This window comes from Dromiciops gliroides, chromosome 4 (assembly GCF_019393635.1).
Source record: "Dromiciops gliroides isolate mDroGli1 chromosome 4, mDroGli1.pri, whole genome shotgun sequence".
Lineage (NCBI taxonomy): Eukaryota > Metazoa > Chordata > Mammalia > Microbiotheria > Microbiotheriidae > Dromiciops > Dromiciops gliroides.
In genome coordinates this window covers 58551666-58623754 of record NC_057864.1, presented here as the reverse complement: position 1 = coordinate 58623754, position 72089 = coordinate 58551666, and the positions used below count along the sequence as shown (strand labels likewise).

General features: G+C 41.0%; 1 protein-coding gene across 2 annotated transcripts; it reads right to left on the bottom strand.

The window, feature by feature from the left end:
• Nucleotides 1-16290: 16290 nt before the first annotated feature.
• STYXL2 (serine/threonine/tyrosine interacting like 2) lies at nucleotides 16291-48894 on the bottom strand. Of its 2 annotated transcripts, none has more exons than XM_043999533.1 (6): nucleotides 48748-48894; nucleotides 47790-47929; nucleotides 31171-31265; nucleotides 26845-27076; nucleotides 24686-24903; nucleotides 16291-19498 (listed from the first exon to the last, which is right to left on the bottom strand). In XM_043999533.1, exons 2-6 carry the CDS (start codon nucleotides 47900-47902, stop codon nucleotides 16662-16664), a joined length of 3495 nt encoding a protein of 1164 aa, XP_043855468.1. In that variant the 5' UTR covers nucleotides 47903-47929; nucleotides 48748-48894; the 3' UTR covers nucleotides 16291-16661. The 2 variants fall into 2 exon arrangements, with proteins under 2 accessions (XP_043855468.1, XP_043855469.1); XM_043999534.1 differs by having other exon boundaries at nucleotides 47790-47918.
• Nucleotides 48895-72089: the final 23195 nt, after the last annotated feature.

Genomic DNA, 72089 nt, shown 5'->3' with positions numbered 1-72089 from the left:
CCTCTTCCAAGTGCTAGTGCCTTCTCCTCTCAGGTTACCTTTTATCTACTCTGTCTATATCTTCTATCTCATTTACATGTTGTCTTCTCGGGGCAGCTAGGTGGCGCAGTGGATAGAGCACCGGCCCTGGAGTCAGGAGGACCTGAGTTCAAATTTGACCTCAGACAGTTAACACTAGCTGTGTGACCCTGGGAAAGTCACTTAACCCCAATTGCCTCACAAAAAAATAAAATAAAATACGTCTTCACCATTAGAATATTCTGTCTACACCTCATAGTTATCTACATATTGTATTTGTTAATAGGTTGTCAGTTTCTTGAAGGCAAAGAGTTTTTGCCTTTCATTGTATCCACAGTAATTATCACAGTACTTAGCATATACTAAGGACTTAATAAATGCTTATTGACTGAATGATTACCATAGCTGATGTGTGTTGGAGTCAGTCAGGACTTGGACCCAGGTTTTTCCATCTCCAGGGCAGCCTTCTGCTTTCTATGTGTTGCTGCCTGTCATATAATTAGTTGCCTTAGACCCTCTGTTCAGATTGTGAAGGTCCTTGGGTTGAAAGATACCATGCTTCCTTTCATCTGTGTCTCCTAAAGAATTTCTTGGAATGATTGGTGCTCAAAAAATTCTTATTAAATTCCAATCTTGTCCCCAGTAATCTTGCAGAGTCACACTTCTATACTTTACATTACCCAAAGTGTAAAAAATGAAGGTGCCCAAATGTCTAAAATGGTTTTGAAGGGTGGTTTCCAATGGACCTTCCATTTGTTTTAGCACAAGTTGTCATGTTCAACTCTCATCAATGTAAAATGATGATTCTACTTAAGAAAAATCAAAGGAGCTTTGGAATGAGGGTTGCCAAATGTCACCATGAGATTCTTTTATGACAGTCCAGGGAGGTAGGCTAGGATAGTAGAAAATTACCTTACTTTGGTGGGAGAGTATGTGAATTCCATGGACCATTATTGTGCTCAAAGAAATATTGAAAGGGATGGTTTCAGAGAAAGCTGATATAAACTGATGCAGAGTGAAGGGAGGAGAACAGTGTATATATATATATATATGATGACAACAAAATTGTAAAGACAAAGCAACTTTGAAAGGTTTAGGAACTCTGATCAGTGCAACAGCCAACCATGATTCCAGAGGACTCATGATGAAACAGCTAGCCTCTTCCTGATAGAGAAGTGATCAGCCTAGAGTACAAATTGAGTTATCTTTTTTAAAGAACATAACAAATGAGGGAATTTATTTTGCCTGACCATACTTGTTTATAACTGTGATTTTATTTCTTTTTCTTTATCGTTTGGGGGAGTTAAGGGTGGGAGTGGAAAAAGACAGATTTTTGCTTATTGAAAAAAATTTTAATTTAAAAAAGAAAAAGGGAAGGCCAAGAAGTGGGTAATAGGATGCTCCCATTTGAAAATGAAGCAACAAATAAGCCAATTTGACTGTAACTCAGACTTCATGAGAGGCAGTACTGTTTAATGAATCTGGGTGGCAGCTAGGTGGTGAAGTAGATAAAGTACCAGCCCTGGATTCAGGAAGACCCGAGTTCAAATCTGGCCTCAGACACTTGACACTTACTAGCTGTGTGACCCTGGGCAAGTCACTTAACCCTCATTGCCTCCCCCCCCCCAAAAAAAGAGAAGATTCTAATGAATCTGGTATGACAGATTGGAGGGTACTGTGAAGGATGTTAAATGCCAATAAGGAGTTTTTTGAAGCTTCTTGTGTGGGTGATTGACAATGCCAGACTTTAGTTAGTTTGGTTTTTTTATGTGAAAGATGAATTGATTAGATAGAGAAAAACACAGAAGATAGGCAGACCAATTAGAAAGCTATTGCAATAGCCCAGATTAAAGGTGATGAGGACTTGAACTAAGGTGGTTGTTGTGTGAAAAAAATGCAGAAACAGAATTAGAGCTGGAAGGGATCTCAGATGCCAATGAATCCAACCCCCTCATTTTGCAGATGAGGGAAATGAAGACTAGGAAAGTTAGATGACTTGGCCAGGGTCACACAGCCAGAAAGTGGCTGAAGTAGAATTTGAACCAGGTCTTCCTGACTCTGTGTCTGGTACTGCCTTCGATACACCATGCTTCCTGGAGACAAAGGGGATGGATTTCAGAGATAGGCTTTTATTATCACTTCTGAGTGTTCCTGCCACTCCACATCCCAAATTCCATTCCCTTAGGAAGAAAGAAGGGAACAAAACAGTAGACAGGTCCCATACTCTGAACTGACAGTGCTCAGGAGGAGAGGAGGGAACAGCTAGACCACACCCTCCTTTTTTTTTTTGTCCTCATAGCTTCAAAAGGAGGACTATGAGGTTGACCCCTACCCATAGCATAAACCCCAAAAGGAATCATATAGGAACCATACTTTTTAAAAAAAGTTTTATTGATTTGTTTTTATATCACAATTACTTCAGTTATATCCAGCCCTAACCTCCTTCCCTCACCTTGTGATGAACAACAAACAATTCAGTGAAACCAACTTACCCAGAAAAAAAAAATTTCTGAGTGAATAAGCAACATTCTACATACACCCAGAGTGTCAGTCCAAGAAAAGGAGAGAATACATTCTCTCTTCTCCAGAGAATTACATAGCATTTGGCTTCATTTTGTTGTTCTTTTTTTCACACGCCTGTCATCATCATGTCTATTGTTTTCCTGGTACTGTTTCACTCTGCTAAATTTCTCTGAATTCCTTCTATTTGTTGTTTCCTGCTCAGTAATATTCATTACATTCACATACCCCAATTTGTTCCAACATTGCCCAATGGATGAACAGTGGAAATACATTTTTCAGTCTTAAATGGAGCATTTGTGTGTGTGTGTGTGTGTGTGTGTGTGTGTGTGTGTGTGTGTATAGGAATATTTGTGTGTCTGAGGCTGGAGAAAAGCAGCAGAGTTCTCATTAATCATTAGAGACCTACAACCACAGCTGAGAGAAAGATGCCAGACCCTGCCTGGCTGTGTCTGAATGTAACAGTCACAGAGGACAAGGCTGGCCTTAGGCAAAACTGTACTCTGAATCCAGCTGGTTTTTGATGTCTCCAGAGGTTCATTTTCAGCCCTGATTCTGATTCTGAATGGACGTTGCGTGTATGTGTGTGGAGTGGGGAAAGGGTGCTTTTAACCTATTTTGTCACCTCTTGCTTGTGACACCCTTGGTCTGGGCTCAGGTCTCTTATTGCAATGGCCAGCCCTGGGTGGGGGTGGGGGTAGGTTGAAAGTTGGGTCTGAAAGTGGGAACTCACTCTTTAGATCAGTCCCCAGGGTCCCCCTGTCCCTACTCCTCACTCTGCAGGGGGAATGGCAGCTGTCCTTCATGGAATGACTGCCCAGGGGATATTGCATTCTCTGTTAAAATGAATTAAAAAACATTTTAAAAACAAACCAAAAAATAGATTTTAAAGAAGGAAGGTGGAGAGAGAGGTGAAGACTTACTAACTTAGCCATCTAAAGTCAACAGGCAAGGCCTCTATGAACCTTGGGCCTTTCCAAGATATCAAGGGGTCATCTGTTGATAGATAAGATTCATTTTTCTAAGTAATGATAAGAATAATGGTGTAGATGGCAATAATTAAATGAATTCTTTTGTTTCCACCTCTTCATGAGGGAGAGGAGAAAGATAACTGGAAAGGAGAAAGAGTCCCCAAGGGAGGAAGGGAAAATCTGGAAGGAAATCGGGGGGGTGTGTGGAATGAGAAATTAAAACCTCTGAACAACACCAAGGAATGCATCCTTCTCAGAATAAACCTGGGCAGTAACATGGGAAAGGAAGAGACTTGGGATTGGTATCAACCCCCTGCAGCAGAAAAAAAAAGTCAGTGAAAACACCTACTTAACCCTCATTGCCTTGCTCCCCCCTCACCCCGAAATAAAACAAAAAATGCACCTAGCTATTACAGGAGTCTCGGAACTGTTACAAATTGGGGTAGACAAAGCATTAGGGTAAGATTCCAATATCTCTAACCATCTGGGGGCTGGCTATGGGGAAGGGAAGATTTTCCAAGTAAGAGCCTTGGGGATCAACACTTACAATGCTGAATGTCATGTACAGTAATCTGTTCTGGGTCATAAAAATGAGGAGGTAGAAATTATTTCACGTTGAAGAGAAGTTTATTGATTGTCACATGCAGTAGCCAGAATGCAGACATGTATGCTGAATATGTGTATGGAGGTAGTCCAAGAGACTACAAAATTCCCCCAAATTGCTCCAGCTTTTTTTTTTTGATGAGGCAATTTGGGTTAAGTGACTTGCCCAAGGTCACACAGCTAGTAAGTATTAAAGTGTCTAAGGCCAGATTTGAACTCAGGTACTCCTGACTCCAGGGCCGGTGCTCTATCCACCACACCAACTAGCTGCCCCTTGCTCCAGATTTTATACCCTTGATCAAACAACTTTGGCTTCTTCTTTTCCCCAATCATTGCTTCCCATTGACATAATACTGATGCAATTCCTTTTTCTTATCATGAAGGCATTTTGTTTTCAAGACCATCCAGAAGTTTCCTGTACAAACAATCTTGCAGTTTATCAAGAATTCTATTGCCTTCTTTTTCTGTTTTGCAAACTTGTGGATCAACACAAATTATTTTCCCTTATTACAGCATTCTGTATAAACAAAATGTGAAAATTTTATCCTTCGGGGCAGCTTGGGTGAAGCAGTGGATAAAGAACTGGCCCTGGATTCAGGAGGACCTGAGCCACTTGAGCCAGCCTGAGACACTTGACACTTACTAGCTGTGTGACCCTGGGCAAGTCACCTCAAGTAACCCTCATTGCCCCACAAAAAAAATTTTAAATGTAACCTTCATTTGTGATCTTTCACTTTGTGGCTAATTACTTCATAAGAATACAGATATCACACATATCATTTGTGAAGATGCAAAACAAGGAGAGAGAGCTAGACACCAAACAAGAGTTCACACCCAAAAGGGATCCTGTAAGCCTTGAGCATTGGATTAAATCTGAGCTAAATTTGAATAGGGATAAAGTAAAGTCTTGCACTTGGGTTCAAAAATTAACTACACAAATCAAAGTATGGAGGAAGGTTTGGCTAGACATAGGTATAGTTAGGAAAAGATGTCAGGGTTAGTGGACTATGAGCTTATTTGAAGCTACAGTTCAGGACAGTAGCCAGAAAAGCTATTGTGATCACTGGGATGCAGAGCGTCTTGGAGATGATGGGTCTGTTGCCACAGGGTCTCTGCCCTGGTCATACCCTGGCCTGGAGTACCATATTCAGATCTGGGTTTAGGAAGCACATGGATGATAAGTTATAGAGAATTCAGAGAAGGGTGAGAGGTATCTCAGTATGATAGACAACTTGGGTATAAAGAACTTGGGTTTGAATCCTGCCACAGAGACTCAATCTCTTCATGTCAATTTTATCATCCTCATTGGGATGATAAAGTCAATGGTATTCATCCCACAAAGTTGTTGTGAAGATCACATGAAATAAATGTACTTAAACAGATGTCAGCTATACTTGGTGTGATAAGGATGGCCAAAGTCCTCAATAATAATAATAATTTATATAATGTGTTAAGGTTCACAAAGCACTTTACAAATATCTCACTTGAGACTCACAACAACCCTGGGAAGTAGATGCTATTATTAGCCTATTTTACAGATGAGAAAATAGAGGCAAACAGAAATTATGCTATTTGCCCAAGGTCACACAGCTAGCAAGCATTTGAGGAAGGATTTGACCTGGGAACCTTCTTCACAACTCCAAGTCCAGTGCTCTTATCCAAAGCACTATGAGGAGGACAAATCAATATAGAGATTGTTTATTAAGCACTTACTGAATGACAAGTACTGTGCTAAGCTGAGGATATTAAACAAAAAAAAAAGAAAAGAAAGAAACAGCCCCAGTTCAGGCCTCAAGGACTTTATATCCCAAGTGGGAAGACAATGTATAAACATATAGGTATAGGCAACACACAAACAAAGCAGACACAAGAATCAGTGGAGGAAGCTACTGGAGAAAAGAAGCCTGCAGAGAGGGTAGTCCAGGATAACTGTCTTCAAGTATTTAAAGGGCTCTCAAGTCGAAGAGGCATTAATTAAACTTGTTTTGCTTGGGTCTGAAAGGCAAAACAGGATTAATGGATGGAAGTCGATTCTGACCTCACCATTTGATTGAAACTGCTCTTTCCAAGGTCACCAACAATTTCTGTACTGCCTTTTCTGCATCCTCATCTTTTTTAACCTCTCTTAAACTTTTGATTTTATTGACTGTCTTTCCTCCCCATTATGTCCCAATGAAGTCTGTTCTACTTTTGAATAGCTCTAATTGTTGGAATGGTTTTCCTTTAGATCAAACCTAAATTTGTCTCTTTGTAACTTCTACCCATTACTCTGACTTCTTCCCCCTAGAGCCAATCACTCCTTCATTCTCTCATTGATTCACTCATTTTGGCATTTACTCTTATAACAAAGATTTAAGAGCCTATTACATTCCAGGCACTGTGCTAAGCTCTGGGCATAAGATGCTAAAAAACACAGGACCCTTAAAGAGTTTGTAGTCTATCAGGGAGACAACATGAATGCATATAAGATTAGACAAAATAAATATGAGGTGGTTTTGGGAGGGAGGCATGAGCATTTAGGTGGGAGCAGGAAAGGTCTCATAGAAGAGGTGACTTTTTGAACTGATCTTAGAAAGAAACAAAGAATCTGAAGATACAGAGGGAAGGAGGGAGTGTATTTCAAGTAATGGGAACAATGGGCAGAAAGGTAGATGCAGAACAGGGAATGTCATGTGTGACAATCATCAAGTGAGTCAATTTGGCCAGATCAAAGCATGTGTGAAAGACCATAGATATAGGGCTGGATGGGTCCCCAGTGGTCATCAAGTTCCATCCTTTCATTTTACAGACCCAGGAAGATTAAGTGATTTGCCCAAGGTCACACTGGTAGTATGTATCCAAAGCGGGATTTGAACCTGAGTCCTCGGATTCCATCCAGAGGGTTTTAAATGTCAAATGAAGGAGTTTGTATTTGATCATACAAGTAGGGAACTGTGGAATTTTGAGCAATTGAGCAGGAGAGTGACAGGGTCAGATCTGTGCTTTAAGAACATCATTTTGGTAGCTGTGTAGAATATGGATTCAAGAGGGGAGAGACTTAAATCTGTTACGATGGTCCAGGTGAAATATAATGAGAAAGAGTGATGAGTGGAAGTTTAGGGAGTGGAAAGGAGGGGAAGAGATGTGAACTATCCAAAATAAGTCTGAGAATGTTGGAGTTGATAGGGATTTCAGTAGCTATCTAGTACAACCCACAACCAAAAAGAGAATACTCACTACAATATAGATGACAAATTTCTCTTTGAGTCCCTGGATTGTTCTTAATGGAAACCTTTTTGGACATATTATGCCTATGAGCTCTCCCCATTTTTTTTAACATGGTTGGCAACCTTCTGAGCCACACTGTTTATGGTGACTTGGCTCTAGCCTCACCCCATTGATACATGAGAAGTTCAGATTTACTAGTCCCATTTTCAGGCTTTGAGTTTGAGATTTCTAAATTCCTCTGCTGTAACTTTGAGTTTTGCATAGGGAAATAAATGGTTTAACACAGTAGGCACTTAATAAATGTTTATTGATTGATTGATTATTGACCATTGGCATGAATGTTGCAAGGATCATACATGCTCCTTATTGTTCAAGAAACAACATGATAATGAGCAAGGGCAGGTAAAGAGACAGGCTGGAGGAAATAATGGGTTTTTTAAATAAAAATGTTTATTAAAAATAAACAGAAATGGGGGCAGCTAGGTGGCGCAGTGGATAGAGCACCAGCCCTGGAGTCAGGAGGACCTGAGTTCAAATCTGGCCTCAGACACTTAACACTTACTAGCGGTGTGACCCTGGGCAAGTCACTTAACCCCAATTGCCTTGCCAAAAAAAAAAAGATCCATAAAAAAATAAACAGAAATGAAAGAACACATATTAAGATTCCTATAAGCCAGAGTGAAATGTTGATATACCATTTGTCCTGAATTATAAGGTTTGCCTGCAATACTCTGTCCACCTCACAACTATACAACCCTCTCCCTCCATCTTTTCCATACAACATTGAAAATTATGTTTTAAAGCATCAACCAGTTCCTTATTTGGGACAACATTAGACATATCAGATAAAAGAAAATGTTTTCCCATTGAACATTTGATTTAGACACCAGTTCTGATTCTGAACTGGTTGGTAATCATACTTCAGCATTAGTTGATTTTGAAAATCTCGAGGATGGTATCTTATATTGTGGGTCAGCTTCTCAAAAATCATACCACCTCTAAAGACTGCACACAAGTGGTGAAGATAAATTACCCACCTAGAGAAAAGGGTTGGGAAACAATCAAAGCATTACAGACTTGAGGAATTTTAGAGATGTTCTTGAGGGAAAACACACTTTCATTTCATGGACAAATCAAAAAACTCAACTCCAAGGAAATTGATGCTCTGTTAGAAAGTTTTCTATGACTTGAGAAACAAAATAAATGGAGGAAGTGTTACCAACATATGACATAAAGTGGAAAATTCAAATAAATGTCCACATTGTTGGAATGGTGTTTGACACCTCCTAAGGCAGGTTTAAAATGCCTTCAAATCTTGCTGTGGATCTGGGGCCAAGAAAATGGTGACATAAATTCTGGAATGTCTGATTTAGCTGAGAGAGGGGAAAAGGATCTGGAGAGCAAGGGAACAAGATGCACAGAACTATGTGGAAATTCAAGATCTCCAATGTATGAGCTTATAGGATTTAGAACCGGAAGGAACCTAGTTTAACCCTCTTGTTTTATAGAAAAGCAAACTGAAGACAGAACTTAAGGTCACCTGAGAAATAAGTGGGAGAGGGATGATTTTCACTTATGCCCTGTAATCCTAAATGTATTGCAGCCTGCTTTTGGAGTTGAGCAAATTGCCCCAAGACAAGAATTTCAGGGAATGGCTTCTGGTAGGAAAGGTGAGTCCCCATTGATCCCCATTATTTCGGCTACCCTCCTCTTACTTGTTTGTAGAATCTGTTAATTCTCACACCTCACATTAGTTCCCAATGGGATCTGATGATTATATGTTCAGGGAGGAACCCTAGAGACTACAAAGTCCAGCCACTTCATTTTACAGGTAAGGAAACTGAGGCACAGAGAGGTTAAGTGAATTGCCCAAGGTCATATAGTAAGAGTTTGAGGAAGGATTTGAGCCCTGGGTCTCCTGACACTAGTCCAGTGCCCAACCCTATATATAGTGCTGCTTCTTTTATACATAGTCCCTACTTGAGCAAATGAGGCCCGGAGCAGGAGAGGTGACTCACTTTTTAAGGTTGTCACACACAGACCCAGCTAGGCCTGTCTAGGGAGGGCTACAGCCCAGACCTCCTGTTCTAGCCCAGAGTATTAGCCATGGGGCAATTTTTCCATGGGTAAAGAAGGTAGCTCTCCTCTCTTCTGACCTCCTTCTGCTGTCATTTCCTTTGGCTTCCTTTGAAATAAATTTAAAGTCACATAGTTACCTGCCACCCGCAGTTCAAAAAGCAGAAATCCTTCTGAAAGAGATGCATGAATATTGTGACACCTTGAAATGAAAGCCACTCTCCCAGGAGCCTGGAAGAGAGATAGAGGAAATCTTGATGGCTTTGAAGATCTCCTTCAAGTAAAGTTCCTGTTTAAGAGGGGTCCCCAGGGTCTTTGTGCTTGTCATCTCTAGGACTTCTCACTGGGCAGTTAGTGGAACTACCAAAGACAGCGGAGGGGGAAAGGCTGGGGAGGTGGGGGAAGGGAAGGAAGAGGAAATAAATCTCTGTTCTGAGATCACATCTATCCAGCAGTCAGTGGAAATCTAAGGGAGTCTGGTTAATCCTGCTAGTGCCCTCCCTCCCCAACTACCTTGTATTGAATGACTTTGGATGTGTGTGTGTGTGTGTGTGTGTTGTCTTTATAGTTATGCTTATTATGGGTGTTATTTTTCCCTATTAGAATGAAAACACCTTGAGAGCAGAGACTGTTTTATTTTTTGCCTCTGTAATCTTCCCACTAGCACGGTGCTAGCATATAGGAAGGAAATACTTAATAAATACTTGTATAACAACAATCTACCTTGGCCCCGCTGCCTAGAGGCCAGGTGTTTTACATTTCACTCTCTCCCACCCCCCAGGGTTCTCTGGTACCTTTAAGAGGCTTGGGGGTGTCTAGGTTCTTTGCCATTATTAACTCCAGCCCACATGGATGGTGTTCCCTCAATTTTAGGGGGCCCTCACCTTGGGCACCCCAAGTCCATTTAGCCAATTAACAATCAGGTTTGTTTTTACAAAGGAATATTTATTTCAAAGGTGCAGCAAGAACAAATGTATAAACCTTGCCCTCAACACCTGGGCTAGGGCACTCCCCCACCGGTTTCACCACCTCAGTCTCTGGGGAGGGGAAAGGGATTAAGTTCATAGTTAAGTTCAATTCCTACATAGCACAATCCCACAAAGTTCCAAGTCCAAATCTCTCCTTGGGATCAAGTCCCAAGTTCCCCTGGCTTTTCAGGGATTCCTTGCTGTCCCGGCTGCAACATCCAGTCTGCAACCCTGTTCTCTAGGTCATCAAGACATGATTTTGGGTCTGGGATTCCATTCTGAGCCTAGAACTGAAATGGACAAATGGCGTGGACTAGTACAAAACCTCAAGCCCATTTCTTATGGCTGGGTTGGGGGTGGGGGGCCAAAAGAGAGAAGGCTTCCATCCTCTCTACCCAGACAGTTCACAGTGCCAGTGCGGGGTGAACCTGATCTTCACCCTCTCTGGACACAGCAGGAAAAAAGAGCTGATCCAGCATAGTAGCTTTTTTTTTTTTTTTTTTTTTTTTTTTTTTTTTTTTGCGGAGCAATTGGGATTAAGTGACTTGCCCAGAGTCACACAGCTAGTTAGTGTTAAGTGTCTGAGGTCAGATTTGAACTCAGGTACTCCTGAATCCAGGCCCGGTGCTCTATCCACTGTGCCATCTAGCTGCCCCCAGCATAGTAGCTTTAAAGATGCAGCCTTCTATGTGGTGGACAAATGCGTCTCCTAGAAGCAGGTGCTTCCATTTCAGGTAATCCCAAAGGGATAAAGCTTCCCTTACAAACACTTGTGTTTATATTACTGGAAGTAGGCAGAAATGGACCTCAACAAAACAGGGGTCCATCAACCCACAAAGAGCGAGCTCTGAGATTTCTCCATTACTGTGTCTAGTACCTAGAGGTGCTCAATAAATGTTTATTGATTGTCTGGCTGTTCTTCTCTGAGGTGCAACAGGTGAAGGATGGTGTTCAGTAATAATCTGAGCCAATACTGGACATGACCTTTGGGTTAGCTTTTCAGAACTGAATTTATTGTACCTTTTTGATTAAAAAGAGAAAAAGAATCAGAGAACTCTGAGGCTGGGATGCTTAATAAGGCAAAAGTCTTTCTGAAGGATATAGCTGCGAGTTCTCCCTGACCTCAAAAGGAGAATCTTGTCTCTTCTCTGCATTTTGCCTGTTGTGAGTTGTCTCTTGGGTGACTGAGTCATTCTGTGTTCCCTGGAAGAATTCTGGATTCCTCTGGAACACTGCTCAGTAGTTTGGTCTGGATGAGGTTCCAATAGGCAGGTATTATGGGTTGAGGAGATCAGGTTAGGGTTGAAGCTGTCCCCCGTTGTTAGGAGCCCCTAGCAATTTAAAGCACCACTGCATAATTGAGGCTACCTCCATATTTGGGATGGCATTTTCCAACCCTACCCTTTCTCCTTTAACCTCATCCTCTTAGTTGGTATAGTAGAGTGTTGGACTGTAAGGAAAACCTGAGTTCAACTCCAATGTCAAACATTTACTAGCTGTTTGACCCTAGGCAAGTCACTTAACCCTTTTTTCTGACTCAGTTTCCTCAGCTATTAAAGGGGAATAACAATAGTACCAACTTCATAGTGTTGTTGAAATAACACGTTTAAAGTATTTGGTAAACCTTAAAGCAATATACAAATGCTAGCTATGTGGAAATATGTGGCCATTTTTGTGGGAGTGACTATAGATGTTGTTGGTAGTTGTAACAATTCTCTCCACCAACCAGGGTCCTTCCATATTCCTTCTTTCACCTTATCCCATCTTCATCTCCTGTACAAGCAAAAGATTTCATTGAGGTGGTTTTAAAAAGAAGAAATTAAAGCCATCTGTAATCATATTTTAAAATGCTCTAAATTACTATTGATTAGAGAAATGCAAATTAAAACATCTCTGAGATACCACCTCACAACTATCAGAATGACTAGTATAACAGAAAAAAGAAAAAGGACAGATGTTGGAGGGTATTGGAAAAATGGGGATACTAATGCACTGTTGGTGGAGTTGTGAATTGATCCAGCCATTCTAGAGAGCAATTTGGAACTATGTCCAAAGGGCTATTAAACTGCATGCCCTTTGACTCAGCAATACGACTACTAGGTCTGTATCAAAGGGAAAGGACCTATTTGTACAGAAATGTTTATAGCAGCTCTTTTTTTGTGGTGTCAAAGAATTGGAAATCAAGGGGATGCTCATCAGTTGGGGAATGGCTGAATAAGTTGTGGCTTATGATGTAATACGATTGTGCTATAAGAAATGATAAATAGGCTGATTTCAGAAAAACGTGGGGATACTTACATGAACTGATGCAATATAAAGTGAACATTGTGCACAGTGTTAGCGATATTGTATGATAATCAACTGTGAATGACTTAGTTATTCTCATCAATACAAAGATGTGAAGTACTTATGATAAAACGTGCTGTCCACCTCCAAAGAAAGAACTAATGGAGTCTGAATGCAGAATGAAGCATACTTAAAAATTTTTTTCTTTATTAGTCTTTTTTTGTTTTGTTTTTGGTCTGTGTTTTCTTTTGCAACATGGCTAATGTGAAAATGTATTATATGTGTGCACATGTATAATTTACATCAAATTGCTTACCTTCTTAAGAAAGAGGAAAAAGGGAGGGAAATAATTAGGACCTCAAAGTTTAAAAAAATTAATGGTAAAAATTGTCAGCTAGGTGGCACAGAAGATAGAATGCTGGGCCTGGAGTCAGGAAGACTCCTCTTTCTGAGTTCGAATCTGGCCACGAACATTTACTAGTGGTGTGACCCTGGGCAAGTCACTTAACCTTGTTTGTCTCAATTTCCTCATCTGCAAAATGAGCTAGAGAAGGAAATGGCAAACTACTCCAGTATCTTTGTCAAGGAAGCTCCAAATGGAGTCACAAAGAGTTGTTATACAAGTGAAAAATTACTGAAGAACAACAAATGTTTAAAAAAATTATATATATATGTAATGGAGAAAAAAATTTAAAACAAACAACATGTGTAAAAAACAAACAAACAAACCCAACAACCATTATTTCCTTGAAGTCAGGAAAGAAAAGATGAGGGGGAGTGGAAACCTCCTGTCCTACCATCTGAGCCTTCACTTGTAGCCTCCAACTTTGTGTCCAGTGGCTGAAAGTGTTAAAGAAGGCAGCAGGATCTGTGTTGTGGGTCATGTTTTCAGTCTTTATTCAGGGCAATGTGTTGTAGTTGGGGGAAAAACCCAGATGAAAAAACCCTGGGCATGTCATTGACAGATCCGTGTTCAAATCCTGGCTTTGACAGTTACTGTGTGATCTTGGATGAGTCACTCTAGAGGCAGGTTGGCCTGGTGAATAGAGCACTCTACTTCTGCAAGAAGCTCTGCCCAGGCCCTCCTTAATTGTAGGGCTTTCCCTCCTTTGATGATCTCCAATTTATCCATCCAGTAAACAGTTTGTTTGCACATAGTTGTTTGCATGCCCTGTCCCCCATTGACAGTAAGCTCCTTGAGAGCAGGCACTATCTTTTACTTTTCTTTGTATCCCTAGAACAGTGCTAGGCATGCAGGAAGTGCTTAATAAATGCTTGTTAACTGAGTGGCTTGTTTGCATTTTTATATATGTGTGTGTATACATATATATTGTGTGTACAGGTACATGTACATATAATATATAACACTTATACATATGTATAAGATAGAATGTAAATTCTTTGAAGTATAAGGGTTATTTCATTTTTGTCTTCATATCCAAATCATTGGTATGTAGTTAATACTTAATAAATACTTGTTGACTGACTTGTAACTACCTTATGTATACATAAAAACATACATGCATGTATATGCACACATATGTTATATGATATTATATATACACAAGATATATATTTATATTTGTATATATATAAATATATATAACATACACAAGGATGTATACATATTATTTCCTTCAATAAAGTATAAATTCTTTGAGGCACAGTGGTTATCTTTGTATTGTCATTGTTAGCACAACGCCTGGCAGGTGGTAGTTGTCATTCAGTTCAGTTGTGTCCTACTCCATGTGACCCGGCAGACTTTGTCCATGGAGTTTTCTTGGCAAAGATACTCTAGTAATTTGCCATTTCCTTCTCCAGTGTGCTCATTTTACAGATGAGGAACTGAGCCACATGATTGAGTGACTTGGTTAGAGTCACACAGCAAGTAAGGGTCTGAGGCTAGATCAGAACTCAGTTCTCCCTGATTCTAATCTGCCGTACTCTATCCACTGCACCACTTAGCTGCTGGCATATGCTACATCCTCTAAATAAATGCTTATTAATTGATTTCTTGGATGCTGCCTTGTGTGCCAAACTTTGTGTGTGTACCACTTAGCAAGTCACCTAATCCCTCTCAGCCTCAGTTTCCTTATCTGCAAAATGGGGTGAGTAATAGAACCTACCTCAGAGTTTTTGTGAGATCAAATGAGATGCTTTGAAAACCTTACCAGTCATTGAAATCTACTTATTGTGATTCTCTGATCATCAGTTTATCTTTAAATGGTGATACTACCGATACTCGTACTGCCAACAAGCACTTAGAATTTTGCCTGGCACAAACATTAGTTTACTGATTGTGGTGGGAAAAGCACCTTGTAAACCATAAAGTGGGTTCCCAGGTGAGCTATTATTGTTGTTATTACTGATGACAACAACAACAACAACAACAACAGGTATTTGTCCACACATATGTTCTTCTTGGTTCTGAGACCTGAAGGTCAGAGCTGGGCTTCAGGTATGCAAGGTACCAACTGCTTTGTCTCAGCTCTGCTGTAGGCCTACATTAATAGAAACAGCTGTGTTATTCCAACATGCAGAGTTTCTCCTGGAGGAAGTAAGGATTATTTCATGCCCTGAAGGATTTAAAATCTTCAGTCCCAGACATTTTGTCTAAAAGGGATTTGGGTATTCTTGATAAACGTCCTGCTACAGAATCACAGGGACAAAAATTCCCTTAGCTCTTTTTATGGATTTAAAAGGTTTTTCTTTGCTGCTGTGTCCTAAATTAACACCCTTTTCCTTTTGGCTCCTGCCTTCCAGTTGAACTCAGAATTCTGAGTCCCATGTGTATCCTTTTCTTCTGAATACTAGGGGGTATCAGACAGAGCACTGGATCTGGACTCAGGAACAGCTGCGTTTAACTTCTGTATTGGATACTTATTAGCTGGGTGAGCCTAGGCAAGTCAATGAACCTCCATCTCTCTTTTTCCTCATCTGTAAAATGGTGATAAAGGCAACTAGGTGGTGCAGTGGATAGAGTACTGGGCTTAGAGTCAAATCTGGCCTCAGACACTTACTAGCTGCATGACCCTGGGCAAGTCACTTCCCTATTTGCCTCAGTTTCCTCATCTGTAAAATGAGCTGCAGAAGGAAATAGCAAACCACTCCAATATCTTTGCCAAGAAAACCCTAAACGGGGTCATGAAGGAGTCGGACATGACTGAAATGACCAAACAGCAACAAAAAATGGGAATCATGATAGTACCTACCTGCCAGGATTGCTGTAAGAATTAAACGAGATATTTGTATAGCACTTTGCGAACCTTAAAGTGCTAAATAAATGCTATCATCATCACCATGATCACCCTATATGGACTAGACTCCTTTGGGTCTCTCCTTTACGCTCTACCTTAGGTTGTTCTTCTAAAGATGCATAATGGTCTCCTGTACTACCTACTCTTATCTCCTTGCCAATACTTTATAACATTGGCTCTCTCTTTCTCTCTCTCTGAAAAGGTCTTCCTATATTGTATGGCCCAATCTTGGTACTCGATGGTGACATGATGGTGGTGTTTGGGCTACAGGGTGCAACAGGGTGAGACTATTGCGAAACTCAATTTATGCCAATTAAGAAGTTTTACCCTAATATTCAACAAAAGGTTAAAAATAAATGCAAGGTGAGAGAAGGTTTTGGCAGAGCCCATGTTTAATGAAAAGTCACTACATTAAATAAAACGCAACCAGAATTCACTGCTACCCTGACTAAGTGGCCTGCCACAGAAGACTTGGCACTCTCTCTAAAACTCTATAGAGCTACATATGCTGGGTACTGGTTCACAGCCACACTGATTGTAAGCATGTCTTCCCACAAAACAGCAGGTACTGCAGGAAGTTTAGCACGCTGGCCTTCAGATGTTCATTCCCAAATACCTGAGCTCAGAGACTTAGAGGATTAGGCTGTGGGAAACGGGCCTCTGTCCAATAGTCAGATGTGTGCCTTGGGACTCTCCTAGAAGTCATCTGTCTTCTTCCTGCTTAAGTCACGTCAGCAAACTTTGTCCTGCCCTCCTTACTCTTCCCGTCTTCTCTGTAGCTTAGTTTTGGTTTCTTCTTGCCGGCGTCTCCAGGCAGCGATGATGGCTTCATCGTCCGTCTCTTCCTCATCCTCTCTGTCGGTGCTTCTCCGATATTGAGACCTTCGCCCTGATGCAAATCTTCCTTCTTCAGAGTTTGCCGTTCTTTCTCTCTCCCCTTCCTCATCAGACCTCATGAAACTCTGGGTGAATTTCCTCTTGGCTCCAAATTCAGAAAAGTCCGATTTGGATGACTCTTCGACATCTTCCCAGTCGTGGCTTCTGGACCAGCTCCGTCTTAGGGGTTCGGGGGACTCTTCTCCCTGGGAAGGTTCTGGGCTCCTTTGGAAGAAGTATGGCTCAGGGCTTTCTTCCCTAGACCTGGAAGTCTCCCTGAATTTTGACCTGGAGAACTTGTATGTCTCCCTATCCTCTCTAGTGGAGGAAGAAGAGAATCTAGAGGTACTCCTCACAGAGTTGCCATCTGACTGTTGATGTGATGAGCTGTCTCGCTCCTCTGACCGGGACTTGGAAATCCTGTAACTGGAAGCTTCTGACTCCACCTCCCGGAGAGTGCTTGACCTGGAGTACTTCTCCCCAGAGCTCCTAGACCAGTTCCTTTGGGGAGGAACCTCTCCTTCTGTCTTGAGACCACTGAGCCACCTATTAATACTTCTGTCCATTTCTAAGTTGGCCACATTGGCACTTCCACGATGATCAGAGACAGCCAAGGAGGAGGAAGAGGAGATGGTTGTCTCGGGCTTCTGTGACTCACTGCGGGAAGAATATCTAAAGCTCCCTATGGCACTGTCAGTGTCTTCTTCCCCAGCACCCTCCTCCTCCTCCTCTTCTTCCTTTGCCTTCTTCTTCTTGAACAGCTGGCTTCGTTTGTTGTCTGAGGCAAGTTTCTCCATTTTGTACTCGGACATCTTCTCTCTTATCCCACTTTGCATCTCCTTTTCCTTCTGTCTGAGCTCCTTCAGGTTAACGTCATCTGCAAAGAGGCTGTAGAAAAGCTTACTTGTTCCTTTCTCCTTTCCCCTGACTCCTTCAGTTCTTGAGCTAATCGCACTGCAGGACAACACAGACTGGGAATCAGCATTGGGCCTGTCGTGGGCACGAGTCAGCAAGGAGGTACCTAAGGATTGGGCACTCTGCCCACTGAGGCAGGAGATCTGATCATCTCCCAGGCCATTGCCTAAGGGAGTGGGCTTCATGCTTGCAGTAGAAGGAGGTCGAGACAGCAACAGCATCTCATTTTGTTTTTGAGCAAGTGTCTCAGTGACCACGTTGGCGATCCAGTTCTGAATGCTGGCCACAGAGATGGTATTTCCAGGTCCCACCGGCAGGTTGGGCAAAGGTATGGTAGGCATGGAGCCTGAGATATTGGTTGGAGCCTGAGACAAGTGGGACCTGTTGCTTTGTGCGCTCAGCATAGAGCCTGAATCTCCATCAGCACTGGCTGATGCCACAGAAGGCCAGAAAGCGGACAGGGGAATGCTTTTGCTGGTGGCTGTACTCTCAGCATCCCAACTATCCATGGACTGGCTTTCCTCCAGGGTCTGCCTGGTCCGTTCTAGCAGCTCCAGCCTCCTTTGTTTCTTCTTGGCCAAAACTGAGTCTTCCCCTTTACTGAGTTCCACCACCTCATCCTTGTTTTCATTGCCTACCACCTTCTTCTGGTGTTTTAGCTTCCAGGCCTGGTAGGCTGTCAGGTTGACATCTGAGAGGTTCTTCTTCTCCCCCTCTGTGGTCTCTTCACCTTGTTCACTACTGCCCTCTCTTGCTTCTGAATCCCTCTTGTGAAATCCAAACTGGATTCTCTTTATCTTCCACCGTTCTAGGGCAGTCAGCTTGTCTTTGTTCCTTTTGCAGAAGTTATAGAAAGAACTGGCATCCGAGGCCATGCTTTCTTCATCATCCTCCCTCTGTCTCCTCCCTGTCTCTGAATCGGACTCAGCTTCCTCCTTAGTGCTCCTAGAGTGATATCTTTGAGATGCTTCCTTCTCAATCTCCAGCAACCTTTGGTTCCACATGTCCCAAGTGCTCTCTGAGGACACTGAATCAGAATGCTTTCTCTGTGTCTGCCTACGACTGCTGAGCTCCAACTGCTTCTTCAGGACCCGGATATCACGGCTTATGGTACTCTCCGAGGTGCTACTTTCACTGAATGTGCGCCTCCTGCGTCTCCCCAAGAGGGAGTCTCTGTCCACCTCTTCTTCTTCGTCTTCCTCTTTCTCCCTAGACCACCTATGGGACCTTTCTGTTTGGTACTTCTCATTTCGGCTTTGCCACTCCTGAATGACCCTTTCTAGGTCCTCCTCACACTCTTCCCCTCCTTCTTGATCCAAGGGTGTTTGTGATTGGCCATTCCTATCCTGAGTGAAGCCTTGCTTCTTCCTCCAGTCCTTGTACAGCTTCTTCTCCTCTTCATCATCAATGAGGGTGACAGGCTTGGACATCCTCCGAGAGCTCCTCACAGAAGAACCACTCAGGGTGCTGGTGGTGTCCTCCTCTTCTTCCACTACAATTGAGTGAACTCTGGCCCCAAACACACTTCCTGTTTCTCCTTCGCCTGCCAGTGCAGAGCCTCTGCCTACTTCATCCTCATAATCCTCTCCCTCCCTTCCATAGTCCTGATCTCGTTCCTCCATTAACTTCTCATTCAGCTCCCTCAGTTGCTTAAGGAAACCATCATTGGGGTAGATGGGGCGTTTCTTCCTCACGGTCATCAGGGCTTCTAGGATGGTCATATGGTGGAAGATCATCAGGTAAGCAACAACTAGCACAGCTGACCGACTGATACCCATTTCACTGCTGACCAGGATTTTCCCTGAAAATAAAAAAAATGTTTAGCCTGGTTTTGCCAATGGGAAGAGAAAGTGATTCCTCAGAGAGATGTGATTTTGTCAGCCTCTCCTTTTTTTAAAACTACTTTGTAGATAGCACAAATGATTAAATGAATAAAAAAACCAAAATGAATTACACAAGATTCCCTTTTTGATGAACAAAAGTTGATCAGTGAAAGATATTACTAGTTTATCATTTCTTGTTTTGAGTCATTATATTGACATTCTAGGCTCAACTGAGGTACTATCTCCTTTGTGCAAGATTTCATGGTATTCTTAGTTGTGAGTGCTTTCTTCCTCCTCAAAATGTCCTATATTTATTTATCTATGTAAGTGTTATACTGTCCTCAATAGAATGTATGCTTTTTGAGGGCAGAGACTTTTTTATTTAGTCTTTCTCCCCAGCAACCAGCCTGTAGCACTTAATAAATGATTATTGAATGGAACTGGGCAGAAGGAAATAGTAAACATAAATACTCTAATGGATCTGTTATTTCTTTGATTTGAAAGTTTCTCTTATTGAGACAGATCAAAATTTATCCATACCTGACCTTTCTGTGCTATTCGTGTTTATGTTTTCCCATGAGTTTGCCACGGGGGGACCAAAGTCTAGTCTAATACATGGCACATTGTTATTGCTGTTGTCATTTTTTTCAGTTGTGTCTGATTCTTCAAGGTGCTATTTGGGGTTTTCTTGGCAGAGATACTGGAGTGGTTTATTGTTTCCTTCTCCAGCTCATTTTACAGATGAGAAAACTGAGGCAAAGGGTGAAGTGACCTCCTCAGGGTCATACAGCTGGTGTGTATAGCCACATGGCACATAAGTACCTAACAAATATTTGTTGAATTCAGTGAATTACATATGAATTAGCAAAAAGCTCTGATGCCACCTTCTCTTTTCCTTGAAGTAGGCTGTGCATGCCACAACACTCATGGCTTTCCATGGAGCCAAGGTGATCTCCCTGTGCACCACCAAAAGCAGGCATGTATGGGAATAGTCCAGATTTTTTCCCCTATGACTTTTAGGTTGAGACAAGTTCAAAAGCAGGGAAGTTTACTTATTCACAAAACTCATACTCTGTTATAAGCCATTTCTAAGGGTTTCATATTCTATTCGATGTTCTTCCCCAACTCAGGTTGGAGGTGGTAAAGGCCTGAATTAGGACAGTGGCCATGTGGGACCTATGGGAAAGATGGTGTACAGAGAGATTGGTAACTGATTGGATATAGAGATGGGAATGAAGGTGGGGGTAGGGCAGGGTTGGTAGTAAAGAAGAGGAAAGAGTCTCAGATGATGCAGAAGTTATAAATCTAAGTGACCGAAAGGATGGATGACAAAGCAGAATTGGAGGGAGGTGGGCTTAGGAGGGAAGTTCAATTTGGGTCAAGTTGAGTTTGAGGTGCCAGAGGGAGGAACAGGTGGAGCTGTCCAACAGGAAGTTGGCAATGGAAGACTGGAGTTCAGGGTAGAGACAGGCTGAGCAAAGAGATTCAGAAGTCATTTTGGGAGAGGTGACCTGATGCAATGTAACAACTGCAATAATAATGAGGATTATTTTACTCCATTAGATTGTGAACTCGTTGAGAGCAATGACTGTCTTTTGCCTTTTCTTTTTATCCTCAGCTTTTAGCACAGTGCTTAATAAATGCTTGTCGACTGACTACTTCTAAGCTTCAGGGATCTGTGATTTTATCACTGTGAGTTTTTCCTCTGTCCATGCAAGTCACAAACTCTCCATAACAGATGATCTCTGGGAGTTGCTGTGGTAACAAACTCATCACTGCAGCCTGTCTAGTTATCACCCTCTCCAAACTTGGCTAAGACAATTCTTGAACAGCAGATGTACAACTCATTGACAAATTCCTACTGGAAACTTCCCTGGTTTGGTCACAGTTGTGAGAGCTGATGTGCCATTGGCATGGTATTTGAGATGAAAGGGTCACCTCTTTGCTACAATAAGGCAGGAGTAGGACAATAATAATTATAACTGCATAATAACAACATTTCTCTCACAGGGCTATTGTGAGGCAACTAGATGGCATAGGAGATAAAACATTAGATCTGGGATTAGGGAAGCTTGAGTTCAAATCCTACCTTAGATACTTACTGGGTGTGTGGAACTGTAACTTAACTTTTTCTAGGCTCATTTCCTCATTTATAAAATTGAGATACTAATAGCACCTATCTCCCAGAGTTGTTGTGAGCATAAAATGAGATATATTTGTAAAGCATTTTGCAAACACTTAAGTGCTATATAAATGTTAGCTGTTATTTTGATCACAATGAAGAGAACTGGTAAGAATGAATGGAGTTGGGGCAGCTAGGTGGCGTAGTGGATAGAGCACCGGCCCTGGATTCAGGAGTACCTGAGTTCAAATCTGGCCTCAGACATTTAACATTTACTAGCTGTGTGACCCTGGGCAAGTCGCTTAACCCCAATTGCCTCACTAAAAGAAAAAAAGAATGAATGGAGTTGATTCTGCTGGTAAGAATGCAATATGACATTGGACAGATCATCTTCCCAACTTTGGATCATGGTACCTCAAGTGTAAATGAAGGGGCTGAAATTAGAAATACATTGCAAGATTCCTCAGGCAGTTACTTGGTATAGTAGATAGAGCACTCAGCTAGGAGTCAGGAAGACCTGAGTTCAAATCCAACATAAGATACTTACAAGCTATATGACCCAAGGCAAGTCACTTAATCTCAGTTTCCTCATCTATAAGATGGAGATCATAATAGCACCTATCACATAGAATTGTTGTGAGGATCAAATGAAATAATATTTGTAAAGCACTTAGCACAGTGTTGGGTATTTAGTAGGTTCCTAATAAGTGCTTATTCCTTTCCCCTTTCCCCTTCCCTTTGCCCTTCAAGTTGATATTCCAAGAATCTGTGATTCTAAATTAGTCATGCTTGGGAGTCTCCTAATACCATGTGAACAAGGTGCTGGCTTTTGAATGGGAAGGGGGTAATTTACTGAATGAATCCTCTGACGTTGAGTTACTATACCTGCCAAAAAGTGACCAGTGTACTCCCTCCCAAGGGAAGGGTCAGGCCTGATGTGTACATGACTGATTCCTGCACAGGCAGGAATACTTGGTAATATAAGTAATATGAGCATCACATTATAATCCCCAAGGAGTGGGTCCAACCATTGATGAAAATATCCATAACCTCTGATTCAGTGATCGCACTGCTAAGAAGACACATCAAGGTCAAATATAGTAAAGGTTCCTTATACACTGAAATGCATTATATAATGGCCCTGTTTTAATTAGAAAAGGACTGGAAATAAAGCAGCTGCTTATTAAGTAGAGAAGGGTTAAACCAAATGTGGTACACGAAGGCCACAGAATGTTACCATTCAACAGGAAATGACAAATACAAAGAATTCTGAGAGTTGTGAGAAAATATAAGATCTGATACAAAGTGAAGTAAGAATCATGAAAGCAACACAATGAAAACACTAATGCCAACAGAGAGTAAAAAAAGAAAAAAATCAGCTATGTAAAAATCATAAACTTTACCCCGAAGAAAAGAGAAAAATGCACCCCTCTCCCTTCTTTGAAAAGATGAGACATTATGGATCTGGGAAATGTAGGAAGAAAGGAAGAAGGGAGGGAAGAAAGGAAGGGAGGGAGAAAGGAGAGAGGGAAAGATGGAAGGAAGGAAAGAAGGAAGGAAGGGAGGAAGTGATGAAGGAAGGGAGAGGAGGGAGAGATGAAGGAAGGAAGGATAGAAAGAAGAAGGGAGGAAGGGTAGGAGGGAAAGAGGAAAGGAGAAAAGGAAGAAAGGAAGGAAGGAGGAAAGGGGAGGAAGGAAGGAGGGAGGAAAGGAAGGAAAGAAAAAGGGAAGGAAGGAAGGAGGGAGGAAAGGTGGGAAGAAAGGAAGGAAGGAAAGAAACAAGCATGTATTAAATGCCTACTAAATGCACTTTACAAATCTCTCATTTGATCATCATAACAATCCTGGGAGGTAGGTGCTATAATTATCCTCATTTTATAGCTGAGGACATTGAGGCAGACCGAGGTTAAATGACTTACCCAGAAACACACAGTCAGGAAATGTTTGAACTCAAATTTTCCTGACACTAGGCCCAAAACTTCTCTACATAAAATCAGAATTGGTTGATGTGTTGATTAGTTTTGCTGAGCTGCTTCTCTCTCTGCCTCTCTGTCTCTGTCTCTGTCTTTCTCTCTCTCTCTCTCTCTCTCCTTTTCCTTCCTTTCTTTTTATTCTTTGTTACAAAGGATGGCTTTCCAGGGAGAGGAAAGGTAGAAGGAAAAATTTAGAAAGAAGGAATATGTCAGGTTAAAATATAGCAACATTTTTTAAAGATCATATGACTCCCAACTTGCTTCTTCATGTGCTTTAACACCTGTGTCTCATGCAGGTTACAAACACCTTTCTCTCCTCATTTTCCTTCCTTTGTTCCTTCTTTTCCCCTTATTAATCCCTCACCTCTTACTCATTGCAGCTGGGAGAACTTCACGCACCCTTTGTCATCCACCTTTCTTTCCCACCAATACTGCCCAAGCATTGAGCTATGGAAACATCTATTCCCATTAACTCCCACCACTATCTTTTGGGATTTGGCCGTTGCTGCCATATAAGAAGTGCAACAAAGAATAAGAAACAGAATGAACTTCTTGCACCTCAAAGTGTCATGACAGTCACACTCACTTCCACATTAGTCAAAGGAAATAAATAGTTTTTGCTACCTGGAAAAAGGGAGAGAGAAAAAGACCTAAAGAAAGTCATTTTTGTTCCCATTAGAAGGTCCTATACCTTGCTTGTTGTCCATGACAGACTGTTTTTTTCCTCAGGAATCCTTGCATTGACTGAAGTCACTCAGCCTTTGGCCTTTGCCTTATAAACAAGAACAAAGCATGCTGGGAAATGACCGCCCACAAGTGCCCCTCTCTTTTATCAGGACTTGAGTTCTTCCCAAAGAACTTAAGTCATGGCAAATGGTGAAGGAAGAGTTAGGGAGTGGTGTGAATGAGTAATCAAGAGACAGACAGAGAGTGTAATCTTGAGACCTTAGTCTAATGCAAACCATGGTGGCCATCCAAGAGGCTTAAAAGTTCTCCTTTGCTAGGATTTCTTCTCCTTATGGATTTCTGGATTCCCAGACCACTTGAGCCCAACCCTGAGCCCATCTCACCTCTGTAGGTCAGCAGAGCTTCATCAAGGAATTCCGCAGCCTTCCGGAAATGCTGGGATATGTCTACCTCAGGGAAATCATCCACCTCTACACCCAGGTACTGAATCTCCAGGCCATTGTAGAACTCTGGTCCAGTGTAAACACCTGTGCCATGAGCCGCATTGAGGATGTGAGTGACCCCTAACCTCTTCAGTCGCCCCTTATTCACAGCCACACTCCTGAGGGGAAATAGGGAAAAGGTATTTTTTTTTTGGTCAGGGTCAGAGTAAGGAAAAAATCCAAGCGCATGTCCAGAAGAAGCCCTTGTCCTTGGGGGTCATTGCTAGGGAGGTGTCTCCCTTCCTTGGCATGTGGAGGTAAAGGTTCTACAACCTTCTGTTTTCATTATAAGGCCTGGACATGGGGGCAGCTAGGTGGCGCAGGGGATAAGGCACCGGCCCTGGATTCAGGAGGACTTGAGTTCAAATCCAGCCTCAGACACTTGACACTTACTAGCTGTGTGACCCTGGGCAAGCCACTTAATCCTCATTGCCCCACAAAAAAAAGCCTGGACACAATGTTTGTTAGAATCCAATCATGTGGAGCCATTGAGAGAAGCTGGGAGTGAGTTGTTGACTGAAGGAGTGGGAAGAGAGGAGAGGGAAAACAAAGTACCAATGGAAAGAAATCTTTGAAGTGGGCAAAAAGAATGGGTTTTTACTCTTGGCTTGAGGCAGACTGAGGACAGGAGCTTATAAAGAGCCAAGAACAGCTGTTGTTATTATTGCATGCTATCTATATGAGGGAAGTCCTACCAAACTGGAAGGCTGCAAGTCTGCTGTCTAAAAGACCAGCCCATCCAGGTTCAAAGAGGTTTATTACTAGGTTGGTTGAACAGTGATGCATTTTTCATCTACAGCAACTCTCAAAGACCTTCAAGGATGTCTCAAAGACAGCTACCATGTTTGTTACTAATTGAGAGGTGTCAGTGCCTCCCCAAGTGGAGGCAGAGGCAGTACCCACAGTAGTGAAATGATGAATCCTTGAAGTATATTATTAATCCTACTAATAACAATCAAAAGAATCCCACTGGTGCACAGCTTTACATCCTGTGAAGTAGTTTTACATACATCACCAACCTTATGAGGTAGATGGCCAGGTACTGTATTATATCATCTCTAATTTTCAGAGAAACACTAACATGAATGCATTGATACAATTAAACCTATAGTATCCTTTGTAAGTATAGTAGAGATGCAGAGGAATAGGAGGACATAGGTAATTTTTTTTTTGAGGCAATTGGGGTTAAGTGACTTGCCCAAGGTCACACAGCTAGTAAGTGTTAAGTGTCTGGGGCCGGATTTGAACCCAGGTCCTCCTGAATCCAGGGCCGGTGCTCTATCCACTGCGCCACCTAGCTGCCCCGACATAGGTAATTTTTGACAGATGGTGGGAGAGAAGCTGGGGGAAGGACAATGCCAGGAACATTCTAGAGCATCATGTGCTATAGGGAGAATGGGACTTATTGTTGCCTGTTGTTTAATCTTTTCAGTTGTGTCTGACTTTTTGTGACTCCTTTTGGAGTTTTCTTGGCAGGAATACTGGAGTAGTATGCCATTTTCTTCTTCAGTTAATTTGGAGATGAGGAAATGGAGGCAAACAGGGTTAAATGACTTGCCCAGGGTCACACAGCTAGTAAGTGTCTGGGACCTGATTAGAACTATGGAAGATGAGTCTTCCTGACTTCAAGACCGGCACTCTATGCAATGTCACTTAGTTGTCACCTGAGGATGGATGCTATAGCTAGGGGCTTAGGATAGGAGGGCACTGGATACTTGGGAAAGAATGAAGTATGACAAACATAGGAGACAGAATTTATATGAGGTCCAAACTAGCTTTGAAAGAGACTGTGACGGGGTAGGTAGGTGGCACAGTGGATAAAGCACTGGCCTTGGATTCAGGACATGAGTTCAAATCTGGCCTCAGACACTTGACACTTACTAGCTGTGTGACCCTGGGCAAGTCACTTAACCCTCATTGACCCGCCCCCCCCCCCCCAAAAAATGACTATGAGAATGTCCAGCCTTATTCAGGAATATCGAATGATCCTGTGAGAAGTGGCCACCATATCATGTTAGCAAGAGTCCCTGTCTGTGACAAGGCAACAGAAATAGACTCACTTTTCTGCAATGAAGACATTGGGCCAGACTTCATCCACCTCATTCCAGGGAGCCTCCTGGCGGTCCTGAACCAAAGCTCGCTGAAGGTCCATGACACAGGGCGTGTTATACAGGCTGGTGTCATCAATCTTCTCTTTGACTCTGTTATACAGGTCCTCCACCAGCAGCTGCTCTGCTGACTCCAGCATCCCAGGGCACATGGCATCCGTCTTAACTTCTCTTGGTTTGAGTTCTGCCAGGAACAGACAGCATTACCAAAGGTTTATGTCTCTGCCTTCCCCCCAGCATCCTCCTCATTCTGGCAATGCCTCTGTCCCTAGGGTTTTGCCCCCTCAAGTGGTGAATTTTTCCATTTAGAAAGTACCCACACAGCCCTTCTCACTTCAAACCCATCTCTGCTCTATTTCTCTGTCATTCCTCCTCTGTTGTACTTTTTTTTTTACCCTCCCACATTCCCTCCTCCTCCAGCTTATTAGCTTTAAGCTGTTAGCATAGTGCCTGGCCACATAGTAAATGCTTAATAAATACTTTATCAATCTTTTTTATATTTTGTGCTATCATCATCCTTTTCCATAAGGTTATCCTATCAGTTTGGCCTGTTTTGGAATAGACTAGGCAATGTTCCATTGACTTGCCCAGATTTTGTGCACTTGGCATGTTTTGAGGCATTTTCAGAGGTTGTCTATTCCTCCTACAGAGATGTGAAGGTGGTCTTGTGTCCAGGTCAGTGCCCTGCACCTATGAGTGCCCATTAGGGTTATCAGATTGATAGATCTGGTGCATATGGTATTTTTCTAAGGCAATTGAAAAAATATCTTGTGGTATCCTTGTGGACAAAATGGATAAATGTGGGTTGGAAGACATTATACTGTAATTAGTTGGCCATCCACAAGTACAAAGTATTGACCTGGGTACTTGCAGTTAAGACCACTTTTAGTCAATAATAAAGGAGGAGATAGCCACTTAAAACTCCTAAAATCATATTCAGAATTTTATCCTTTTTTCTCCCCACTTCCTGCTTCCCACCCACCCCCATCCTCTCACCAGCTGCTGATGCCTAAAAGTCTACTTCCCAGTATTTTAATTTAATTGTTAAAATTATAACAAAAAATTATTAAGTGCTTACTATGTGTCAGGAGCTATGCCAAATACTTCATAGGATAAATATTATTCTATTTGATCCTCACAACTCTGGAATGTAGGGGTTCTTAGCACCCACATTTTATATTTGAAGGAACTGAGGCAGATCAAGATCAAGATTGAGTGACTTGTCCAGAGTTGCAAAGCTATTAAGTGTCTGAGGCTGGATTTAAATTCAGATCTCTCTGACTCTAAGACCTGGGCAATCTCCACTGTCCCACCTAGCTGCCTAGTTTCCTTCCTTTGTTTAAAGCTTGGATTCTCTTTTAAAATTCAAATCATAGTGATATCAATTTAATTCAAGAAGCATTTAATGAGTTCCTTCCTTCCTACCTACACAGTTTTGGGTGCTAGGCATACTATGACAAAAACAAAACAATCCTTTCCCTCAAGGAGATTATATTCTCCTGGGGAGAAACAACATGGCTGTGTAAGGGGAAAATCGTTCATCAAAATTAGCATTTTCTAGTCAACCATTATGATTTAGGTCTCAGAACCTCCCAAATACATAGTTATTTTGTCAAGCTCTATAAACTATCCCATTGATAGTTTAATTAGTATAGGACAAAATTTGTTAATTTAAGGACTATTGCCATTTATATATGCCAATGTAGCATGGCCCAACCATGAGCAATGACTATGTCTCCAAGTATTTAAATAATTTATTTTTGTGAATGAATGAAAAAAAATAGCAAGCATTTGTTGTAAGCCAGGAACAAAGCAAACTGTAACTATATCTCCATAAGTTTGGGGCGTGCTTTAATAGATTGACACCCAAATATTTTATGCATTTTGTAGTTATTTTGAATTAGACTTCCCTTTCTATTTCCCTTGGGCTGTTTCCCATTTTAATCAATGACTGAAATAGATTGCATACATGACATGTTTATTAAATTTGCAGATGACTATTAGAGCTGTTAGAGACAGTTAACAAACTAGAAGACAGACTTTGAATCCAAAAAGCCCCATTAAATAGGAAAAAAAAATATAAAATCCTATACTTGGTTCCAAAAAAAAATCACTTTTAATGTGCTGGGTAGATGGGGGAAACATAATCTGTTCAGTTAGGCTGACATTAATTACCACCATAGATACGGAAATAACTTCAAATATCATCCCTGGACCTTCCGTTAATAATCTTTGAGGGTTCCTGAAAAATCCAGGGTTCTATCTACTGTGCCATCCAGAAAGGCCTCCTGGAGAAGGTGGCACTTGACCTGATTCTTAATAGTAGCAAGGGATTCTAAGAGCTGCATGTTGGGAGGCAAAGCACTCTAGGCATAGGGGTCAGACAGCGCAAGGCTTGGAGGTGGGGGTTGTAGTATCACGTACAAGAAACAACAAATAGGTCTGTATGGCTGAATTGTAAAATGTGTGGATGGCAGTAGAGTGTAAGAAGATTGGAAAGGCCCTCTAGATGGGGAATTAATGAACTCAAGATGTATTTGTAGGCAAGGATAAACTGGGAATTTATTTTTGCCTGATTATTCATATTTATTAGAAGAGCTTTGTTTTTCTTCTTTTCTTTTCCAGTGGGGGAATGATTGGAAGGGAGATGTATTAAATGTTCATGATTGAAAAAAGATTTTTAAAAGATTGGAAAAGTAGGAAGGGGGCAGCTTGCTAAGAGCATTAAATTCTTTTTTTTTTTTTTGCTGGGCAATGAGGGTTAAGTGACTTGCCCAGGGTCACACAGCTAGTAAGTGTCAAGTGTCTGAGGCCGGATTCGAACTCAGGTACTCCTGAATCCAGGGCCGTTGCTTTATCCACTGCACCACCTAGCCTCCCCCTAGAGCATTAAATTCTAAACATAGAACTTTATATTTGATCTAGGAGATACTAGGAGTTATTGAAGTTAGAGTTTACTGACTAAGGGATGGCATATTCAGACCCATACTTTACAAAAATCACTTTGGTATCTGAGCATGGGATGGATTGGAGCAAGGAGGCTAATTAGAAGACTTTTGCAAATAACCCAAGTGACAGAGCATGAGGGCCTTAACTAGGGTAGTGGTTGCTCTAGTGGAAAGGAGACATATACAAGAAATATTGTTTATATGGAAATTGCAAGTTTGGCATCTGACTGGAGATGATGAGTGAGGGAAAGAGGAGTTGAAGATAACACCAAGATCATGAGTTAGGGTGACTGGGAAGATGGGGGTGCCTTTAACTGTGATAAGGAAATTTAGAAGAGGGATAAATTTGTGGGGAATGGAGAGAATGAGTTCTGTGTTGGGTATGTTTGAAATGTCTCTGGGAAGTCCAGTTCAAAAAGTCTAATAGCAGTTGGTGATATAGTATTAGACTACAGGAATGGATAAATAGATCTGGGAAATACCTGCAGAGAGATGATAATAGAACTCATAGGAACTGATGAGATCATAAAGTGAACATGTATAACAAATATCAGTTGGAGAAACTGGAGATATTCTTTAGATAAGAAAGTAAAACCCTTGGTCAGTGAGCAGGGATCACAATAGCCATTTTTGGGGGGTAGCTAGGTGGCGCTGTGGATAAAGTACTGGCCCTGGATTCAGGAAGACCTGAGTTCAAATCTGACCTCAGACACTTGACACTTACTAGCTGTGTGACCCTGGGCAAGTAACTTAACTCTCATTTCCCCACAAAAACAAACAAACAAACAAATACCACCTACAAACAAACACAATATCCACTTTCAAATATCTACAAGGTTGCCATGTGGAAGATGACTCATCCTGGGCCTCAGAGGCCAAGTGTAGGACCGAGGAGTATAAGTTACAGTATGGCATATTTCCAGTCAATTTGAGGAAAGTCCTGGCCATGATTAGAAATAGAATGTGCCACCTCAGGAAGGTTTTCAAGCAGAGGGTGGATGAAAATGGTAGGAAGGGGGAGTCATAGAGAGGAGAATTGATGCTTCAAATTCAGGTTTGGTTTGGACTAGATGATCCGACTTCTGAGGTCTCTTCCCAACTTTAAAATTCTATGTGCTTAAAATGTGATCCTTGGGGCAGCTAGGTGGCGCAGTGGATACAGCACCGGCCCTGGAGTCAGGAGGACCTGAGTTCAAATCCGACTTCAGACACTTAAGTGACTGGGCAAGTCACTTAACCCCAATTGCCTCATCAAAAAAAAAAAATGTGAGCCTCTCCAGGAACCTTCAATCTTCTTCACCTCCTTCTACCTAAGTTCTGATTTCATTACCTTCATTGATGATCTGCTTGGCAGCAACAGCTGATGACAGGTGAATGGGATCCATGAAAATACTCTCTGTTTCAGCATCTGAAACCATGGAGTACCTAGGGGTGGAGGACATTTGTGTTAGGCATAGTGAATGCAAGCATCTCAAGGGCAGGAATTGTCATTTATTCATTTTTGTCTCCCTAGCATAGTGATTTGTACACAATAAACCCTTAGTAAAGTGTTGGTTGAATTGAATTGATAAGAATCTTACCTAAAGGATATTAAAACTCAGTATTGATGGGGTCCTGTGATTATAACATTTGTCTGATTATCAACAGAAATCTTAGCAATTTCTTCATTTTTGATAATGATCCTCTTACTTTAGGCTTCATTTTGTTTTTTAATTATACATTGCAAATATATGGGCATGAGTGCCTGCTCTAAGTTTGTTTAAAATATTGAGAGAATTTAAATTAAAATTTTGAACCGAAAGATATAAACATAAGCTGTGTAGTAATCCATAACCAATTTTGCCATACATATAATTTCAAAATGAATGTGTAGAGATGACCTTAGAGTCAAGTCAGTAAAAGGCCTGGGTCCAAGGACTACCCCTGACACATATCAGCTGAGTAACCCTGAACAAGTGACAAAAACTCTCAGTGCCTCTGGGCAATTCCCTAAGCCTAGAAGTTGTACAACAGCTGCTGATCTTCATTGTTAAAGGAGTTTCCTCAGTAGAAATTTCATTAAATCCATGAAATCAGATGTTTGGTTTCCCCCCTCCCCCCCCACAAACCCTAACTGGTCAATATCAGACTTGTGTTTGGGAAGTTAGTACTTTGATGAGTTGGCTTATGTTGAGAAGTAGGTACAGAACATTTTGCTCCTTACCTGTAGGTCCTGATAAAAGCTGAGATTGGCTTACTGACATTACCCAGTTTCAAGCTTCAGTTATAAATTACCAATGTACCAGGAGTCATCTACCATTTGGAGGGAGACAAACCCAGTAACAAAACAATTGTTCTATAGCAGGATGGGTTTATTAGATCTAGTAAAAAGGGCATTGGGGAAAGAAGAAAAGAGATACCTTAGGTGTGAATAATGTGCAGTAGGACAAAAACCCCTTAACTTTCAAATAGAATAAGAGCTCATGATAAGGTATGAGGAAAAGTAAGAAAAAAGGAGAAAAAGAGACTACCCAGTTTACCCATACTGTTTATACAAAGCAAGGATGCTCAATACAAAGGAGGTACTAGAAGTTCAATTGAGATGTTATAGGGTGTAACAAAACCTGGAAGGAAGAACTGAAAGGGCTTGACCTAATCAAGAAAGATGGGCATGACAAGAGAGAATCAGGAAAGTATATACAATTATTTTTAGAACTGGGAAACAGAAGAACCAGCAGATAGAAAGGCTTGAATTTGATTTTTGGTTTTGGTTTTTTGGTTGGGCAATGAGGGTTAAGTGACTTGCCCAGGGTCACCCAGCTAGCAAGTGTCAAGTGTCTGAGGCTGGATTTGAACTCAGGTCCTCCTGACTTCAGGGCCAGTGCTCTATCCACTGCTCCACCTAGCTGCCCTCAGAAAGGCTTGAATTTGAAATAAAAGATCAAACAGGAAAGAAGACCTAGGACAGGGAAGGCTGGCCATGCTAGTTTTCACCAAGAGCAGAATATTGGTAGGGATGATTTTTGTTAAATTAAATGCCAATACTGGCATCATAGGTCCTCCTCCTTTTTTTAATGTGGACATCCCACTTATAAAAGGGACTAAAGAATGCATTTGTGTGAGAAACACTGAGGGAGGGCAGCCTAAGGGAAACAGCCTCTCAGATATAAGTGCTTTAGGAAAACCACAGACTATTTATGAGGAGATGAGTTAAAGCAAGGTCCCCAAGTCCTGGTTAAAAGTGGGGGGTGACTGCAGTATTTTATAGCTCATTTGCATACAACTGTTCTGAGGGTTTGGAAGAAGATAGCTGAGAACCTACAAATCAAAGTACTGCTTGGTGGCAAAGGAAAAATTGTATGTATGGATCAGCCCAGGCACAGGAAATTCTCTACTTCTGTTCCTCACAGCTAGGTTTTTGTAAGTATGTATTCACTTCCCTCCCCTTTCCTCCCCTCCTCTCACCTTCCCTCCCCTCCTGCTGGCATTGTTGTGTATTAGTAAGATAGTGTGATTAGGTTTATGGGGGAATTGTTATAATTTGATTATTTATACTTTTGCCTTCTTGGTTAATGTATCATGTTCAAAAGTGAATGGTGTCATTGTGACTCATTTGTATAAATAGGAAGCACACCAGAGGGGGCTCTGGAGCTACAGTAATGAGTAGTAGGAGTATGAGTAATAGACATGTCTCCCCTTTTGGTGAACCTCTCTAACATGCTTCAATGAGTGCAGGTTGGGGTGAGTGAGTCAGTCATAGGAAGAGGGACCGAAGAGAGTAAGACTGCATCTGTGCTACATGGGCAAATTACAGAACATGGTAGCACTGGGGGCTTACCTCAGACACCTATTGGAATGCAAATCACATCAGCTGGCACACTAGTAAACATAATTCTCAAAGTGCCTGGAGCTTGGCACAGTTTCTAACACAGTATAGGAACGTAATAAATTCTTGTTGATTTGACGTAGAGATTGTTGTTGTTTGTCCTTCGTTCTAGAAGGGGACCATGACATATATCATGACTCACAATGATTTGGATTTAAGTGAGGGAGGGCTGTGCAAAGTCATCAGCCTCACCCTCTCCTTCAGAGCCATCTGGATCCAGTGACAAGATATATTATCAGGATGACTGTAAATGGCCCCAGATGTTTAAGGCAATTGGAGTTAAGTGACTTGCCCAGGGTCACACAGCTAGTAAGTGTCTTAGGTGAGATTTGAACTCAGGTCCCCCCACACACAACTTCAGGGCCAGTGCTCTATCCACTGTGCCACCCAGCTGCCTGACTTAGAGAATACCAGAGGCAGCTATCTGGTTGGAAAAGTAGACAGAGTACCTACCTTACAGGGTTCTTGTGAGGATCAAGTGAGATAATGTATGTAGAGCCCTTTCTAAACTTTGAAACACTCCATAAATGTCACTTATGTTGTTATTGTTATTTATTAATCATCATTGTTATCTTGGTGCCCTTCTTAGTTTGGCACTTGCAAAAAAGGAAGTGGATAAAACCTATGAAGATGTGGAAGTCTGCTTTGAAGAAGGCAGCACCAAAATGTTCAGTAGCAGACAAAAGTCAGCAAACTACAAATAAGGATATGTAAGATAATAGATTTCAGCAGGCATAGGAAAATGCTTGAAAAGTCCCTATGGAAAAGAAAAAGGAACCAAGGAAAGGTAAAAGGTAAATTAATTAGACATTCATTTGAAATTATTTCCTTGTTTAGGTGCAATGCCCTCAGCTAGGAACTTGAGGGAGATTCAGACATCATTTATAGATTACAAAGTGCTTTCTTTACAGCAACAAGGAAAGGAAGGTAATATAAGTATTACCACCTCCATTCTATAGAATAAGAAACTGAGGTTCAAAAAGTTTAAATGACTTGCCTATCTACCTAGCACATGTGAAGTTTCTTAATTCATCTTCACATAACAGGAACTCAAGGTACTCTCCCTATCACAATTACCCTTCTGGATGGCTTCCAGCCTATTTGTGTTCTTCCAGAAATGTGGTGACAAGAACTGAACACAAAACTAGAGATGTGTCCTGACTGGGGCTCAATATAATGAAGTTATTATCTCTCCATTTCCTAGATGCTCTGCAATTCTGCATGGAGCATATGTTTATATTATTTTTCTTGTCTGTGATGATGTATGTGAATGATTCCTATTTAGTTAATTATCTGCTAAAACTCCCAGATCTTTATCAGAGAAATATCAGTGGGCCCCATTTAGTACCTATGAGGTTGACTTTTTGAAGTAAGTAGAAGAGTTTATTTTTCAAAAATTAGATGACAATTTGTCAGGTATGTGATAGAAGAGGTTTTTATTCAATTATAAGTAGGATTATGGGGCAGCTAGGTGGCACAGTGGATAGAGCACTGGCCCTGGAGTCAGGAGTACCTGAGTTCAAATCCGGTCTCAGACACTTAAAACTTAGTAGCTGTGTGACCCTGGGCAAGTCACTTAACCCCAATTGCCTCGCTAAAAAAACAAAACAAAACAAAACAAAAAATAAGTAGGATTAGATGCTTCTGAGGACACTCCAAAATTGAATACCATTTAGTCCTGTGATACTTTATTCATTCAACTATTAAAATGGCTCTATAATTTCATTGATGTGGGCATTTCCTCCACTGATACAGGTCTCAACCTGTCCATAGTCACTCATCCTCTGTGACTCTTACTCATGCCCTTTCAGAAATTCACTACAGTGGGTCCATCTAATGTGCTGGGGAATCTTCCTTACTCTCTTTCAACACAATCCATCAGTTATCCAATGATTTTGCCACATAATGAGCAGATCTTTGTGTGTGTGTGTGTGTGGGGGGGTTGCTTATACATTTTTTTTGATGACATCCTAGAGTCTGCCTCTTCATAATCTCTTGTTTGTATTGTATACCGTGTAGATGGGGCCACATGATTCCCCATTGCCCTTTGTTTCGGTGATCGTTTCACTTCTTAAACTCTGTAGTGTTCTACAATTCAGACATATAATAATATTCAAATATCTCATCTGGATCTTGAGTTCATCTCTAGAGAATCCCTCCTGAACTTGGACTCTGAATGGATTTCCTCCATGACAGTGGTGAACACCTTTGGCAAGCATATGCGTCCCTTTTCTATGTCTTTCTTGCAATTAATCCTCAGTTGATCAGTCAACAATCATTTATTAAGTGCCTACTCTGGGTCAGGCATGGTGTAACTTCTAGGTATATAAAGAAAAATGGAGGATTGTTGAAGAAAGCCCTCTCTGTTGTTTTATCCTTCAAGGAATCTTGTATAATTTTGACGTATGCCAGGAAGACACCTTGTTGGAGGGGACTCTTCAAGGCAGCCTTTTGTTCTACTAAATAAAATGCTTTTCCTCATAGGTAAGAAACAATAAGCACAGGATCTTACATTACATCTTTCAATCATATGTGTGACAGCAAGATATGGTCTATGGAATATCACTTGAGAAAGCCTGCCTTCTAATACCCTCATCAAAGGTGTCTTCAATGTATGTGCAGATTATTCTCATAAAAGTGTTATATAGTGGAGAAAGTAGGCATCCTTATAACTCTCCAGACCACAGGGCTCCCCTTTGACTATCACTTCCTCTATCTGTGCAAAATATAAGCTTCCTGAGGACAGGGTCTGTCTTTGTTTTTGTATTTGTAGCTCCAGCACACAGAACAGTACTTAGTATGGAATGAGCACTTAATAAATGTTTTTTCATTCATCCACCCATCCTCTCTCTCTCTCTCTCTCTCTCTCTCTCTCTCTCTCTCTCTCTCTCTCTCTCTCTCTCTCATTCAGGCTACTTCCAGACAATTCTACCTCTACTTGACTTATCTCCTCCTCTCCTCTGGTAACTTGGACTCTGACTTTGGGTTACTTGGCTCTGACAGGTCAGCCTTTGCCTTATTTTGCCAAGGCCCAAGCCTCCATACCACCTATATGTCCCCACCCTTTTACAGATCCCCTTTATGTATAGTCTTCCCTCATTAGAATATAAGTAGCTAAGTGTCACAGTGGATAGAGCACCAGCCCTGGAGTCAAGAAGACCTGAATTCAAAGCTGGCCTCAGACCCTTACTAGCTGGGCAAGTCACTTAACCCGTTTGCCTCAGTTTCTTGTCTGTAAAATGATCTGGAAGAGGGAAACTGCAAATCACTCCAGTATCTTTGCCAAGAAAACCCCAAATGAGGTCCCAGAGAGTCAGATGCAACTGAAATAACTCAACAACAACAAATTAGAATATAAGCTCCTTCCGAATGAGGATTTTGTTAGCTTACTTGTATTTATAGACTAGTGATTAGCATCATGCCTGACATAAAATAATCTCTTATTAAATCCATTTTCTATCAGTCTGGCTCAGTAAGGATTGATGATCTCTAAGGTCATCTTTCCTTGGTAAAAGTGAGATCCAAGATTTTTTTCCCTTTGGTTTTGGTATGTTTTCTTCCTTTCTATACTTTAAGAGTAGATCCTTCCATGACTTCAAAGCTGGGCCACCCCCTCAGTGTATAATGAAGCTTCTGGGCAGTCTAAGAGGTCAAAGCCTTTCTCATTGCTTATTCCTGAACCCTATTTTCCAACAGATTTTTCACTATCCTTGCCCATTTCCACCTTTGCTTTGAAGTCACTGGGTATCAAAATTTTTGGTGGGAGGTGGGGAGACAGGGGTAGGGTCTCCTTTGTTTCTCAAGTCTCAGCTCAGGCATCCCTTTTTTTTTCTTTCTTTCTTTCTTTTTTTGGTGAGGCAATTGGGGTTAAGTAACTTGCCTAGGGTCACACAGCTAGTAAGTGTCAAGTGTCTGAGGTCGGACTTGAACTCAGGTCCTCCTGACTCTAGGGTCAGTGCTCTATCCACTGCGCCACCTAGCTGCCCCCTTAGTCCTAATTCTTAAGAGTAAATCTGATAGATTTGAGGTCGGAATATTAAAGGGTCGTCAGTGTGGATTCAGTGGTCACTGAAGAAGAAGAGGAAGAGGAAGAGGAAGAGGAAGAGGAAGAGGAAGAGGAAGACAGCCATTTGTTGATACCATTGAGCAAGTTGGGTAAATTTCTTCATGAGGCCTTTCCTGGTCCCTCCCCTGCCTTGTCTCCAGCTGCCCCTATAAAGATTATCTCCTATCTGCTTTGTATATATCTCTACAGGTATGTGTAGTCAGTCTCCCCTCTTAGGAGGTAAACTCCTTGAAGGCAGGGCCTGTTTTGCCTTTGTCTTTGTATGTGCCTGGCAGTGCTTGGTGAGGAGTAAACACTTAATGAATACTTGTTGATGGTCCTGTGATTTCATCATCGTGGGGAACTCTCCTGGAAACTCCCTTCAGGCACACAGATTAGCAACTCCTCTGCAGCTCAGAGTTTTAGAGAACCGACTGATTGCACTGATAAATTAGTGACTTGTCAATATGTGCCTAAGGCAGGCCTTGAACCCATTTATTTGATCCTGACTCCAAGGCCACACACTCCCTTGGATTTAATCTGGAGGATCTTTATGAAGTACTTTATAGAATGCCTCTACTTTTTAATCCCCTGTAACAATTGCTGGTTCCTAAACTGCAGTTATTCTCATGGGGGTGCTTTGTGCAAATATTTGTAATGAAAGTGCAATAAGAGATGAGCAAATGCCCCCAGAAATGATGTTTCTTGTTACCTTTGAGTACATGATAAAATCACCTCTACCAACTCCCTTACTTGGCTCTGCAAGAATAACCTGTGGCTCATCTTTGCTTTTATCTGCAATTTCCTCATGTCTCCTGGTTTCATTTATAGCAAGAACATCAAGATTGATGCAATTTAGTTGTTCCAGGAGCATGAAAACTCTTTGGTCCTTGGGAAAAGAGATCACACTTAGAGTGCCAATGGTTACAGGTATAACTAATATATAGGTGAAAATAATTAATAGTATAAAGTTTATAGGCAATCTAGAAATGGTGTGACTTAGCAGTCTCTACCCACTTTTCTCCTACTCTATCATCAACACTAGAGCAGAGGAGCCCCACACAGGGGTCCTTTTTGTATTTTTCTTTGCTTCATGGGTTCCTGTGGCTAAATAACTGGCTAATCTCCTGCTGATAAGACTTTGTAGTCTTTAGTTAGAGGGGTCCTAAGAAAACAGACTCAGTCTGTTGTCCCAACCAACTTAGAGCCTTTGCATTGGAAGCTGCCAGAGCTAATGCTCAGTGGGCACAGCCTTTGTTTCTCTTCATACCATAATGAGTCATTTTTCATTCACATAAAGGTGTAAATGAATGATTGCAATGTTGAAGTGGCTACCTTTTATAGTTAGCTTCATTTGAACAAGGTGAAGAATATTAAGTTAAAGAAATAAAACTCTAAGGATGGAATTTCAAGTGAGGCAGGGAAAGCAGAGAGGGGAAAGAAATAAGGGGTCTTTCCCAGATCATGAAATCACAGGTTTTGGGGTCAGGACCCCATCTTGAAAGGAGTAATGTGGTAGGAATCAACAGAGTCAGAGCTAAGTGCCATTTAATGTCCCAAGAAGGAGAGAATATACCCCCCTGGGTATCTAAAGGGAGTTTAATATGTAGGGAGGTCAAGAAAACAGCCCAAAGGGTGGAGAGTATGAAGTATTAACAACTGGCTGTCTTACTTGAGGGATCTGAGCAGCCATGACCCAGACAGTTGCAAGGTGGAGAGGTAGATTTGGAGAAAAGAGGACCTGAACTCAACTTTTGACACTCATGGGAAGACCATGTGTAAGTCACTTAAGTCCCCTTGTGTGTAAAATGAGGATAATGGTACCTATAGCACCTTCTTCAAGGGGTCATTAACAGGCCCAAGTGATACAACATGAGCAAAATTCTTTGAAGAATATAAAACACTAAATAATGTCAGTTGTGTGACCCTGGGCAAGTAACTTCACCTCTCTGTGAAGTTTCCTCACCTGTAAAATGAAGAAGTTAGAAACAATGGCTTTTAAGGTCCCTTCCACCTCTAAAGTCTTGCCCTATTTAGCATTCTTGAATTTTTTTTCCTCTTCAACTCAGTTTGTATTTACAGAGAACTACTATGTGTAGGACACCATGGTAGGTATTGTGGAGGAAAGAACAGGTGTGCAAGGCACTATCTCTTCCTTCAAGGATACTATGACCTAACTGGGCAGAGGCAATGGCCTGGAGACCAGATTAGAAGATGTACTTTTTACTTGGACAATGATGCCAGGGTGGAGTATACAGGAGAAGGGGTTGTAGCCAATACTTTAGAAGGTTGACTTGGAACTGGCCAGTGTAAATTGGAGAAACTGTCAGGAACCAAGAGAATAAAATTTAGTAAGGATGTGCTAGTAGCACCCTTGGAGAGAGTGGGGAAAAACTGTCAATGCAGATGTTAGAGTGGAGGTCCGTTAAGTAAATCAATCAAATCACCAAACCTCATTTAAAGTAAGTGATAAGAGCTACAACCCTGACACATTTGTCTGATGAAAATACATCTCAATTATTCATCAGGCATGAATAGACGTGGATGCCTCCCTATTTGTGACAGGAAGTCTGTTCACATTGGGTTGAAATCAGATCTTTCAGTGCCTGGAAGTAGAGAGGATAATTTCAGCTAAACCCCTGAGAAAGAATTGATTGGGATAGGATGGGAAAGAGCAGGACCCTCACCTCGATTTTATGAGCTTTGGAGATAGGAAGAATGTTGGACCTCTTATCTTTACATCAGGATTCTAGTAACTGAAGGCAGTATGTACATTGGGTACCAAGGACAGAATGGACATAGATTCAAGGCTTTGGAAAGAGCCCAGAGGTGTGAGATGGGGAGCATTCCCACAGACAACATTGTGAGGACTCCAGCAAAAAGACCTCCCAATGCTGTCAGTTACTCCTTTGCCACATGTGCTCCAAGATTGAGCCCACTTTACCCTAGATTTCATATGTTCTTATATGAGAGTATCACAGACTTTTGGGGGATTGTTTTATACTGATTGTTTTTCCCATACCACTTTAGTAAATACCTTCCACTAAAAGCTAATTGTTTGGCCGACTCATTGATAATCATAGGGAGAAGCCACTGGTGGGGGCTCACAAGCTCTAGCACAAAATCCCAGCTCCAAACATTTAAGGTCAAGCAATAGAACCCTGCAGGAATCTAGCAGCTGCATCCCGGAGACACAACTTATCGATGGGAGTGAGAGTTGGGATTTTTTTTTTTTTTTTTTTTGCTACACAGAAAAATATCCAGGAGTCAAAGTCAGCAGGGTTTTGCAATTTTATATTTTAAAAGCATCCACAATATTGGGGTGTGCAAAAAAGTGAGATAAACCTTCTATTATCCTTCAGCTGTGGTCTGATGACCCTTTACTTGATTCCTTTCCAACTAAAGATGAATGTAGAGAAGTTGGAGATGGTTCAGAGTTCTAAAAGGCATAAAGATGATTAAAGAGTTGGGAAATAAGACCTATGAAGCAAGAGTAAGGGGAAAAGAATCATTCAGCCTGGACAAGAGAAGGCTAGTGGGAGATTTAATAAGTCTTCAAGTAGAGGAAAGGCTCTTAGGCAGAGGGCAATGACCAGCTGGTTTTAATCTCCACTGAGGACAGAATAAGAGGAAATGGGTTTAAACTGCAGCTTGAAGGACTTATGTTAGATAAAAAGAATTTCTTAACATTGTAAGTTACTGAAAGATATTGGTTGTAGGATCTCTTTCTCTGAAGGTCTTTAAAAATATCATAGGTTCTCAATTGTCCGAGGTAACTTAGACATCTCTATCTAAAGGCAAGGGAATGAGCTAAATGACCTCTAAAAGGACCATTACAACCCCCAAATTAACTACTTATCGTGCTTTATTAGACACTTTAAAATCTTTCAAGTAATTGATGTATGATATATTATTTGAACTTCACAATTATCCTGTGATATATGGGTAGATTCCATATCTTTGAGATCTTAAAAGGATCATCATGAAAAGGGACAAGGAAATAAAGCTTCATTATTTTGTTTTGTTTTAATGAATCCTCATCATGGCAGTAGAGGCAATCACAGAAAATTAAAATATTTAAATTTCATAAATTAAAAGCTTTTTGTGTGAATGAATAAAATCAATGCACCTAGGATAAGAAGAGAAGCTGTCGATTGGTGATGATACTTTGCATCAAATATCTTTAAGTGTCTGATTGCCTTGATATATAGGCAAGAAACACAGATAAACAAAAGACCATGAACCATTTTCCAATTGATAAGTTGGAAAAGGACATGAACAAACATTTCGCAAAAGAAGCCTTGCAGACTTTTGACAACAATATAAAAGACTGCCTGAAAGCACTAATCATAAAAGAAATGCATATAAAAACAACTCTGAAGCTTCACCTCATGCTCAGCAAATTTGCAAAATTGACAAAAGACAGGAATAGCCAATATTGGCGGGATTGTGGAGCAAAAGGCACACTCAAGTACAATTGATAGAATGTGAAATAATCCAGCCATTATAGAAATCAATTTCAAATTATGTTAGGAAAGTGACTAAAGCATCCACATCCTTTCACACACAGCTTCTGCTGCTAAACATACACCCCAAAGAAGTCAAATACAGAACAAAATGTCCTATTGCCAAGATATTCATAGTGGCACATTTGTTGTTGCAAAGAAGTAGAAACAAAGTAGACGCTAATAAATCAGGGAAATGACTAAACAATTTGTGGTGTAACAAGGATAATGTTACCACACACACTATAAGAAAATATAACCATGAAGAATTCAGAGCAGCATGGTAAGACTTACATGAACTGATGCAAAATTAAGAAAGCAGGACCATATAAACAATGGCTACAACAATATAATTGGAAAGAACAAAAGATCCAAAACTGAATGCCATGTTATTAAAATGACCTAGCTTGGGGCAGCTAGGTGGCGTAGGGGATAGAGCACTGGCCCTGGAATCAGGAGTACCTGAGTTCAAATCTGGCCTCAGACACTTAACACTTACTAGCTGTGTGACCCTGGGCAAGTCACTTAACCCCAATTGCCTCACTAAAAAAAAAAAAAAATGACCTAGCTTATACCCAGCAAAGAGATAAGAAAATGCATCTCACTCCCTTGTTGGCTAAGGTGGGGGTCTATATGCGTGGAAAGGTGCTTATACTGTCATACTCAGTTGAGATGTTTATTAGCTTTGTTCAGCTGCATTTTGTTCTCTTTTTAAAAATTCTGTGTTATAAGGGATAGCTTCCTGGCTAGGGAAAGAAAGAAGTTTAAATGTAAAAACAAAGGATGTTATTACAAATTATTTTAAGATCACCATGTTAAGTGTCAATATCATAAAACAAATTCCTAGAGTTGAGAACCCAGTATACAAAGCAATGGAAGACCCTAAAGGAAAGGAATAGGCATTTATATAATTCCTACTATGCTCTAGGCCCTGTGCTAGTTGTTTTTTTTTTAAAAACAAGTATTAGCTCATTTGATCTTTATAACTACCCTTTGAGAAAGGTACTATTATTACCCAGATTTTACAGTTGAGGAAACTGAGGCAAACAGTGGTTAAGTGAGTACTTGCTCAAAGTCATACAGCTAGTAAGTGTCTGGGGCCAGATTTAAACTCAGATTCCTGATCCTAGGCTCAGGGTCCTATCCACTGTACCACCAGCTGCTTCTAGATATTTCTAGAGAACGTCTAGAAAAGGTAGCTTTTGAAAGCCGGTCACATCTTTAGAAAACACTGAAGATGTAGCATTTTGGGAGCTAAATAGTGCAATGGATAGGGCATAATGTTAAGAGTCAGGAGGGCCTAAAATCCCATCTCAGACACTTAGTAGTTTTGTGATCCTGGGCAAGTCACCTAGCCTGTGCTTCAATTTTCTTGTCTATGAAATGGGAATAATAATAGTTACCTGTCTCAGAGAATATATATATATATATATATATATATATATATATATATATATATATATATATAGAGAGAGAGAGAGAGAGAGAGAGAGAGAGAGAGACTTGCAAAACATGCTATATAAACACACCTCTTCTTATCATCATCATTATAATCACCACCATCATCATTACATGGATCTGTCAAAGTGAGATTTGTGAATAGGTCTGCCAAGGGGACCTGGGAGAAGTGGCAGTAACTAATTCAGGGGCCTGAAGACTTGCTTTGGAAAATATCCTAGAAAAATATTTACACTAAAGGAATAGCTTAAAACACTCTTGACAGGGAGATCTCTGGACAGAATTGTTAAATAAGCAGTGTTTGTCTTCTCTGTCCTCCTTTTGGTGACCTGACAACCCTCTTTTTGCTTTCCCCAGTGTCCCCACCCCCTCTTCCCAGGTTGGCCTAAAGTTCTCTGCACGATGGATGAGATGATTCAGGTTAATGGCTGCCCATCAGGAAGAAAGTGTTATGATACAGTGATTCACATGAAGGTGCTTGGGATTTAATGTGCTGGTCCCCTTGGGAGTACGTTTAAAGAAACCACTGACTGAATAAAGGGATGACTGGCTAACTAATGGTATCATTTCCTACACCAGCTAGAGGTGAGAGAGAAGAGATATTTGGTGATTTGTAGATGAGTCGATCCTGCATACTTCAAATAATGACTTCCAAATGGGTATCTATATGTGCTGTGCACACGTCTGTGTATTTGGCAGAGCAGAGAGAAACTCAGAAGCAGAAGAGCCTGGGTTCAAATCCTGCCTCTGACACAGCAGGCCACAACCTCTTGGAGTCAACTAAAGGTCCACACCATTGCATTCTTTGTTATAGGCAACTGTTCCCCCCCAAAACAAAACAAAACAAAACAAAACCCTCTCTCTACCAACACTCACCAGCAACAACTTTGCAGATTATATCCTTAGAGAGATGGTTGAAGTACCAGGAGGTAAAGGGACTTATCTAGGTCTCACACAGCCATTATGAGTCAGAGGTAGGATTGGAACCCAAATCTTCCTGGCCCTGAAGCTTATTTTCTGACCACATGAAAGTGTATGTTTCACAGGAGTGCAACACATGTACATACTGAAATATTAGAGGGGGGAGATAGATCCCCTCTCTAATAGGAAAGATTTACCAAAAGGGAACAGGACACCTTGATTTTAAAAGAAGACACTTCAGCACCCATTTGTTCAAAGGGCTGTGATTGTACAAGTCACAGGAGCTTCTCCCCACCTTTCAGCAGGTACCCAGATAATTCTCCCAGCCTCCATGGGGTGGAGACATGCATAGACAGAACTAGCAGAGGGCAACTCAGGGTATGCCCAGATGCCAATGCATCGGGGATTATGATTCCTCCCCTGACTCTGTCCACTTGTGATGCTTTGAGTGTACTGTTCCACACATTCCACCCCATGAGCCACCTCACCCAGGCACTCATTTTAAGGGATTAGTGTGGAATCAGCTGTGGAGGCTGGGATTGGGAAAGGGGAGGCAACTGCAACAAAGGTGGCTAACTATTGGCTGCATAGGTCCTCAAAGACTTGGGTACCACCCTATCCACAGAAGGAACTCAGCCCTATTCCTCTGCCCTCCTTTTCCTCTGTATCCTCCAGATCTTTCCTCTGTTGTGATTCAGCAGAAAAAATGTGGCCCACAGGTGTGGTTTGGTGGCCTCTGTTTCTATTTAAGTTTGGCACTACTGTACCATATGATTTCCAAGGTCCCTTCTAGCCCTAAAGTGATGATCCTACAATCCTGGATCCACTTTTCTCACATTATTTCTGTCTTCCTAGTATTCTCTAAAACTTAAGTTTCTCCATAAGGTTCCATATTTCTGAATATGTTCTCAAAGGATGGCAACTCCTCTCTTATACTTTAATAACCAGGGTCAGGAGGAGGAATTGGCTTACTCCTTGCTCCTTTTGGACACTCTCAGATCCTCCCTTCAATATCATCACTCAGCAATGACCTCTCCTCCTTTAAAATTACCTCCATCTTCCTTTTAGAAAAACCTGGAAAGATTTACATGTACTGATGCAAAGTGAAGTGAACAGAACCAGGAGAATGTTGTACCCTTTAACAGCAATATTGTACAATGAAGAACTATGAATGACTTAGCTATTCGCAGCAATACAATCCAAGACAATCCCAAAGAACTCATGATGAAACATGCTAACCATCTCCAGAGAAAGAACTGATACTATGAATACAGATTGAAGCACACTATTTTTCTTTCTTTTTTTCTTCCTTCCTCCCTTCCTTCCTTTCTTTTCAAATCATCTTGTACAAAATGACTAATATAGAAAAGTTTTACATGATTGCACATGCATCACCCATATCAGATTAATTACCATCTCAGAAAGGAGGGAGGGATAGAATTTGGAACTCAATACTTTTGAAAGAAAATGAATGTTAAAAAGTCATTTTAACATGTAATTGGGGGGAAAATAAAATATTATATTTTTAAAAGTTCCTCCATCTGCCTAACTCTTGACTACCAGATCACTCTCCCAAATAATTCTCCAATATCTGCCACCTTCAAATCACCTTGCCTCCTGTTTTCTCAACCTCTCCAGTCTCCATGATCTCAGTCCCCAGTCTACTTCACCCATTCAGAAAGTTGTGCCTTATACAACTCTGGCCTATTTTGCCCCAAATGAATTTCCCCAGGGGCCAGACTTCTTAGTTTTAGCTCTGGGGAAAGACATAGTAATGGAGAGCTAAGTCACAAAGAAGACAAAGTGCAAGTTTGTGTGAAAAAGATCTGGGGCTTTTAGTGAACTGCAAGCTCAAAGTGAGTGAACAGTGTAACAAGCAGCCAAGGAAAGGAACATGATCTTAGACTGCATTAATTGTGTACAGAATGGTACCCTGACTGCATACTCTGCCCTTGTCAGACCATATTGGGAGGATTAGTTTTACTTGGCACATTTTAGCATGGGATAGGTTAGCTAGAGGAGGGTAGGCAGAATCCTGAGAGAATAGAAGATCATAGGAGCAGCTAGGTGGTGCAGTGGATAAAGCACTGGCCCTGGATTCAGGAGTACCTGAGTTCAAATCTGACCTCAAACACTTGATGCTTACTAGCTGTGTCACCCTGGGCAAGTCACTTAACCCTCATTACCAGAGAGAGAGAGAGAGAGAGAGAACAAAAGATCATACCCTATGAGGATTAGCTGAAGGAATTGGGAATGTCTGGTCCAGAGAACATAAGATTTAAAGCGATATGATTACTTTCCTCAAGAATTTGAAAGACTGTCCTGTAGAAAAGCAAATTCCAGTTGTCCCCCTTGACACCATAGGGTAAAACTTAGGTACGTTGGGTAGAAATTAGGTTAATTATTTGAAGTTTTTGTTTTAACAGTGAGGTAGATTTAAACTTGGTGGAAGGAAAATCCTTCAAATCATTCATTGGAACTCTCCAAAAAAAAAAAAATGAATAAGGTGCTCCAGGAAGCAGTGAATTCAGCCATTCTGGAAGCCCTCAGGCAGAAGCTGAATGACCACTATTTACGGGTGCTATGGAGAGAACTCCCATGCTGTGCTATGGACCTCTGAGTTCTTTCCAACTTGAGTTTAGGGATTCTTTGAATCCCAGACGTTTATCGCTAGATGGGACCTTGGAGATCATAGCCTCCATCCTCCTCCATTTTCTCCTCCCCTCTCTTATTTTATAGATGTAAAAACTAAGCTCATATTGGTTAAGCAATTTGCCAGAGTTCACACAGTTCTCATCAAAGTCTTGACTAGAAGGACCCAGGTGTCCCGGCACCCCATTCCATGCTCTTTCCTCAAGACTAGGACTGTCTGCTATTATAGAATCTCATGAGGGAACTGCTAATAGAACTATAGTCAGTTTATAGACAACTTCTTCCAGTTCCCATGTGTTAGAATCTAGTCTGCTTGCTGCCACCCCAATTGCCCATCTTCATCCCTTCTTAGGGGGTATAGATAACTACTCTCTGGCCTCATATTGAAGTGAAGGCTGAAGGAGAGGTCAGGACGCCCCAGGCTTCATTTGCCCTCCTGTCACTGGTTCTCTCGTATAACTGAGGGTGTGGTAGGCTGTGAATTGCACTGAGTGAACACTCACTGGCTGGGAGAAGGGCTTCGGAGATACCGGGCCTGCACTGCCTTCACATCAGCAGCTCCATCTTCTGTATCCGGCACAACCTGCTCTTCCTCTGGATCATTGCTAGTCGCCATGACAACCTGTTAAATTCTAGGGAGGTGGTTAAGAAGGACCATTAGGGAGTTAGCAACAAGAACAGGGCAACCATAAAGACACTAGAAAGTGCAGCCATGCTCTTTGGGGCTGAGTGGGATGGGCACACAAGACAATAAAGAAAATCAATTCCACATCCTGTTAGGGTTTAGACCAAGTCCTCTTACTGTCCCCACATTTATATAGCACCCCTTTCTTTTGAACAATCACGTAGCAGTACTGATATCCCCACTCCACAGATGAGGAAATCGAGGCAAAGTCAGTGAATGATGGGGGTCTCTTTTCCATAATACCACATTGCCTCAAGGGGAAGGTGGCAATGTTAGAGCCACCGAGGCCTTTTTGGATGGAGATGCTGCCACTCCAACTAGGGATAACCCAATTTAAGAAAGAGCAACATGGTTCCTCCTTACCAAAAAGGGAGATATTTGCTTTTCATAATTCTGGGGAAGTTAATGACCAAGAGACATCCCAAGGTAAGGAAGCCAAACCTTTCTTGTCATCCCAGTGTGAATTTCCAGAGCCTCTGGGTCCCTGCAGGGGCAACCACCTTTGATTTAGACCAAAATCTTAGAGAGGACTGGTTCACCAGCGGCTGATTCTCTTTCACTTCCATCAGTCAGGCCCAAGGCAGACAATATCTATATTTTGCTGAGGGAGTCTGGCCCTCCCCCCACCTCCTATTAAAGGGATCTGAAATCCCCTACAGCTGGTCTCAGGCATCAGGAATGTACGGTTGGGGCCTGACATGGGCTAAGCGGCCACTCAGACTTGTGGGCCCTGGGACTGTCCTGGGACAAAGGAAAAAGGAGAAAACAACACTCACCCAAACTCTTGGTATTTCTGCTGTCTGGAAAGCATTCACTTAGGTGCTGGGGGACCCCAGGAAGGCTGGCAAAAGAGTATTCTGGGTCAGGAGCGGGTGAGTGGAACCTCTCTCTCCAGAGTGCCTTCTTCAAGAGGCAGGGCAACTGTCAACAGGAAAGCCTTTACAGCTCTCTAAATTTAGCAGGTGTCCTATGCTGCCTGGCAGTTCAGTTGGAGGCAGGAATTCAGAACCTCCCATGGAGCAGGGCAGATAAATCCAGCCTTAACTCCTTCCCTGCCGGCTCATCCTTTTGCCACTGACAATTGATTTCTTTGGCAGGAGAGTTGGGGAAGCCAAAAAGGAAGACCTGTCACTTCCTCCTGTACCAGGGGAGCTTCTGGGCTATTTCAGCACTGCCTCCCCATCCATCCCACCCTTCCTGGACACAAGTACAGAAATCCTTCCAGACACCCCTTGCTATTTGCATGCAGGGACAAGAAGATGAAAGCCATCAAAGATCATGGAAAACCAGGGACACCGAGAGCCAATGACTAAAGGGCAGTTCCCGATCGTGCCCAGGGTTGCATCCTGTTACTAGCACTATTCTTAGGATATATGGGTGACTTCCTATCACCCTTACCTCAGGCTGTAGGAGAGATGGTGGGGGAGAGGAAGATTTGCCAGCAGCTTCTAGAAGAAACATCCAAAAACAAACAATAGGATCATTAGCTTTGGAGTCACAGAACACGGTCTGTAAATATAAATGTTAGTCTACCCTCTCTTCTAAAGGAATCCTCTCTCTTGTCCTTGTTTGACTATCTCTCTACCTAATCTTTCTCTCCCCAAGTTGCCACCCCTAATCTTCGCTCTTGTCTCACTAATCTCAAACTGTTGCCGGCCTGAGATCTCTTTCTCAGGCCTGCTCTGTCTCAAACCTTACCCTGATTCATTCCTCCCTCCCATTTCTTATCCCTCCTCTCTCACTTGGAAGCAGGAAGACGCATGGTCAAATCCTGCCTCAGACACCGAGCTGTGTGAACCGACAAGTCACGTAACCTTTGCCTGCCTCAGTTTCCTCATCTGTAAAATGGGAGGTAATAATAGCATCTACCTCCCAGGGTTGTTGCGAGGATCAAATGAGATAATCTATATAAAGCACTTGACACAGCGCCTGGAACATGGTAAGGACTATAGAAAGGTTAGCTATTATTATTAGCCGTAAAATGGGAATAATAATAGCTATAAATTTACAGGGATGTTGAAAGGATCAAATGAAATAATATATGTAAAATACTTGACAAATCTCTATAGTTGCAAACTACATTTAGAAACTACATGTTATATTGTTTTAAAAATAAACTACAATAAAACACTTTGAAAACCTCCAGTGCTATATAAATGCTTTCTATTATTATTACTACTATTATGTGTTATTATATAATATAGAATTATTACAACTATAGCTATTATATGTACTAATATATGTTAGGCATTATACTATTATTATTATATGCCCCCTTCCAAGTTTACCTGGCTATGAAGTCCTAGATTTAGAGTATAGTGGTCATTTGGGTCCAACCTCCTCATTTTACAGATGAAGAAACTGAGGCCCAGAGGGGAATTGATTTGCCGATGGCCAAACAAATGCTTTAACAAGAATTTAAAATCTGTGCATTCATCATTGTGAGGAACACCTCACGATCTCAACCATAAACATGAGACAACACCTGGAACTGCCCTCTCCCTCCTTTCTATCCCGTTTCCATCCCCCCCCCACTTCTATTCCTCTGTGTACTGGGGCAGCATTAGCTTCAATGTGATCTTCCAACTGTCTAAATCCATGGACATTTTTTTTTGGCTAATTGCCCCTATATGTCTATACTCACCACCTAGCTAAAACAGCAGCAGTTTCAATGAAGTCTTAGAATGTAAGTTCGTTGAGGCTGGGACATTTTACTGTTGTTGTTGTTGTTGTTGTTGTTGTAGTGCCCCCAACACATGGCACAGTGCCTGGCATACAACAAGTGTTTAATAAATGTTTGCTGAATTGAATGTTGGCTGGTGGAACAGTATCTTAAAGTGAAGAACAGTTGTAAACTGGGATATGGACTTCTATCCATTCTTACGGATTGAAAGAGAATGAGGGGGTGGGAGAAAGCTAGTGGCATGGTACTTGGCAAGCAAAGCTCTGACCACACTAGGGCATCTGGGGCACTGCCCCATGTGGGGACACCCAGACTCCAGCTACAAGTCATAGAATTATAGAATCATAGAATCTCAAAGTCAGAAAAGACCTCAGAGTTTGTGTAAACAGCTAGGTGGAGCAGTAGAGAGTGCCAGACTTTCAATCAGGAAGACCGGAGTTTGAATCTTGCCTCCAACTCTTACTAGCTATGTAGCCTTGGACAAGACACTTAAACTCCTTCTGCCTCAGTTCCCTTATCTGTAAAATGGAGATAATAGCACCTACCTGACAGGGATATTGTGAGGATCAAATGAGATAATATTTGTAAAACAAATTTGTAAACCTTAAAATTCTACGTAAATGCTTGCTATATATCTGGTTCAAATAATACCTGAAGATGTATCCTCTACAACATTCATTCTCACCAAACGGTCATTTATTCTCCATTTGAAGAATCCATTTGGAAGTGGGGTGGGGCAATGAGGGTTAAGTGACTTGCCCAGGGTCGCACAGCTAGCGTCAAGTGTCTGAGGCTAGATTTGAACTCAGGTCCTCCTAAATCCAGGGCCGGTGCTTTATCCACTGCACCATCTAGCTGCTCCTTGAGGAATTCATTTTTAAATGACTGCTATCTCCCAGGACCTCCAAGTCAGCCAAGTCTTTAATCCTCTCCAGGCTACCATCCTAGCTCTACAAACTTTCTCTATCATCCCATATCAATTCCTATCCAACTTTTGGTACCTTCAACCACTCCCAGCTCCTCTCTTCAGCTTCCTTTTTTGAGTTGTCTTCTTTCATTAGAATGTAAGTGACTCAAGTAGGAACTTTCTTTCTGCTTGTATTTGTATTCTTAGCACTTAGCACAGCGCCTGGTATACAGCAAGTGCTTAATAAATGCTCATTGAGGGACAGCTAGGTGGCACAGTGGATAGAGCACCGGCCCTGGATTCAGGAGTACCTGAGTTCAAATCTGGCCTCAGACACTTGACTCTTACTAGCTGTGTGACCCTGGGCAAGTCACTTAACCCCAATTGCCTCACTTGAAAAAAAAAAAAAAAGAAGAAAAATGCTCATTGACTTAACCCAAACAGATGTCCCTGGACAACATCCCAACAAATGCTCATTCACTCTCCATTTGAAGACTTCAGGTGTTGGGAATCCTGCCCCATCTGGAGTTCTCTTTTAGATTTCTCTTCCTCTCTCGGTTGTACTTGAAGCTCTGGAAGGCACTTTGAGCACTACTTGGGTAAGCTGTGACCCTGGAATGACGGATTCCTCCAATTATTTATAAGGAGGTGAAGGGTTCATCAGAATAGCAGTCTAGGGATTTGCTCCTGTCTACTGTTGCTTTGGAAATGCTGGAAAAACAGCAGATAATATTGTGGATTTTCCGACAATCATAACCACCAACATAATAATAACAGATGCTTATTTACCTAAAAGTTTGCAAAATGATTTTCATACCTTATCTAATTTAGTTCTACCAACAACCCTGTGAGGTCGATGTTATTATCATTCCTATTCATTCATTCATTCAATAAACATTTTGGGGGGTATGGCAATGAGGGTTAAGTGACTTGCCCGGGGTCACACAGCTAGTAAGAGTCAAGTGTCCGAGGCCAGATTTGAACTCAGGTCCTCCTGAATCCAGGGCTGGTGCTCTATCCACTGTGCCACCTAGCTGCCCCTCAATAAACATTTATAAAGCACTTTGTATGTTCCAGGCACTTTGCTAAGCACATTCCCATTTTATTACATGAAGAAACTAAGGCAGACACAGGTGGTTCTAATCTACTACGTAGTACCAATATCTGGAACCTTATTCTTGTAATAAATTGGTTACTGAATGAGGGAAGAAGAACTCTTATAGCATCCTCCTCATTTTTGACATGAATTGGCTGAGTCAGCAACCAGCATCAGGCCAACCAGTGTCAACACAGCAAAAAATGAAAAATATTGCAGGTAGTCCTGGTATTTATCAATAATTCAGCCAACCAATGTAAGGGAAAAAGAAGAAAGCAGTAGTAATCTCTCCTTATTCTTAGAGTCAGTAAACCTAGATTCAAATTCTACCTTAGATACCTACTAGTGACATGAGCAAATCTCATGTCTATGAGCCTCCCTTTTCTCTTTACTTTATTTTATTTTTTTTGTGGGGCAATGAGGGTTAAGTAACTTGCCCAGGGTCACACAGCTAGTGTCAAGTGTCTGAGGCCAGATTTGAATTCAGGTCCTCCTGAATCCAGCACTGGTGCTTTATCCACTGTGCCACCTAGTTGCCCCCTCTTTATTTTTTAAAAAAATTATTTCCAGTTTCAAATCTCTCCAGCCCCATCACCCACCTATCCAGAAAGTAAGAAATATGATACCCATTATATTTATGAAGTCATGTAAAAATTGTATTTTCACGTTAGCCATGTTGAAAGAAAAAAGAAGAAACATGAAGAGAAAAAAAATCTACTCCAGTCTGCACTCAGAGTCTATCAATTTTCTCTCTGGAGGTAAATAGTATTTTTTATCATGAATCCTTTGGAATTGTTGTGGACTTTCACATCTTTAGAATGGTGATAATATTACCTGCCCTACCTACCTCACAGAATTGTGTAAGCTTTAAAGTACAATTTGAATGTCCTGTGTGCCTGGCAGGCCTAACCACCACCTCCCCTTAGAACTCAATGTCAACACCCCAGAACCCTAAAAGTCTTGGGAATAGCACTGCCCCCTAGACTACCACCCCTAATTCTAGCCAAGGCCTTGCCCCCCACGTTAAGGGGAGCCATTACTGTGGAAAAACAGTCCATTTCTCTCACCACCAAGTGCTGACTAATTGAGACCAATAGGCAGCTAAGGCCAAGAGTCTTGGGGTTGGCAGTCCCCTTCCCCCACCAACCATCAATATTGCTTCCAGCCCAGACCCCAGAAGTCCTCATCCCACAAAGCAAACCTTATAGAGAAAGGGCCTGGCAACCGCTCCAGCCACAGATACTACAGATTCAGAAAGGAGATCTTTAGTCATCAAATTCCTTGGCAGTTCAAATGACTCAGCATCAGAAACTGATATAATTTTACTAGTAATGACATTAAATGATAATGGTATGACATGACAATAATGGTATTGCATGACATGCTATATGACACATCATATGACATGACATGAAAGAAGAAGCATTGACATCTGTTTTGCCTTCACACCCTAATGACCATGGTACCTTTCTATCTGACGGAGTGGCAACCTCCTCTATGTTTTGTCTACCCCCTTAGAATGTGAATTCCTTGAGAGCAGGGACTGTCTTGCTTTTTCTCTTTGGATCTCCAGTCTTTAGCGCCATGCTTGGCACATAGTAAGCATTTAATAGATGCTTTTCCATTCATTAACACATTCTTCAATGGTATTTGACCTCCGTTGAGAATGAAGGGGTCCCTGGCCTCTCCAATCCAGTGAGGTAGGTGTTATAATCATCCTTATTCATACATTCAATAAACATTTATTAAGCGCCTACTATGTGTCAGTCACTGTATGCTAGGCACATTTCCATTTTACCCATGCAAGGTTGGTGTGGTTACGCTGGTATTTGGAGGGATACTGATGGTCAGGGGGAGGGGTGCTGCCTAATAAAGCTAGTGTCTAGTAAACCATGTGGCCACAGTGAATTGAGTGATTATATCCTAGTTGTACATGGGGCTCATTCATTTATCTATCTATCTATCTATCTATCTATCTATCTATCTATCTATCTATCTATCTATTTATTTATTTTGGGGGGGCTTATTTATTAAGAAGGGATTTATTTGTTTATTTATTTATTTTGGGGGGGCTTATTTATTAAGAAGGGATTTATTTGTTTATTTATTTATTTGGGGGGGCTTATTTATTAAGAAGGGATATTCTAGTTATGGGTCTAGATAGCACCAGATTGTCCTCTAATTTTCCAATCATTCAGAGCCATATTCCATCACCCCTTAATCTAGATTCAGAATCAGGCTAGTGTGGATTTTTAACTCTCTCCACGAATAACCTATCCCTTCCTTCCTCCCTTCTCAAACCCCTCCAAGAACCCCAACTAGGACTTTGGGGTAACCACTTGGCTGGTGGTTTGATTATAGTGCCACTTTGTGGACAAACTAAATACCACATGCATTTGTTGAGTAATAGAGCAGCATCCTACCTACCTTCTTGGAGGGAGCCCATGAACCCATAAGAGATTCTCCATATGTCCATGAGGGATAATGCAATATCCAAGTGCCTGTACCTCTGTCACATAAAAACGAATCATTACGTTTTTATATGATACATAACTGTTTCTTTGGACCCACTAATGAAAAATCCTAACATATAACCCTGTTCATGGAGAAATAGCCCTTTTCTACCCTAAGGAAGAAGTAGAGAAAAAGTAACATGAGAAACGTTCCTTTTTCCTTTTTTCTTGTCAGTGAAGCAAACACCCCTCCTTCCTTTTATCCTTAGCTCCTACTCATAAACTCAGAAGGTGCTTCATGGAAGAGCTGGGCTGTAGAATGAATGTTATTAATCTCTTGTAATTATTTGTATCACCTCCACCAGGCCACCCATGCTCCATTCCGGTAGGCATTTTAGTCAGGGAAGCAGAGAAGGGAAATTATATTTATTCCATTCTCTGCAATTCTTCAATGCTAAAGGGAAACACCCAACATTTTATTGTGCCCTGAGAAACCCTTCAGAGCATGTAATTCTCTTTTCATTGCATAAGAACAATTTCCTGCTAGCAATAAACAAATCCCGCCCTTTGTGGATAAAGCATCAATGACATTTGTATACCTGTATATAGCTGAAATCAGATAGCAGGAAGGAGGAAGCCAAGACCTACTCATCTGGGAGAAGGTGGGGTGGGTGGGTAAAGTCCAGCCTCACAGGAGAGCACATTTGTCAGTCCAGGAGAAGGGGAGGGCACAGTTAAGAGAGAGAGTGAATCCACCTAGCTTGTTAGGGAGGTGGCCTTTGACTGACTTCCTGCCCCAGGTTTGTGACAGATTTGTGATAAAGTGAGAGACCATGGTGGGGAAGATGAGACCCCTGCTCTTCATTCTCTCTGCTCGTGAGTAAATATCTGATCTTCCCAGGTCTAGGAGCAACAGCAGGGGGAGAAGAGGTGATTGGCATTTAGGGGATAGCCTGGGTGTTTTCCCTGCCCTTCTTTCAGTATAAAGGAAGAAGGGGATTTTGTTATTTCTTGATAGATCAGGAACCTCAATGCGAGTCCATTAGTAGTTATGGAATGTTTCTCATTTGCTTTGTAGTAAAAATGACTCTGAGGTCCTCATCTTGCACAGTAAACAGGCTGATATTTCAGGAACTGCTTTCAAAGGAGGAGAGACAGAAAGGAATGTCTTTTTTTTTTAATTATGGATAGAGTTGTTTGTCTTTCTAAACTGAAATGGTGATTTCCTAGGTATAGGGGCTTCTTCTTCTAATGCAGATGGGCACCCTACAGTCTTAGAGAGCTGTCTGGGACAACTTCCCCCACTCACCTTGGCCATATGTATCAGAGATGGAACTTGAACCTGGGTCTTCCTGATTTGGACACCTGTTCTCCAGCCATTACTTAACATAGTCCCTAAGGGGAAGGAAGCTAAGGATTTTCCAGGTGGAGTGAGTGGCCCAGGGTCCTTGAGCAAGACATTGGCAGAGCAAGGAATAGAACCATTTGTTGAGAAGGATTTTCTTTTCAAATGAGAGGCCATGAATTATGAAGCCCATTTTGTCTGAGGACATTGCAGAAGTCGTGGGCAAGTTAGGAAGAGGACAGAAAGCCTCTGTACAGAGTCTTGGGGCTTTGATACCAATCACCCAGTAGTTGGAAGGGTTCTTCCTTTCTGCTCCAATCTGCCACCTGGTGAAGGGATTCCTTCGACTGACAGTCAATCATACAAAAGTGATAGAAGGACTTACAACCCTATAGGGAAGCCCATTTTGGTTTGTGACAGCTTTAATGATCAGGAAATCCTTCCTTATTTTCCTCAGTCAGCCACTCCTCCTAACACACACTCTTAAGCCTTTGAGATTTAGCTCTAACAGAAAATCCTCCTGGGGCAACAAGATGACATAGTCCACACTTGCCATACTCTCTGTATGTGCTGTCGCCTCATGCCCCCCTGAGGCTCTCAGACCTGTCCCCTGCCCCTCACTTATTAGTATCAGCAACTCAAATCAAGAGCTAAAGAACAGAGAGGTCCAATGGTGAGAAAAGGAGGGAAGGGATCAGCACTGGATCTTGGGTTCTAGTTCTGACTGCCCCTTACTATTTTTTGTGACCTTGGGCAAGTCACTTAATTTCTCAGTTTTCCCATTTGTAAAATGAGGAAGTCAAACTAGATGATGTCTAAGGTCTTTTTCACTTCTAAATCAACAACAATAACAAAAATTTCAAACAACTAGCATTTAAAGAGTGCTTTAAGAATTGGAACATATAGATATGTTTCGTTTGATCTGCACAACATCCCTGAGAGGTAGTTGCTATTATTATCTGCATTTTACAAATGAGGAAACTAAGGCAAACAGAGGTTACATGACTTGCCCAGGTTCACACATCTAGTAACTGTTTGAGGAAGGATTTGAATTCAGATCTTTCTGACTCCTACTCTTACTCACTGTGCCACCTGGCTGCCTGCCTCTAGAGTTAATTTCTTACCATGAACAAACTAACACTCGGGATCAAATTGAAGAGTTTTGGTTTTAGAGACTTGTTCTATAAACACAAGGTCTCAATCTAACCAAATCCTTATAACAGTCATTTATTTTTACATTTTTAGTTCCAAATTCTCTCCCTCCAAAAATCTACCCCCATTTTGAGGAGGCAAGCAATTTAATTTTTTGCAAGCAATTTAATATTGATTATATATGTAAAGTCATGCAAAACACATTTCCATATTAGCCATGTTGTAGAAGACAACACAAACAACAATAAAACAGAAAAACAGAGAAAAATGTAAAAGTATGCTTTAATCTATACTCAAGTTCATCAGTTCTCTCTCTGGAGGTGAATAACATCTTACATCACGAGTCCTTCAGAATTGTCTTGTATCATTGTATCCAGGATAGAGTAACTAAGTTTTTTACAGTTGATCATTCTTACAATATTGCTGTTGCTGTGTAATTTTTTCCCCTGGTTCTGTTCATGTCACTTTGCATGAGTTCATATACATCTTCCCATGTTTTCATGAAACCATCCTGCTCATCATTTCTTATAGCAAAGTAGTATTTCATCACAATCATATACCATAACTTGGTCAGTCTTTCCCCAATTGATGGGTATTCCCTCGATTTCCAATTCTTTGCCACCACAAAAAGAGCTGGTATAAATATTTTTGCATAAATAGGTCCCTTTCCCTTTTCTTTGATCTCTTTGAGATACAGACACAGTAATGGTGTTGCTGGATCAAAGGATATGCACAGTTTTATAGTCCTTTGGGCTTATAGTCCTTATAGTCTTATTTGGTCATAAGCTCTTTCTTTAGACATAGATCTGACAGGCATATTTTTCTATGATCCTCTAATTTACTTATGCTTTCACCCTTTATCATTTATTCATTTTGACCTAATCTTGGTATATGGTGTGAAATGTTGGTCTATGCCTAGTTTCTGCCAAATTGCTTTCCAGTTTTACCTGCAATTTTGGTGAAGTGGTGAGTTCTTACCCCAAAAGCTTGGATCTTTGGGTTTGATAAACCACAATACTAGATCATTAAGGTCATTTACTACTGTGTATCCTGTACCTAATCCATTCCACTGATCCATCACTTTATTTCTTAGCCAGTATAAGACTGTTTTCATGATGACTGCTTTGCAAGATAGTTTGAAATCTGGTACTGCTAGGCCACCTTCCTTCACCTTTTTTCATTGATTCCCTTGATATTCTTGACCATATATTCTTCCAGATTAATTTTGTTATTTTTTTTAGATCTATAAAATAATTGCTTAGTAGTTTTATTGGTAGGACACTAAATAAGTAAATTAACAGATAGAATTGTAATTTTTATTTTATTGTCTTAGCCTACCCACAAGCAATTAATATTTCTTATTTATTTAGATCTGCATTTGTGTGAAAAGTATTTTGTGTTCATATAGTCCTTGGATTTATCTTGGCAAGTAGTTGCCCAAGTGCTTTATATTGTCTGCAGTTATTTTAAATGGGATTTCTTTTTCTATCTCTTGCTGCCAGGTTTTATTGGTAGTTTATAGAAATGCTGATGATTTATGTGGGTTTATTTTATATCCTGCAACTTTGCTAAAGTTGTTTCAACTAGTTTTTTAGTTCTTTAAGTATATCCTCATATCATCTGCAAAAGTGATGGTTTTATTTCCTCATTGCCTATTTCTATTCCTTCAGTTTCTTTTTCTTGTCTTATTGCTATAATTAGCATTTCTAGCATAATATTGAATAATAGTGGTGATAATAGACATCTTTATTTTACTACTGATAATTTATTCCCATTACACATAATGTTTGCTCTTGGTTTTACATAAATACTACCTATCGTTTTAAGAAAGGCTTCATTTATCCCTATACCTTTTAATGTTTTTAACAAGAAACTGTGTTGTAGGTATTCAAAAGGCATTTTCTGCATCTATTCACATAATAATGATTTTTATTGTTTTTGTTATTGATATAGTCATTTGTGCTGATGATTTTTCTAATATTGAACCAGTCCTACATTCCTGGTATAAATTTCACTTGGTTATAGTATATGATCTTTGTTATATATTGCTATAATATTCTTCTAGCATTTCATCTAAATTTTTTTGTATTAATATTAATTAAGGAAACTGGCCTATTGTTTTTTCCCCTCTGTTCTTGGTCTCCCTGATATAGGTATCAAAACCATATTTGTATCATAAAAGGAATTTGTAAGACTCCTTCTTTACTTATTTTTAATAGTTTATATAGCAATGGGATTAATTGTTCTTTAAGTGTTTGGTAGAATTCACTTGTAAATCTATCTGGTCCTGGGAATTTTTTCTTAGAGAACTCAAAGATGGCTTATTCAGTTTCTTTTTTTTAAAAGTGGAATTGTTTAAATATTCTATTTTCCTCTTTTGTTAATCTAGGTAGTTCATATCTTTGTAAATATTTGTCCATTTTCACTAAGATTGTTAGTTTTACTGGCATATAATTGGGCAAAATAACTCCTAATAATTGCTTTAATTTCATCTGCATTGGCAGTGCATTATCCTTTTCATTTTTCATACTAATAATTTGGTTTTTTCTTTTAAAAATCAAATTAACAATAGTTTATCTAGTTTATTGGTTTTTTTCATAAAAACAATTCCTATAGTTTTATTTACTAGTTCATTTTTTTTTTACTTTCAATTTATTAAACTCCTTTGATTTTCAGGATTGCCATTCTGATTTTTAATTTGTTCTTTTTCTAGTTTTTTTTTTTAGTTGCATGCCTAATTCGTTGATTTGCTCTTTCTCTCTTTTATTGATGTACACATTTAGAGATATAAATTCTCCTCCAAGTACTGCTTTGGCTGCATTCCACAAATTTTGGAATGTTTTCTACTTGCTATTGTTCTCTTCAAGAAAATTATTGATCATTTCTACAATTTGTTCTTTGGTCCACTAATTCTTTAGGATTATATTATTTAGTTTCCAATTAATTTTTAATCTATGCATCCGTGGGCCTTATTGAATGTGATTTTTATTGCATTATGAGCTGAAAGGGGTACATTTAATATTTAATATTTCTGCTTTTCTGCATTTGGTTGTGAGGTTTTTTGAGTTGCCATTTAGAGCTGAGAAAAAGATATACTCCTTTCTATTCCTATTCAGTTTTCTCCAGATATCTATCATATCTAACTTTTCTAATATTCTATTGATCTCCTTAACTTCTTTCTTAATTATTTTGTGGTTAGATTTATCTAGCTCTGGGAAGAGAAAGTTGAAGTTCCTCAGTATTATTTTCTTCAGTGAGCTTTTGTCCCCTTTTCCATTTGGCTGTTTCTGTTTTTTAAGATATTATTTTCTTCAATATTTTTGTACCTCTTTTACCAAGCTGTTAATTGTCTTTTCACATTTTTCTTCTTTGCTCTCATTTATTTATCTAATTTTTTCCGATACCACTCTTAGCTGATTTTGAAAATCATTTTTGTTGCATTTGTGTCCAGTACACATTTTTTTTTCTTTGAGGCTTTTGCTTGTAACTGTTTTGACTTCATTATCTTCTTCTGAGTTTGTGTCTTGATCTTCCCTGTCACCAGGGAAGGGTCAGGTGAGGGGTTTTTGTTGTTGTTGTTGTTGTTGTTGTTTATTTGTTTTGGAAGGGGTTGTTGTTTGCTCATTTTTCCACCCTATTTCTTGATTTTGAATTTTATGTTAAAGTTGGGCTCTGTTCCTGCCATGGGGTGAGGAGGGCACTATCTCAAACTTCAGGTTTTTCAAACTGGTATTTTCAGAGTCAGTTCTGAGGGTTTGGAAATTTTTGGTGCTGTGATCTGGGGAGAGGTGTGATCACTGCTCTCCTTGTCCTCATTCTGGCCCTTACCAAGAAAGGGCTCCTGATCCCTTGGAATCAGAAGTGATACTACTCAGGACTCCTGTTTCTCTTAGGGTCACAAGCAATACTGTTCTTCAGGGTCCCTAAAACCTTGTGACAGAAAGTGATACTGCTCCTCAGGGCTCCTACTCCCTCTTGACCAAAAATGCTCCTCTCCACTCTTGAACTGTGACCCGAAAATGGGTATAGGCAATGGAGTTGCTAAATAGCATCTAGTCCTGCATCCAGTACTAGCACAAGGGTCCCCTGTAATCTCTTTCTTACCAGTTGCCAGGCCCCCTTACCATCTCTGGTTTGAGAGCTCTCCAAGCTGTTGCTGCTTCTGTCACTACCACCTAATCCCAACACCAGTGTTTCATTCATGTGGGCTCTAGGTCAGCCTCCTCCCCCATGTCACAGATCTTTCTTTCTGACCTTCTAAGCTGTCATGGGTTGGAAGAATGTCTCACTTTGACCTTTTGGTGGCTATGCCATTCCAGAATTCAATTGAGGCATTATTTAAAAGTTTGGAGGAAAATGTAGGGAGAGCTCTACTGAGTGCTTCCTGTGCTCCACCATCTTGGCTTGCCCTAAATCATCTGCTTCAGCTACTTTCAATGCTGCTACAACACCCAACTTCCTTCTTTGTAGCCCAAGACAGGACATTTTGCTTCTTTATTCACTCTCTTCTCTGAGCCCCAAATTCCTTCATATGGAAAATAAATGGGTTGAACTAGATAAACTCTAAGGTTTGGGGGTTTTTTGTTCTCATTCTTTATGATCCTATGATTCATTCATTCATTCATTTTATAAACTCATTCACTTATTCATTTATTCAATAAATCCCTGCCTACACCTCGTATGGGGGTATAATATGACAGCTGGGAATCTGAGGACAGTCAATGGAAAAGTGAAATAACTCAGGTTGAGCCAATACCCCACCCCTCCATAAATCTAAGAAATGAAGCTCAGGAGTGAGTCAAGATTGTGAGCAAAACCTGGACAAGATTGGGAGGTTTTTTAAAAGACTGAGCCTCAGGGGCTGGAGATGGAAAGCAAACAACCATCTCTATCTCCTGAGCCTTCATCCCATACTTCCCCCAAATCCTTTTCACCTACCTACAACCTCAGGGATGACTAAAAGGAACTGAAATGCCTTTAATTTTTTTAAACATTATTTATATACAGCCAGAAGGTATGTGACCTGTGGATGAACTCAGCCTGTGAAACCAGTTCTTGGGAGATTTTCCCTGCCTCCTGAGATAGTCAAGCTTTCTGAGCCAGGGAAGCCCAGCTTGTGCCCCAGGCAGGAATATCCCCCACCCACTCACAACTCCTGTTTTTCCTCCCAAGGGAGAAAATAGGAGCTAGGGAGTTGGATCTATGTGGGCACAACATTCCTCTCCCAAGTGGTAGAAAGAAAATTGGGCTATGCAGCTTTTTTTTTTTTTTTTGCGGGGCAATTGGGGTTAAGTGACTTGCCCAGGGTCACACAGCTAGTAAGTATTAAGTGTCTGAGACCGGATTTGAACTCAGGTACTCCTGAATCCAGGGCCGGTGCTCTATCCACTGCGCCATCTAGCTGCCCCTATGCAGCTTTTTTGAAAGGGGTAGTGTTACAGTATCATCAACATTGAGTGTTGCTCTACTGTGATGGACTATATTCTTCTCACCAATGCAATGGTACAGAAGAGTTCCAGGGAACTCATGATAGAAGAGGATCTCCAAATCTAAGAAAAAAAAAGAACTATGGAGTATAGATGCTGAATGAACCATACTATTTCTTTTGTATTTGGTGCTGTTGTTTTTTCTATTTTGAGGTTTTTCATCATTGCTCTGATTCTTCTCTTATAACATGACTAATGCAGAAATAGGATTAATGTTATTATGTATATATATATATATAAAACCTATATTATGTATATATATAACCTATATCAGATTATCTCCTGTCTAGGGGAGGGGGAAGGGAGGGGAGGGAAGGAGAAAAATCTGAAATTGGAAAGCCTGTATAAACAAAAGTTGAGAACTATCTTTACAGGTAACAGGAAAAAAATAAAATACTTTATTAATTAAAAAAAAAAGAAAGGGGTAGTGTTAGATGATACATAGTCTTAGGTCAGTCCTGGGTGAGGCAATAAAGTCCTTTAATAGTTTTTACAAATTGTAAGGGATCTGAAGAGGCAGCCTGGAAAGAGAGTTGGATCTAGGAGCTAGAGAACACAAGTTCAGATTTTGGCTTTGACATTTAGTATGTGCGCCATCTTAGGCCAGTCCTTTAACCATTATGTTCCCTGTGATTGGAGTAATTTCTAGTGATGGGCCAAAAGTCCATCATAAAAGCCTAATAAGTGCTATGGGAATTGAAAGGTAGAAAGAGAAATGATGGCTGGAGTCAATGGGGCTAGCCTAATGGGGGAGGTATAGCTAGAGTTGGCTCCTGAAACATGGACCTCTTCATTGTCTCTTTCATCATGAAATCTTACCTACAGTCACCAAAAAACAAAAACAAAAACAAAAAAAGGGGGGCAGCTAGGTGGCGCAGTGGATAGAGCACCGGCCCTGGAGTCAGGAGGACCTGAGTTCAAATCTGGCCTCAGACACTTGACATTTACTAGCTGTGTGACCCTGGACAAGTCACTTAACCCCAACTGCCTCACCAAAAGAAAACAAAAACAAAACAAAACAAAACAAAGAAATCTTACCTAGAGGCACAAAGATCATCCCCTTAATCCTGCCCTGCCACACTTGGTCCTCTTCCTTCCAAATCTGAAGTTACCTCTCCCTAAATACTTGGAAATATCTCCCCCTCTTTTACTGAAATACAACTCAGGGAGTTGATTCTACAGTGTCTAAACCAAGCTTCATATTCCCCCTTTTGCAGTACCCATGCATCTCATGGGATAGCAAGACTAGCCTAATGAAAAATTATGAGGGAAGGGAAAATCAATTTCACCTCTCTAGGCTCTTTGGCTTTGTCTTCCTCACTCCCTACATCCCTGGTGCCCAGTGACTAATACCTTTGGTTTGCCCTGGGTGTGTAGAACTCTCAACTGCGGGAGCCCATCTGGGCCTGCCTTTCTAGACAGTGACTCATGTTTCTTAATCTGTCTCCATCTATCAGAACTCCGGACAGTGACTCATTAGAACTCTATTAGAACTCAATCTAGCATAATAATAGGTATTCAACAAATAGTTTTGGCAGCCCATTTCCAGGGGCTTGATGGGTAAAGGGGTAAAAGTCAATAATTTGACCAAATCATTTGTGCTAGAATACCAATGGACAACAATGGTTTGATGTGCTCATTCTGCTAGACAACGTTTGTACTTTTAAAGGACCCTTTTAATACTGATTCAAAAGGGGGGCGGCTAGGTGGCGCAGTGGATGGAGCACCGGCCCTGGATTCAGGAGTCCCTGAGTTCAGGTCTGGCCTCAGACACTTGACACTTACTGGTTGTGTGACCCTGGGCGAGTCACTTGGCCCCCATTGCCCTGCAAAAAAAAAAAAAATACTGATTCAAAGGAAAATGGATCTAAGACTTGGAACTTTCCTGGTCCAGTTCATACATCAGACATTAAATCCTTCTACAACAGACCCAACAAATGATCATCCAGGCTCTGCTTGAAGGCTTTCAATGAATGGAAATAGACTATTTCCCAAAGCAGCTTATTCAAGTTTTAGACAGATTTAGTTATTAAGAATTATAAAAATTGGGGGCAGCTAGGTGGTGCAGTGGATAAAGCACTGGCCTTGGATTCAGGAGGACCTGAGTTCAAATCCAGCCTCAGACACTTGACACTTAATTAGCTGTGTGACCCTGGGCAAGTCACTTAACCCTCATTAGCCTGCAAAAAACAAAACCAAAAAACCCAAGAATTATAAAAATTTAATATTAAAATGTTTTACATTGAACCCATCTACTTTCCCATCACTTCTATCCATTAGTCCTCATTCTATCCTCTGGGGGTCAAGTAATCTAATTCCTTTTTTAAAATGACAACCTTTCAAATACTTAGGAACATAGGTTATAGACTTAGGGACCTTAGAGATCATATTGTCATGCTCTGTCCCCTCCTAGACTAAGAGGAAAGACAGAAAAAGTGAAGTGATTCACTTGATATGAATTCACCAAAAGTGGTGAATGTTAGAACTGAGATTTGGACACAGTTCCTTTCTCTCCAAAATACAATACTCCTTCCACTGTACTATCCCAGACTTTACATCTTTTCTTCAAATTCAACACCTTCACCATAGTTTTGAATCTCTTTACTATCCTGATCCCCCTCCTCTGTCCATGCTCCATCTTGCCCTCATCCTTCCTAAAATACGGTATCCAGAACTAAATACTCCAGATGTGGTCTGAGCACAAGAGAATGCATTTGATCCATCATCTTTCTAATTCTAAATACTATATCTATTCATGCACCCTAAAATCAAATGAGCTTTTTTGGTTGACAGAGAACCTAAGAGAGACCATCTTGTTCAACCCATACCTGAACAACAATCTCATCTTTAAGATAATGATAATAACAACAATTGGCATTTATTTATACTGTGTTCTAAAGTTAGCAAAGCACTTTACAATATTAATGCATTTTATCCTCTTAACAACTTTGAGAGGTAGATGCTATTATTATCCCCATTTTTCAGATGGGGAAGAGGGAAATAGAGGTTGTGACTTGCCCGGGGTTACATATCTAGTAAGTGCTGGAAGCCAGATGTGAACTTAGGTATTCCTGAACTCTAGGTCCAACATTATTCACTGTGTCACCTAGCTTTTTAGTTGGTCACATAGCTTTTGCTTAAAGATCTCTAGTTAGGAGCAAACCAACACCTCCCAAGGCACACCATCTTGGTTAAACCACTTTGAGTTAGTTTTAGTTGTTAGAAAGTTCCTTCTGACTTCAGGCCTTAATTTGTCTCTTCACAGCTTCTACCCATTCTACCCTAGTTTTTTTCCTTCTCTCTAGGGCTCAGCAAAACAACAAATTTAATTCAGTGAATTCCATGTGACAGTCTTTACAATACTTGAAGACCCTATCAAGTCTGCTCTTCCCCAGATTAAACAATACCACTTCATTTAACATCATGGCGAGAATTTGTTGTTTCAGTCCACCAAAAGCTCCAAGCCACAAGGTTATAAGATCTCTCAGAGGCAAAGGATCTTTGAAATTATCTAATTCAATCACCTCCCTTTAGAGATGAAGAGATTGAGGCCCAGGAGTGCTAAGTGGCTTGCCCACAGTTACTCAGTAAACAAGGATTTAATAAGCACCTACTATGTGCTCGACACTGTGCCACACATTGAAGATGGAGATATAATGAATGAAGGAATCTCTGCTCACAAGGAATTCATTTTTTAATGAGGGAGATCATAGGTACATATAATAATAATAACAACTAGTTTCTACAGGGCCTTAAGGTCTACAAAGTGATTTACCAATTCTCTTCATAACAACCTTGGGAAGTTAGATGCTAATTTCTTCATTTTACAGACGAGGAAACTGAGACCAAGTGGTCTATTGACCGCCCCACAGTCACACAGTTAGTAAGCCTCTGAAGTCAGATTTAAACTTAGGACATCCTGATTCCAATTCCAGTTTGCTATCCACTGAGTCAGTTAACTACCTATTTGTGTGTATGCGTGTGTATGTTTGTACATACATGTATATATAAATATATGTGTATATATACAACATATACACAAATATGTCTATGTAGATATCTGTATGTGTATATATGTTTATTGTCATTTGTCTTTTGTTCTGGAAGAGACATCACCTTGATGTCATGAATTGTAGTGAATTGGATTTAAGTAAGGGAGGGCTGTGCAAGGTCACCAACCTCATTTACTTCTTCAAAGACATCTGGGTCCAGTGGTAAGATATACATCCAGATGACAGGGGATGGCCCTGGATGTTTAAGGCAATTGGGGTTAAATGATTTGTCCAGGGTCACACAGCTAGTAAGTGTCCAAGGCTGGATTTGAACTCAGGTCCTCCTGACTCCATGGCCAATGCTTTATCCACTACACCACCAAGCTGCCTCTGTGCATGTGTGTATGTGTGTGTGTGTGTGTGTGTGTGTGTACACGTACTTTTATATGTATATAAGATGGACTGGACCTGTAATTTCATTGTTGTAGGAACTCCCTGGGGAGGAACTTCTCTGTGTCTTATAGTCTTAGAGAATGAGAGACCTGAGAGGTTCAGCCACTTGCCTGGGGTCATACAGCCAGGACATATCAGAGATAGGACCTGAATCCAGGTCTTTGTGACTCCAAGGCCAACTCTCCATATATTACTCAATGCCACTTTTCTATAAAAGTATGCACAGAATAAATATAAAGAAAATAAATACAAAGTCTTTAACTACAAGGTTATTTGAGAGGGAGGGCCCCAGCATCTGGGGCAAGCAGGAAAGGCCTCATTACAGACAGTCATATATCTTGAAGGAAGAAAGGAATCTCATGAGGTGGGAATAAGGAAGAAGAGCATCCCAGGCATGGAGGAAAGGTATGGAAACAGGAGGGCAGAGGAGACAACGCATGTCACATGCATGAGGAAGAGGCCAGGTTGGATGGTCCCAGAGTGTAGAAGCAAAGTAATTTACAGTGAGGACAGAAAGATGGTTTGGGGGAAAGTTGTGAAGACTTTAAAAACCAAACAGGGGTCTGTGTATTTGACCCCAGGGGCAATTGGGAGTCCATGGCATTTATTAAGTAGAGGAGTTACATGATCGGCTATTTGAGTAAGGAAAATCACTTTGGTAGCAGGTAGAGGATGGGAGGGAATGGGGAGAGACTTGAAGTAGGGGCCTGATGCAATCATTTGGATGAGGAGCGAAAAGTGAATAGAGAGAAGGAGATAATACTAAAAGTTAGTATTTATGTAGCACATTAAAGTGTGCAAAGTGTTTTACCTCTTACTTTATTTGATCTTCATGTCACCTCTATTAATTATCCTTATTTTACAGTTGGGGAAACTGAGGCTGGTAGCGTTTCAGTGACTTTCCCAGGACGGCACAGCTAATTGGTGACTAAGGAAGGATTGAACCAAACGAATTCTACCCAACAAGCTGACTTCAGTGCTCTCTCTTTAGGACTTAAGACAATTCAATCATGAATTCAGCATCAAACCAAAGACATCTGTTCATTTTGTCCAGAAGGATACCGTAGAGGCAGCTAGGTGGGGCAGTGAATAGAGAGCTGGACCTTGAGTAAGAAAGACCTGAGTTTAAATCTGGCACTTGCTGAGACCCTGGCCAAGTCACTTAACCTCTGATGCCTCAGTTTCCTCACCTATAAAATAGTGATAATAATAGCATCTCCCTCCTTGAGTTTTTGTAAGGATAAAATGAGATCATAATTGTAAAGCATTTTGCAAACCTTAAAGCATTACAGAAATGCTAGCTATTTTATTTTACATATTACTGTGATTTTTTTAGCTCTTCCTCCAAAAGCAGTGAGTTCTCACCTCTCAGAAGTTCTCGGGTTATCTGGCTGCGTGTCTAGGATTTTGCAGATTAGATTCCTGCCCTGGGAGGGAGGCTAGAGTGGTTTACCTCCAGCTTGTCTTCCAGTTCCATGGGTTCAATGATTCCCTGATTCATAGTAAGAATGTCAGGCTGGGTGGGAATATGAGGTGGGGCTAAAAGGAGAGGAAAAGGAGATATTTAGGGGGCTGCAAGGAATATTTTGCTGCCCTTCGAGTCATTACATTTGGACAACTTCCTGTCCCCTTCTATGGGTAGGATGGAGTTTTGTTCCAATTTTATCTCCTGAGCTAAAACAACTATGGCTTTTCCTTGCTAGTGGAATTCTGCTGTGCGGCCTCCACCTCCCTCTCTCCTAGGAGTTTTCCATCTTTCTCTCTGCCTGCTTTGGAGAGTGGAGCCCACCACTTTTTACTTTCATTCTACTCCTTTTTCTTCCTCTCTTTTCCTTTTTAAATGTATAATGACCTTTGGTCCCTACACTGCAATGTGCCTCATTGCCCCAGTGATTCCTCTGTTGTTTCCTGGTCCCATAAATCATAATTATCCAGTATGGGTGTGACTCGGGGTGATATCATTTAGAGGTGAAAGAATTTAGAGATCATCCTGTCCACTGCCCTCATTATACAGATAGGGAGGGAAACTGAGGCCCAGAGAAGCAGAGTCAGTCAATAAGTATTTATTAAATACCTGCTATGCGCCAGGCAGTGTGATGAGCACAATGAGGCTCTGTACTAGAAGGAACAAAGTGGGGATTTGAATCTGGACTCTTTCTTCACAGCTATGGGTCAGAGCTCAAGGAAGTCAAGTCATCACAGAGCTTGGAGCTCTTTGGGAGGTATCTTCAATTCGATTCCATTCATTTCATTTCATATCATTTCAACAGGCATCAGTAAGCACTTACTCTATGCAGAGTATTGAGATAAGCTGGGTAGAGACACAAAGTTTACACGGATCCATTCTCAGTTTCTCATAGGAGCATTAGATACAAACACATATAGTTACAATTACACTATTTTAGAAAAAAATTAGATAAGTATATGCAAAATTGCCTTGTGAGTGCTCCCAAGAGGGGAGCAGATTAAAGAAGGTCTAGAGGGAACTGGTGGCTTGCTCGGTAAAGTGCTGGGTCTGGAGTCATGAGGACTTGAGTTTAAATCCCACCTCAGACATTTACTAACTGTGGCCCTGAGCAAATCGCTTAACCGCTGTCTGCCTCAGTTTCTTCATCTGTAAACCAAGGAGAATAGCACTGATCTCCCAGGGTTGTTGTGAGGATCAAGTGTGATAGTAATTGGCAAGCTCTGAGCATGGTGCCTGGTAAATAGTAGGTGTCTAATAAACGCTTGCCTCTTTTCTTCCTGTGGAGGAAATGGCATTTGAGTTGGGCTTTAAAGGATGTGTAATAATTCAACAAGTGAAGAGGAGAGAGGGGAAGCAGGTACAGAGAGAGAACGGCTTTGAGCAAAAGTGTGGAGATGGCAAAACCCCCAGCGATGTACAAGGACACACTTTTCATTTTAATCCGCATTATCAACATTTTCTTCATCACTCTCTTAAGTCTGTGCAATCAGTAAAATAGTAACATCAAGCCCTGATTTATGGTATTTGCCCATTTCCAAAGTATAAATGCTCAAACTAAAAATTTCACAATTGGCTCTCAGAGGCAGTTGGAGCTGGCTCCAGCATGCCCCATCTTAGAGGCTATGTAACTCAACTCCATCATTTTACCAGTTAGGAAACAGGCCCAGACTGGCAAAGCAACTTGGGCAACATCACAGGAGGAGGAAGTAACAGAGGCAAGATTGGAAACCGGGCCCTATAATTCCAGATCCAGAGCTCTTCCCACAGGGCTTTGGCAATCATTTAAATCCAACCCATCTCATTCAATCTATTCCTTACAGATGAAAAAACAATTCTAAAGGTTGGATTGACTTGCCCCTCTGTAGCATAGCTAGCAAGCAGCAAAGATGAGACTGCAATCCACATATCCTGACCCCTGGTCCACTGGGTTTTTTCTTTTGTTTTGTTTTTTTCTTGGAGTCATGAAGCTTGTCAGGCAAAGAAGGAGTTTTGAAGATTTTGCAGCTATATCATTTTTTTTTTTGGTGGGGCAATGAGGGTTAAGTGACTTGCCCGGGATCACACAGCTAGTAAGTGTCAAGTGTCTGAGGCTGGATTTGAACTCAGGTTCTCCTGAATCCAGGGCCGGTGCTTTATCCACTGTACCACCTAGCTGCCCCAGCTATATCATTTTAAACAAAACTTGATCTATGCAAAGGGAAGATGAATAAGATAGCAAAGTGAAGGAAGAAAAGGAAAACTCAACAGAGTACTGAAAAGCCCCACCCGGTTGATATCTACCAACTTCATTATTGTCTCTCATCCCTGCCAGGCAAGGCCACATGCACAACAAGATGGTGGCTGTCCAAAGGTAATTTCAGAGTCTGGCAAAGGCTAACCTGGTCCTGCTCCAAAGAGCTCTCCTACTTTTTCTCTGGTGCCTTCCATTCCTCCAGTTGGGGAACAGATTCTTCCATTTCGTGATTAGAAATCTAACTTCAGATGCATGGAAAAGCATGACTTTAAATCCGCAGTAAGGTATAAATAACTGGTAACCAGTCCTTTCCTGAGAGCAGGTTTTAAAGAAGACATTAAAAAAAAAAAGTTGATGTGGGGGAAAGGTTACCTGCTTTCTGATTTCACTTCCATATCTCCTGATTGCTGGCGATAGTGAAGGGTGGGGTGGGGAAGCATTAAACTCAGTTTATGGATCACCGTACTTCTCCCTGTTGTCTCCCCTTCACCTAAGGAAAAGACCCAAAGTTCCCCTTGTGGGGGCCCATCATGGAATCACTCTTGGTTACTATGGGGCTGTGGTCTCCTCTTAGATCAGTCCTGTATGAGGTTGCCTTCCCATCTATAGGCCTATCCATAAAAACAAGACTCCTTTCTAGCCTATCTGTGCTTTTTCCAAGGGAAAAGAAAAGGACAAAAACTGGGGAATCTGGAGTTTCAGGATTTTTTTTCATAGAATATTAGCCTTTTTTTTCAGCCGGCGAATAAGTATTTATTAAGTCCTTAGTATGTGCTAGGCATTGTGTTAAGTGCTAGGGGCCGAAAAGAAAGGCAAAAATAGTCCCCAAGCACAAGGAACTCACATTTTA

Coding starts and splice junctions, on each gene's coding strand:
- STYXL2 (XM_043999533.1), bottom strand. CDS start 47,902: ATGGCGACTAGCAATGATCCAGAGGAAGAGCAGGTTGTGCCGGATACA. Junction 27,077..31,170: donor CAAGCAGATCATCAATGAAG/GTAATGAAATCA, acceptor TGTTCCTGGCAG/AACTCAAACCAAGAGAAGTT. Junction 19,499..24,685: donor AGCTCTGCTGACCTACAGAG/GTGAGATGGGCT, acceptor TTTTATTTTCAG/GGAAAATCCTGGTCAGCAGT.